General features: G+C 42.9%; 3 protein-coding genes across 20 annotated transcripts in view; 1 reads left to right on the forward strand and 2 right to left on the reverse strand.

The window, feature by feature from the left end:
* The first annotated feature begins 10,525 nt into the window (after nt 1-10,525).
* LOC110532463 (uncharacterized) lies at nt 10,526-46,408 on the forward strand. 5 transcript variants are annotated; one of them, XM_036988473.2, is made up of 13 exons: nt 10,526-10,948; nt 11,934-12,044; nt 25,493-25,555; nt 25,661-25,796; nt 26,085-26,175; nt 37,002-37,080; nt 38,292-39,728; nt 41,587-41,705; nt 41,971-42,054; nt 43,145-43,279; nt 43,419-43,510; nt 44,410-44,510; nt 44,602-46,408. In XM_036988473.2, the coding sequence occupies exons 2-13, from the start codon at nt 11,996-11,998 to the stop codon at nt 44,751-44,753; spliced, it is 2,538 nt and encodes an 845-aa protein (XP_036844368.2). In that variant the 5' UTR covers nt 10,526-10,948; nt 11,934-11,995; the 3' UTR covers nt 44,754-46,408. The 5 variants fall into 5 exon arrangements, with proteins under 5 accessions (XP_036844368.2, XP_021472071.3, XP_036844369.2 ...); XM_036988474.2 differs by lacking the exon at nt 10,526-10,948 and adding an exon at nt 11,056-11,380; XM_021616396.3 differs by lacking the exon at nt 38,292-39,728.
* Nucleotides 46,409-48,042: 1,634 nt separating this feature from the next.
* On the reverse strand, nt 48,043-52,636 carry LOC110532464 (tumor necrosis factor receptor superfamily member 9). The gene is made up of 7 exons (XM_021616397.3): nt 52,169-52,636; nt 51,406-51,525; nt 51,129-51,272; nt 50,933-51,005; nt 50,600-50,721; nt 50,364-50,516; nt 48,043-50,155 (listed from the first exon to the last, which is right to left on the reverse strand). The coding sequence occupies exons 1-7, from the start codon at nt 52,308-52,310 to the stop codon at nt 50,043-50,045; spliced, it is 867 nt and encodes a 288-aa protein (XP_021472072.2). The 5' UTR covers nt 52,311-52,636; the 3' UTR covers nt 48,043-50,042.
* Nucleotides 52,637-64,608: 11,972 nt separating this feature from the next.
* The window catches only part of LOC110532465 (segment polarity protein dishevelled homolog DVL-1), a 47,311-nt gene continuing 39,830 nt past the window's right edge, over nt 64,609-72,089 (reverse strand). For 8 of the 14 annotated variants that reach the window (XM_090184919.1, XM_090184926.1, XM_090184918.1 and 5 more), the window contains one exon: nt 64,609-66,350. In XM_090184919.1, the coding sequence (XP_090041045.1) occupies nt 65,791-66,350 (560 nt within the window). In that variant the 3' untranslated portion in view covers nt 64,609-65,790. Of the gene's footprint in view, nt 66,351-69,652; nt 69,691-72,089 lie in introns of all 14 variants that reach the window. The other 6 variants (XR_016483364.1, XR_016483363.1, XM_090184927.1 and 3 more) reach the window with 1 other exon arrangement.

Raw genomic sequence — 72,089 nt, forward strand, 5'->3', positions numbered from 1 at the left:
GACAGACGGGGTGTGTTCATAGAAGGTAACATTTTGCAACAAAAGTACGTCACCATTTGCAATTGTTTATTTAATTAACAGAGGTCTCTGACATCAGTCCCATGGTCTCTCGTATGATAATGTTTATTTAATTCACAGAGGTCTCTGACATCAGTCCCATGGTCTCTCGTATGATAATGTTTATTTAATTCACAGAGGTCTCTGACATCAGTCCCATGGTCTCTCGTATGATAATGTTTATTTAATTCACAGAGGTCTCTGACGTCAGTCCCATGGTCTCTAGTATGATAATGTTTATTTAATTAACAGAGGTCTCTGACGTCAGTCCCATGGTCTCTAGTATGATAATGTTTATTTAATTCACAGAGGTCTCTGACGTCAGTCCCATGGTCTCTCGTATGATAATGAAGGTGGCGCAAGCGGCCGGTGACATTGACTTACGATTCATAGACTGTTTTAGGGTTATCTGATTCATTTCATTTTGATGGCGGTTTAAAGAGCATGTTTTAATAAAGTATTTAGTTGAAACTGAAATGATTTGTGCTCAGGACTCCAACCGAGCTGATTTAAAAGAGATTTAGTAGAGAAATATCAGAATGTTGTATAGGGTATAGCATTTATAAAAGAGCACAAGTCAATAATCAGAGGTGGCTGGTGGTGGTGTGGGAGACAGACAAAAAACAGCGGGAGGGAAGGATGAGAAGAAGTATCACACCTCCAAAATCATTTTTTACAATTATTTTCTATCAGGATATGGTACATTATCTGGCAGGATTAAAATGGAGCTAAGTACTATGTTTGTTTTTATATCTATAAAGAATGCACATTCATGTATATTTGATGCATATAACTATCTGCTCGTTCCTAAACAGTTCACCCTAAATGTATGGGTGTAGCTGACTTTTGACCTTGTGTGTGCCACACACAACTCTTGCCAGAGACAGAAGAGGAAGTGAGACATCCCACTCGCTGTTTTTTTTTCTTCAATGAAAGTTAATGAACTAAGTAGACCAGACCCAGCTGCTATTGCATTGGTGTCTACACACCCAGTGGTAAACAGCCTTGGTGAACTATCTACCATCTTCGCTCATGCCACTGGCTTGTTGTCACCCATGTCATCCCATGGCCACAGCTTGTTGTTTTTAAATGGCACCAGCAGATGGCAGAAAATGCCTAGTAATTCAAATAACCATTTAACTTAATTGCATTAAAATATAAATGTTAGTTTACATTTGAACTTGTGGAAAAGTTTTTAAAATATACAAATGTAAAGTTGTTTTGTCAAGTTTCAAGTATCGGATGTACTGTAGGCTACAGGATACACACACAAACACATTTATGTAGGATACATATTGTAATGAAACAGCAGGGAGCAGGTCTCGAACCCTCAACCTTATAGCCCGAGGTCCGGCGCACTATCGACTGTGCTGAAAAAGCATGCTGGTGTGGCAGAGTCGATTTCCACGCTTAAAAACCCAGGGTCATTACATTATGTAGCACTACTGCCTATGGGGGGTGATTCATGCCAGAATTAAGCCTTGTGAAGCTACTGATACCTCACCTAACGTCTTCCTAGCGTCATAAAATAACGCCATGAATTAACATGGACTGTCAATGGAGACAAGTTTGTTTCTAAGGCGTCAAACTGCCAACTCGTTCACGTCACGTACACGTCATGTAGACGTATTGTTCAGGTTGCGTAATGTGTCACTGACACGTCACGTCAGTTTGCGTGTAAGAGTATTATGAATGATCTTACCATGAACGCCTTAAAAACGTCTACATGTGTTACGTGCTAGTTTAAGTGTCTGTTTAGTTCATCAATTTCATTTGTTGATTTAGCTAAAATAGGACTGTCACCTCAATGCAAAAATGATTAGGCTACTTGATATCGCAGCCACCATTACTGTGTAGATATGCCTATTTCTCACATCATATAAACACAAGGGCTTATTGGTAGCCTAGTGGTTAGAGCGTTGGGCCAGTAACTAAAAGAATCCCAAAGCTACAAGATAAACTTTTTTTTGTCATTTTGCCCGAGCAAGGCAGTTAACCCACTGTTCCCCGGGCGACAAAAACGTGGATTTTGATTAAGGCAGCCCCTTACACCTCTCTGATTCAGAGGGGTTGGGTTAAATACGGAAGATACATTTCAGTTGAATGCATTCAGTTGTACAACTGACTAGGTAGACCCCTTTCCTTTTCTTTGTTGGAGGTAGCCTAGGGTTGCGGTCCAAACACTTAAAAGACACACCCAAATTAAGTGGACAGTGGACGTATCATGACGTCTAACGAGTATATACTAACAGGGAAAGGGGCGAGAGGAAGGAATGATTTTTAAATGGACCACCCTTGGCCAGAAATTCATCACTGGTTCATCCCGTGATGATTGTGTTTTCAGCCACCAGTAGCTTGTGGGTGCTTTATATGCGCTACAGTCAATTATGAATGCATGTCTACTTGTATTAAATATATAATTATTAATATACTCCTACTGTATGATAGCTAGCAAATTAATTAGCTAACCAACGTTAGCCTGCCTAGCTGGAACTTCTGAAGAAGGAAGATGTTTTATTTAATTTGAATTATGGGGAGTTTTAGGCCCTGGAGTGAACATAATTGTACAGCAATCTCTGACTTCCGACTTCAGTGCGATCAAGACAACTGGGAACTCTGAAAAAAACGAGGTCAGACTGGGATTTTTGTTTTGAACAGTCATCCAACTCGGAATCTCTGGCATCTTTCTCTGAAAATCACTGAGGTCATGATTTGACCTCGTTTCCCTCCCCCACTTCCCAGTTTCCTGGATTAAGACACAATCAGTCACCATGCAATCCTTCGTCTATACATTTCTGTAGAGATGTCTTATGGTTAAAAGCAGGGTTTGAGTTGAGGGGCTATGTGAGGATATAGGCCTTGTTATAGACTTGCAAAAATCATATGCTTCCACTTGTTTGCTTAGCCATAGGAAAAACAACAGTCCAGATTTTATAAAGCGATCTAGGCTATAACAATGATAAACTCCACGATTATTTCCGCAGTCTACTAGTTTATCAAAGGTCTTGCACAGCCTAAACATCACAGGAAAATGTGGATGGTTTATTAAATGCTCTGCAATGTAGAGCTATGCCTAATGCAAAATACCCAAAAGTTAGAATCGGTTTGGGTCTATGAATCAATCAAACAACTTAACAGATAAAAACATGTATTATTCAGGAGAATCCCATTGAATCAGGCTATTAATTTCAGTGCAGTTGCGTTCTTATGCATATCCTTAGACTCAACGGAACCTGATGAAGCCTGAACATTTAAGCTGTTTGTCATTGATTTAGTCCACAATTGCCGACAGATGAAGACCTATATTTAATCTGGAATTGACAAACAAAAGCCTGACTAGGATCACGACTTTCCCCCACGTCATATTTATTACCAATTAGGCTAAATGTACTCCTACTAATTTGCATGGGCTAACCATTGTGATTAATTTTATTTACCATCTTCTGCTTTTTATGAATAAACAGGCATCAGGGTAAACATGACATCATTTCAGTGCCACCCCCACACACACACACATTAATGTTACTTACCTTACAGATCACAAAGTGAGCTATTTTCCACTCCATTCATATGCAAATACATTTGATTCATACACTGGCTTGTCTGGCTGGCATGTTTTCATTTTAAACAGGCATTCCCTTACCTACACTGAAAACATGTTTGTCCTCAATTATGATTAAACAAATAATCTCATTAGTACCCCCTTGTGGTTGAATATATATCTATTGTATGTCTTTAGATGCAATTAATAATGTATAACTAACAAATACCATCAAGGGATACGTTACAATTTACAACAACAAACACCTTGTGAAACAGCTGTGACAACCAATTTAGCAATATTTTAGATTTAAATACATAACCATTGATATTCTTTTGGTACATGTGTATCAATTTACTTTCAGATTTTTTTGTACCCTCACATGGCAATCGTAGACTGAAATACAGAATTATAGTGTGTGGAATAGGGAGAAGGTGGGTCTTGTGTGGATGGGAAGTTCTGCCTGTCACTTGTTTTTCAACAGGTAGTGGACTCGAAGAGGGAAACTGCAAAGTCCAGGCGCTACTGCCCTCTTTGTTCTGAGTGTTTGGAGTGCTAGTGTTTTTAGCTAATCTGTGTATCGCGCATTATGTGCCCAGTATGATAGTTGTCTTGCTCTTTCTTAGCAGATAATGACAACTTGACATAACAGTAGCTGTAGATGATGTAATGAAAAGTTGGAGGGTGGTTGGTAATGCAGGACATCAGGTGGATCCATGTCTGGGTGTTAGGCAGAACCCCTAGGTCCTGGAGAACAGGAGCAGAGTAAAGGGAACAGGGTAGGAGACAGACATAAACAAGCAAACACACAGGTTGAATGATTCAGGTATGTAAAAATAGTTATTTAATTATTTACTTTAAATGTTTGATTAGACATGGATTAATGTTAACGGCAGACAGAAAATAAAGGATGCCTTTCTAATTGTTGATGTCAGTGGGGTTGGGAAGGGATGGTCCTTGGGAAAGGTAGAGAGATGAGTTGTGAGAGAAACTCCAGGGTGGTGTCATGACCACTGGAGTCATACACCTTAACACCTTAACAGTACCTATCTGGAAGTGGCGGTTACTTAACATGACCCAGTGGTTAGCCTTGAGATTGATTATTTGGAGAAACCCCTGGGCCACTGTTGGTACTGCTGACAGCACGGTGATGTCGCCCACCATGAGGCTGAAAATGCAAATAGTTATCTGAGATTTTTTATATTCCCCTTAACGGATGTTGACCCCAGCTAGGAGCGAAAGAGCACCAAGCTTTCCCGGGTCTCGCCTTCTTCCAAGCCAAGTAATTTGCCCAGATGTCAAAGCACTTGGTTCCCTTGATTCTTCTCAGGTGGTTAACCTTTTTCTCATGCGCTCTGTCCATGTTCAGTCTCACCTTTATTGATAATAGAAACAAATGCAATTATATTTAATATTATTACAAATACATCTCTTATATATCTGTTGGAAGGCCAGAAAATAAATGAACAGTGGACAATTTTTACCTGGTCAAAAACCTCCACATCTTTCTCAGTCCGTGCCTGAAGGTGGTCTTTGAAGGAGTTTGAATTTGGTTCGACAACTTCCACCACATCAGGTGGAGTATCACTGACCTCAAAGTGCATTATACAAAAACAGCAAAAGTGAAGTGAATCCAAAAAAAGTATACAACAGTATGTGCAATAATGTTATATACAATTGCATTGTTTACATCAGTTAACTGCTGCGGCTTCCCTCCATATAGCAGGTGATAGAGTGAATACTGTGGAGGCCTGGACACTGCTGTGTTGTGTGCAAAGATAATTACCTTCAGATTGTCTTTCCACCATTCCTGGTACCCATCAAAGTACTTGCCCATGGCAGTCCCGTTGGTCCGTTCATCCAAACGTGGAGTCACCATACAGTACATCTACACATTATACTGTATATAACTCACTGTCCATTTCGAAAAAACTCTAAATTACTGGATGTCTATGCGAAACAATTATACAACCATTACATTAAGCTGACATTAACTAAAACCAACTAGGCTAGAGTTAACTACTATAGCGGTTAACCAAGCAAACTTTGGTTAGCATCAAGCTAGCGAACTGTTAAACGCTATTTTCGTACAAATATTAACACTAACACATTTTATTGTGACATCACATATTTACATATACAGTGGGGCAAAAAAGTTTTTAGTCAGTCACCAATTGTGCAAGTTCTCCCACTTAAAAAGATGAGAGAGGCCTGTAATTTTCATGACAGACAAAATGAGAAAAAAAATCCATAAAATCACATTGTAGGATTTTTTATGAATTTATTTGCAAATTATGGTGGAAAATAAGTATTTGGTCACCTACAAACAAGCAAGATTTCTGGCTCTCACAGTCCTGTAACTTCTTTTTTTAGAGGCTCCTCTGTCCTCCACTCATTACCTGTATTTATGGCACCTGTTTGAACTTGTTATCAGTATAAAAGACACCTGTCCACAACCTCAAACAGTCACACTCCAAACTCCACTATGGCCAAGACCAAAGAGCTGTCAAAGGACACCAGAAACAAAATTGTAGACCTGCACCAGGCTGGGGAGACTGAATCTGCAATAGGTACGCAGCTTGGTCCTACAATGTGATTTTCTGGATTTGTTTTCTCATTTTGTCTGTCATAGTTAAAGTGTACCTATGATACATTACAGGCCTCTCTCATCTTTTTAAGTGGGAGAACTTGCACAATTGGTGGCTGACTAAATACTTTTTTGCCCCACTATATTACCTAAAGTAAAATGAGCCTTTGTTCATAGAAAAGAAAATCACTCTAAAACGTTGAAAATAAAGTACAGTCCCTTCTCGTTTATGTAAACCATTAGCAACCTAGCCTAACTCCATTAACTTACTTACAATGGGAAAAATACCAACCCGTTTTTCACCATGTTACCTCAATATTTTGAGTCTTATTGCATTTTTGCACATTACATACCTGAATTAATAGGGTAAAACGATGAGACAGAGATACGTTTGTTTTCAGAACTAGTCATTCTCCATAATGAAGAAGAAATGTTAGTTAAATATCTCACTAACTCACTTCATTGACGTCACAGCTCCCCTAGCAGCAGTAATTATATACTTACATTAAATGCAAATACCTGGGAGGCAAAATAAACCAAATAAAACATACAAAATATGACCATACACATGTGTGTCACATTCACATGGCAAATGCTTGAGTACCACCTTGACATCTTTGATCTGCTTGCCTCAATAAATGAATACTAGAACATTGGTAGCCAGGATTAGCTAAGGTACCGAGTCGGTGTACAGGTTAGTTGAGGTCATTTGTACATGTAGGTGGGGGTGAAATGACTATACATAGATAATAAACAGCGAGTAGCAGCAGTATACAAAACAAATGGAGGGGGTCAGTGTATATAGTCTCCTAATAATTGTATAATGGTGCAAGTTAGACACATCAACTTTTGTATGCATGTTTTTTAAATTGTATTATTTATCTACGCAAGTCAGTTAAGAACAAATTCTTATTTACAATGATGACCTAACCCGGATGAGCCAATTGTGCGCTGCCCTATGGGAGTCCCAATCACGGCCGGTTGTGACACAGCCTGGAAACGAACCAGGGTCTGTAGTGATGCTTCTAGCACTGAGATGCTGTGCCTTAGACCCCTGCGCCCCACGGGAGTCCCAAGCATGTATTTTTTGTTGGTCCTGTCGATGTTGAGTGATCACACATACCTCAGCACACACAGGCTACTTTGCCTGCTTGCAAATGTGTGTTAAAATTAGGGATGTTTCATAGTATTTCTGATTATCTTAACTCACCACCACCAAATAATTACATTTTTCACAGATATCCACGTAACCATGACTGCTACACTCAGATAAAAAGGTGCTATTTATAAACTAACAGGATTCCTCCGCTGTTCCCATAGGATAACCCTTTTTGGTTATCATGTTGAACATGTTGAACTCTAACCATGCTGCATTTTGGTCCTCCTCTCCTTCCCAGGAAGAAAACTGTTACATACTCCTGTATCTACCTTGTACAATAACGTAATCATTGAATGAAATAGCGTACCCATCCACATTTACAATTTAATTGATCAATAATACTAGCACATACAGTTACATTGTTGTAGAATAGACTATTACTGTATCCACACCATATTAGGATGACCTTTTGTCAGGCATGATTTTACAGTTGAAGTCGGAAGTTTACATACACTTAGGTTGAAGTCATTAACTAGTTTTTCAACCACTCCACAAATTTCTTGTAAACAAACTATAGTTTTGGCAAGTCGGTTTGGACATCTACTTTGTACATGACACAAGTCATTTTTCCAACAATTTAGACAGATTATTTCACTTAATTCACTATCACAATTCCAGTTGGTCAGAAGTTTACATACTGTCACGCCCTGGTCTTAGTATTTTGTGTTTTCTTATTTTGGTCAGGCCAGGGTGTGACATGGGTTAATTATGTGGTGTGTTTTGTCTTGGTTTTGTAGGTATTGGGATTGTGGGGTTGTCTAGAAAAGTCTATGGTTGCCTGAAGTGGTTCTCAATCAGAGGCAGGTGTTTATCGTTGTCTCTGATTGGGAACCATATTTAGGCAGCCATATTCTTTGAGTGTGGGTGATTGTTCCTGTCTCAGTGTTTGCACCAGATAAGGCTGTTTAGGTTTTCATGTTTGTTTGTATTGTTCGTGTTTATCTTTTTATTAAACATTAATTGAAATAACCACGTATTTTGGTCCTCTCCCTCGGAAGAAAACCTTAACACATACACTAAGATGACTGTGCCTTTAAACAGCTTGGAAAATTCCAGAAAATTGTCTTGGCTTTAGAAGCTTCTGATAGGCTAATTGACATCTGAGTCAGTTGGAGGTGTACCTGTGGATGTATTTCAAGGCCTACCTTCAAACTCAGTGCCTCTTTCCTTGACATCATGAGGAAATCAAAAGAAATTAGCCAAGACCTCAGACCAAAAAATCTGGGAGCAATTCCCAAACGCCTACGTTCATCTGTACAAACAATATTACGCAAGTATAAACACCATGGGACTGTGAAGATGCTGGAGGAAACAGGTATAAAAGTATCTATATCCACAGTAAAAACAAGTCCTATATCGACATAACCTGAAAGGCCACTCAGCAAGGGAGAAGCCACTGCTCCAAAACCATAAAAAAGCCAGACTATGGTTTGCAACTGCACATGGAGACAAAGATCATACTTTTTAAAGAACTGTCCTCTGGTCTGATGAAACAAAAATAGAACTGTTTGGCCTTAATGACCATTGTTATGTTTGGAGGAAAAAGGGGGAGGCTTGCAAGCCAAAGAACACCATCCCAACCATGAAGCATGGGGGTGGCAGCATCATGTTGTGGGGGTACTTTGCTGCAGGAGGGACTAGTGCACTTCACAAAATAGATGGCGCCATGAGAAAGGAAAATGATGTGACATCAGTCAGGAAGTTAAAGCTTGGTCGCAAATGGGTCTTCCAAATGGACAATGACCCCAAGCGGCAATCACAAAGCCCTGACCTCAATCCTATAGAACATTTGTGGGCAGACCTGAAAAAGCGTGTGCGAGCAAGGAGGCCTACAAACCTTAGTTACTTAGAAAATACTTAGTTACACCAGCTCTGTCAGGAGGAATGGGCCAAAATTCCCCCAACTTATTTTGGGAAGCTTGTGGAAGGCTACCCGAAACCTTCGACCCAAGTTAAACAATTTAAAGCCAATGCTAGGAAATACTAATTGAGTCTATGTAAACTTCTGACCCATTGGGAATGTGATGGCTGAAATAAATCATTCTCTCTACAATTATTCTGACATTTCACATTCTTAAAATAAAATGGTGATCCTAACTAACCTAAAACAGGGACATTTTACTTGGATTAAATGTCAGGAATTGTGAAACACTTTAGCCAAATACATTTAAACTCAGTTTACGTAAACTTCCGACTTCAACTGTAGGTCTTCCATCGAAGTTGCATGTTGTACCTCGTTTCCCTTCTTCAGTGAAAAGTAGTTATTTCATTTATAATTGAATTAATCCATTAAATAAATACCAGGAACTATAAAAATATTTTCAAATAAACCAAATTTTCCTTAACACAGTAGGACTAAATATTTCCTAACGATATCACAACTTAAATATAGCCTACTGACTACTCAATTGGATCAAGTACATCTTGACAATTATTTTATTGTCTATAATGAAACTATCTGGGGTAGACACTCAAAAATCCCTTCTGCCGCTTGTTTAAAAAAATAATAAAATGAATGTCTGTGTCGCTGCCGAGCTCTCAAATACCGGTGCCAGTCTCTCACTCTACAAACGGTCACTGCAATCCGGATTCCTTGGGACTTTGAAATTTAACCAATTTACATGTATACTTGATAGAGGTATGGACATCCCAAAGATCCCAAATAGCAACTATGAACTCCCCTGAAAGCCGTGAACACAACTCTTATTGGTTGTCTGATGTGGAAGTTGTAACAACACAGTTTGTGATTGGCTGAAAACATTTATATCTGTATACAGAGAGATAAGATAACATAACAAGCCATTAGGTGTTGAGGGAAAGACAGATTATCTATAGATTAGGCATCCTCTTTTCTAGGCCATTAGCCATAACAGGAAATACACAAGCCATAGGCTATAGTACAAGGTGGCTATGTTCCAAAGTCTGCTTGCACAGAAACATTGTACGTTTCTAACATTTATGGTTGAGATTTAATTAATATAAATATAAACTATGCACATTATCACTTTCATTAAACGCGATGCAGGCATCACACAGACCTTAGTAAGGCGTTGGTGTCATGTAAATCAGAAAACGAAACGCAGACTTAGTAAGGCTTTGGTATCATGTAATGTCAGGTGGAACGGTTGCCTAGGCATATATGTCCCTTATCACCCCCCATAACTATCTCCAGCCAAACAACTTCACAGTGAGTGAGCTAAGCTTTTCCTGGGCCTTGATAATGACTCTCAGTTCCATTGCACATAAGAGTCATTGGACGAAGGCGTCTTCTCTGTATAGGGTAGTTTTGCAAATAGCCCTAGCTTGCGCTTGGTCTGAACATTAAACCGCGTCACTTGCGCTATAGTTTTGGAAGCATAATGACCTCGGCGATTTTTTATTATTTTTAGCACACCTTTATGGGGCTAGTGCTCCCACACGGCCATATAACCATGTTACAGCGCGTGTTTACGGAAAACAGACGGAAGACAGTCGACTACCTGCGCTAATTAGCTATCTGAATCTCACCTGTGTGTAAATAGAAGATGGACGCCACAAACGTGTGTCACTGAAAAATACTGTCAGCTGTAACTGTGTCTAAAAAATACGGTTAAAACAGTGTACAGTAAGTATGTATTTTGAATTCGTGAAATAGTTGTTGATGTGATATGAGAGTAGAGGGATTTGTTTCTAGAACTGTACCGCAAAAAATAATCAATCGAATTATCGTTTAGATGGCGTATTGGACTGTTTTGGCTTACAGAATGTGTAAGGTCCTTGGACTATAAAGGAGGCTCATTTAGTCCATTATTTGTCCTTGATGGCGTTCCATCAAACTATCAGCTTTGTTTCATCTAAATAGATGTCTGGAATAGGTGTATCGAATGTATCGGAGACTATGGTGAACGTAAAACGATAACTGCGGATAAGTGTCTGGAAAATAGACAACCGCAACAAAATAATCAAAAGTTTTCTCAACTACCATGTTTACTTGTTGAATGTTATTTTGTGTGCACGAAGGCTACAAACTATATTCAGGGTAGTGCTGCGGATACAGGTAGGTAACAGCTGTAGGTTTTGTTTGTTTTTGTTTGCGCATGTTTTTAGCGATTGATTGAGCTTGACAGACACGCATTAAACCGTTGTTGATCTTTATATTAATTTGACAAAGAGCACGTTGTCTGTATCGCCATTATCATACAAAACAAATACGTAATTGCAATGTTGTGCATTGCCTTTGTAATGGAATTCTGTACGTGTTGTAGCATACTGCTGTGGAAATTCGTTCCGAGTTTCTCGAACTGCATGTAACCGCCATGCAAGTGTTACATGGGTGTTACATTTGTAGCTATTGTCATAATAGTTTTAGAATGTTTAACATACATTTAGTAGAGTTCATATGAATTATGTCATTATAGTGTGTGCTTCAACGGTTTGCCTGCAGTAGACTTCTGTGCATACATAGACACATTTGGACAAAGGATTAAGAAAGTCAAATGCTGAATGTGCCCTCCTTGCAATAACAAAGAGTAACTACTGCAATTCAATGTTGAACATGACTGTTCTATGCTACTGGACTCATTTGTCTTTATGTACCCTTCATTCCCCAGGGTCTCTGTACTCTGATCCGCCCTGAGGGCAATGAGGCTGTGACTGCCATTCTCTAGCAGCCATGACAGAGCTAGAGATTGATCAGTCCCACCTGCCACGGGTCCAGGAAGGTATGTAGAGGACCAGACTCACTGGCCAGACCGTCATGTGTGTGTGTTTAGAAACATAGGTGTAACACATCATTTGATTTGAAAGGCCAGGCCACAGATACCCTGACAGTCCGCCGCCCTCACTAAGACTTAAAAGAATGTGCGACTTCAAATTGCTGTGAAAATAAAAAAGCCAGACCCTCATTACATAGACCCTTGAGGGATTTGGTTAAGGAAGGAAGGCTGGCATTAGTTAGCTACCCAGCATCCTTGTTAAGTGTTTCAGCAGAGGGTTACGTGTTGTTGCCATGTCCCTTTCCACCAGCGCGTTGTTTTGTTTTCATCTGGGATAAGAGGTACTCATGCGATGTCTTAGCATGGCAGGCAGGACTGTACACTGTCAAAGCCCAGACTGGTCTTTAGCATGTGGCAGCAGATAAGAATTGCCTGTAGTGTGATGGCCATTCCAGATACACTCCCTCTCTGATTGCAGCTGAGGGTAGAAGTTGGTCCCACTGGAAAGGTACTGTGTGTGTGTGTGTGTGTTAAAGAGGCCAAGTTTCCTTAACTTGGTACTTTTTTGTTGCCACTTGTTGCAGTACTTTGACACAAAGTTACTGATTTCTACCCATGGGTTCTAATTTTCTTACATTATGAAATTAGTAGGTTGTGGCTTGGGTGGATTAGCTTTTTTTTGGCATTTCTGCATACATGCTAACTCATGAGCAGGACAGCAATAGATTTCCAGATAATTTCCCTTTCTGCTCTTGTTTCCATAGACAATGAGCAGTGTGTTAGTGCATTTTCACGCTTCATTAGGCAGCCAGCTGTAGACTCTGTTGGACCCCTATACTATTCACTAAAACAATAGCAGCATTCAAACATGTCTGATCATGCTAAACTTTCCCTTAGAAATCTATTTTTACTGAAATGTTTTCAGTGTTCTCATTGTTTTACACTGAACAAAAATAAATGCAACATGTAAACTGTTGATCCCTTTTTTCATGAGCTGAAATAAATAATCCCACAAATTTTACATACTCACAAAAAGCTTGTTTCTCTCAGTTTGTGCACAAATTTGTTATCATCCCTGTTAGTGAGCCTTTCTCCTTTGCCAAGATAATCCATCCACTTGACTGGTGTGGAATGTCAAGAAGCTGATTAAATTGCATAATCAATACACCTTGTGCTGGGGACAATAGGCCACTCTAAAATGTGCAGTTTTGTCACACAACACAATGCCACAGATGTCTCAAGTTGAGGCAATGGGCATGCTGACTGCAGGAATGTCCACCAGAGCTGTTGCCAGATAATTTTAATGTTAATTTCTCTACCACAAGCTGCTACCAACGTCGGTTTAGAGAATTTGGCAGTACCATGTGTAACCAAGCCAGCCCAGGACCTCCACATCCGGCTTCTTCACCAACGGGATGTCGCACTTGGTGAGGCAAATGGTGATCACGCCAGATACTTACTGGTTTTCTGATCCACGCCCCTACTTTAAAAAAAGGTATCTGTGACAAACAGATGCATGTCTGTATTCCTAGTCATGTGAAATCCAAAGCCTAATGAAGGCATGCTCGTTCGTCCGTGTGCTCATGTTGATTTTGTCCATCCACACCAGACGTGATCAGGACACGCAGGTTGAAATATCAAAATGAACTCTGAACCAATTATATTAGTTTAGGAACAGGTCAAATCACATGAAACATTCATGGCCATTTAGCTAGCTAGCTTTCTGTTGCTAGCTCATTTGCCCTGGGATATAAACATTGGGTTGTTGTTTTACTTGAAATGCACAAGGTCCTTTTTTTTCTGGCTCTTTGTAGAATTTTGAGTCACACAAAATCGTGTGTTCTCTATGACAACTAATGCACAGATAAAAGGGGAAACATGGGGAGTTTACTAGAAACTAACTTTCAGTCTTCTTATTCTTATGTGGACTTTATATGGCAGGTGGCAACCAAATTTAAGGTGCATTACCACCACCTATTGGACTGGAGTGTGGACCTCCGTTCATCTTTCAATCACCCACATGGGTATATGCTCCTAAATAAAACAATGGGTTGAAGAAGGGACATGCATCGCGTCAATTGTAAAAATAATTATATATATATATACACACACACACACGGTGTATTTTAGCACCTGGCTATGCATACGCACGTGAGCAGTTTAGATGAAAGGATTGTATGTGCACATTTATTTTGCAGCGCACGTAATGCGAGCGGTGTGGTCAGCATTTTATATGAACTGTAACTCAGTAAAATCTTTGAAATTGCATGTTCTGTTTTTAAATGTTTCTTCAATGTAGTTTGGTTTACTCAAAATAGTTAAGTTAACATCCTGTGGGTTGTATTTATGCATCAGTTTCCTGAAGTGTGGTGTTCTCAGTGTCCCACTTCTCCTCACCTCATCCTAGAATCTCAGCCAAGTCAACTTGCTTTGTTTTCACTCCCCTCTTATCTGTTCCTGTTTTATTTTTTTTCCTATTCCTCTGGCTGGGTTCCTGATATATCCTGCCTCACAGGGGGAATGTAGCTCTCTAAGGAATGCCTCCCCCCAATCCCCATCCCAGTTACTCTTTCTCCCAGTGACTCTCTCCCAGTCCACACAGCCCACCCCTCTCTGTGACCGCTCTATCAGTGTCTGAGCACACAGGAGCTGATGGTCCCAACTCTTGGCGGAGTGCGATTTAAGGTTTACAGAACAGGGAATAGCAGTAAAAACAGACTAGTGGGGAGGGAAGCAGTGAGGGGGTGCGTGGGTGATGGGGATTTGGCTTAAAATAGAACCCCTCGTCACTTTCTCCCACTCTCCCTCCTCCACTTCTTTTGTCTGCCAACCACTTTACATCATCCACTGGCCAAGTGGCTGGGTAGATAGAAGCAAAATGGCTGTGTTCCTTTTGGAACACCAGTCGTTTCCTCTCACTGGAGGTTGGTTGGATAGATTTGCATTCTACTCACATTGTTTAAGTACCAGTCATTTTCCTAATGCATGATTGACATCCTCAGTGGCGGAAGATTAATGATAGGGGAAGGTGTTTTTACCCACAGGTCACAAAGTTCATTGCTGCCTGCTTCTGGCTCTGCACTTTAACTTGAACCTTTTACAGTCCCTTTCCCTGTAGAGGCGACTGTCTGGAACCCTCATTAACCTCTTTCTGTATTGCTTTCAACCTTTCGGTCTTTCAGAAACCCTGGCTGTCCTCCCCCTGACTCCCTCACCGTGACAATCTGATACCCTTCTAACCCCTACCCACCAATTCGTCCTTCCTATATTCACCACTACCAATTCCACTTGATATTTTACTCCCTATCCTCTTACGAAACAAGTCGGTGCCTTTGTAAAGAAGCTTAAAGTCCCCTCCCCTCTAAACTCACGTAAAGATCTCCTGGGTCGTTCCATGTCATTTCAGCAAGCCATGACCCCTATCATCTGAGATTGTTCTGAAATAATTTATTTAGTTAGGCCCAGATAAGATAAGCATTCCTGCAACATTTATTTGGTTGAAAGACTATTTGAACCTTGAAATTAAGCTAGTTGATTTGCACCCAAATTGACCATTTTAGTTTTATAAGATTCAATCCAAAGAAATTGTCAAACGCCACCCACGGATCCCCTACACCCCATGCCAATCCCACCCTAACAACTAGTATATAGTATCAATTCTCTGTCTGACGAGTCGTATGGTGCTGCGGCTTGGAGTATTGTTTCTTCATCTTACGCAATGTATTCACAGTAAATTTTTCACAATTCATCTGTACAGAATTTTTTTTTGTAATTGAAGTTGTTAGGTTTATGTCCCATCCTACATCCTGATATTACCCGTTTCTGTCCACTAGAACCTGGTCATAAAATAAAAAATCACATGGGGATAGTTCACCCAAATTACAAAAATGGCATATTGGTTTCCTTACCCTGTAAGCCAGGTGTTCCCAAACCTTTTTTTTTCCCTCGACCCCATGTTTATATAATAAAAATCGAGACCCTACCATGTAAAAACAGAAAAAGAGTTCACTAAGAATACGTTACATGGTAGGAAGAAACAATACTCCGAGCCGCAGATCCATACTGCTTGTCAGACATAGAGAACTGATACTATATACGCATCGTTGAGATGTGGCGGGTCCAAATCGGATGTTAGGTACTATATTTATATGAATCCTATAACTTGAAATGGCCAATTTGGGTGCAATTAATTATCATAATTATTCAGTCCAAATTATATTTCAACAAAATAATGTTGGGGGAATGCTAATATTTCTAACAAACAATTCAGAACAATCTTGAGGTGGTGGGTGTCAATCCTCTTTCTTGTGCTTTTTGAGGTGGCCACATAATTGTTCTGACTCTATCCTCCCCACCCTGAAAATGTTTTATTTTTGTTGTGGCCACTGAGTACTTCCTCCCAGCCCTGTCATGTAATACCTGTCTCTCTATTCTTCCCATCCACACCCTTGGATGTGTAACTTGAGCTTAGTTTTTAAAGGGCTGACTGAGTTCCAGAAAACGAGTTAACCCACATGGCGGACACACCTACACAGCCTGTCAGTCACTTCCACTGCTCTAGGGCCTGAGTGAGTTGAGCAGTCTTTGTTTAACATTATGATTTTTTTTTTTATTTCAAGAAGTTTATGGCTTACTTGATTTTTTTTTTCTTCCTGGAGTTTGTCCCATCCATTTAATTTCTCTTGAGTATGTTGAGGCATGGAGAAAGACTTAAACTCTTAAGCTGTTCTGGTTCAAAGCCCTATAGTCACAATCTGTGCATTCTGTGAAGACTGGACACATAAGGGCAGCTGGCTGATCCATTTTGTTGCATAATATCTTGAGCCACACGGCAGGTAACTGTGATTGAATGGTGTGTCTGGATGAGGGTTAAAGCTGGTGTTAAACCGTGAATGCTGGTTAGTCTCAGACTGACATTCATCCACAGTGATAGTGGAATTAAATGTATCTGGGTTTAGTGGTCAGGAAGTGTGGTTACCTTTTGACTTGCGGTATTGTCGAACACGTTTGCATGTTGTTGACCTCTAAATTACCAAATTGACCAAAAAGAAACACCCTTCCTTCCCTGTTTTACAACAAGACAAAGGGGAGACATCCTCAATTTCACTGGCTCTGTGAACTCCGGTTGCTTGCGTGAACCCAACATGGAACATGGCATTGTTAGAGCAGGGTGTAGTGTAGCTATGGAGGCTTAAGTCTACTGGAACAATTTAGAACAGCGAGATGGAGTGGAAAGGAAGAGGAGGATAGAGACAGACAGTGAGAGGGAGAGCGACAGAGTGGTCATTCACTGTTAACATAGGCTCTGCTCTGCCAGTCCATGCTGAGAATCTTGTTTACACAGACATGGCCCAGTCTTGTTAATAGGTTAAGCAGTGGAAATATGTGTGTTTAATTGTAATTGACATCTCCTGGCTTAGTGGCTTTCCCTGCGAGAGAAGACTGCTGCACAAACCATCCTCCTAGTGATATCGCTTCTTGTTTACATGGGAGTTTCACTAAATCTTGAGCAAATCTGCTCAGAACATACATACATACAGTTGAAGTCAGAAGTTTACATACACTTAGGTTGGAGTCATTAAAACTTGTTTTTCAAACACTCCACAAATTTCTTGTTAACGAACTATAGTTTTGGCAAGTCGGTTAGGACATCTAACATGACACAAGTAAGGACATGACACAAGTAATTTTTCCAAAAATCCTTTACAGACAGATTATTTCACTTATAATTCACTATTCAAACTTCTGACCCACTGGGAATGTGATGAAGGAAATAAAAGCTGAAATAAATCATTCTACTATTATTCTGACATTTCACATTCTTACAATAAAGTGGTGACTGACCTAACTGACCTAAAACAGGGAATTTTTACTTGGATTAAATGTCAGTAATTGTGAAACCTGAGTTTAAATGTGTTTGCCTAAGGTGTATGTTTTTATTTTTTATTCATTTTTATTTAACCAGGTAGGCTAGTTGAGAACAAGTTCCCATTTACATCTGCGACTTGGCCAAGATAAAGCAAAACAGTGCAACACAAACCACACAGTTACACATGGAATAAACAAACACAGTCATAACACAATAGAAAAAGTATATGTACAGTGTGTGCAAATGAGGTAAGATAAGGGCAATAAATAGGCCATAGTGGCAAAATAATTACAATTTAGCAATTAAACACAGGAATGATAGATGTGCAGAAGATTAATGTGCAGGTAGAGATACTGGGGTGCGAAGGAGCAAAGACAAAACACAAAGTTGGATGGGCTTTTTACAGATGGGCTATGTGCAGTGATCTGTGAGCTGCTCTGACAGCTGGTGCTTAAAGTCAGTGAGGGAGATACGAGTCTCCAGCTAATTTTTGCAATTTGTTCCAATCATTGGCAGCAGAGAACTGGAAGGAAAGGTGGACAAAGGAGGAATTGACTTTGGGGGTGACCAGTGAAATATACCTGCTGGAGCGTGTGCTACAGGTGGATGCTGCTATGCTGACCAGTGAGCTGAGGTAAGGTGGGGCTTTACCTAGCAAAGACCTATAGATGACCTGGAGCATACAGGTTGCAGTGGTGGATAGTATATGGGGCTTTGGTGCAAAATGGATGACACTGTGATAGACTGCATCCAATTTGCTGAGTAGAGTGTTGGAGGCTATTTTGTAATTGACATCGCCAAAGTCAATGATCGCCAGGATAGTCAGTTTTATAAGGGTATGTTTGGCAGCATGAGTGAAGGATGCTTTGTTGTGAAATAGGAAGCCGATTCTAGATTTAATTTTAGATTGGACATGCTTAATGTGAGTCTGGAAGGAGAGTTTACAGTCTAGCCAGACATCTAGGTATTTGTAGTTGTCCACACATTCTATATCTGAACCGTCCAGAGTAGTGATGCTGGACTGTGGGCAGCGATCGGTTGAAGAGCATGCATTTAGTTTTACTTGCATTTAATAGCAGTTGGAGGCCACAGAATGAGAGTTGTATGGCATTGAAGCTCGTCTGGAGGTTAGTTAACAGTGTCCAAAGAAGGGCCAGAAGTATACAGAATGGTGTTGTCTGCGTAGAGGTGGATCAGAGAATCACCAGCAGCAAGAGCGACATAATTGATGTATACAGAGAAAAGCGTCAGCCCGAGAATTGAACCCTGTGGCACCCCAATAGACTGACAGAGGTCCAGACAACAGGCCCTCTGATTTGACACGCTGAACTCTGTCTAAAAAGTAGTTGGTGAACCAGACGAGGCAGTCATTTGAGAAACCAAGGCTGTTGAGTCTGCCATTAAGAATACGGTGATTGACAGAGTCGAAAGCCTTGGCCAGGTCTATGACTACAGCTGCACAGTATTGTCTTATCGATGGCGGTTATGATATCGTTTAGGACCCTTGACCAGCTCGGAAACCAGATTGCATAGCGGAGAAGGCCTTAGAAAGGCAGGGTAGGTCTTCGACTGAGGAGTGGCTTCCGTCTGGCCACTCTACCGTAAAGGCCTGATTGGTGGAGTGCTGCAGAGCTGGTTGTCCTTCTGGAAGGTTCTCCCATCTCCTCAGAGGAACTCTGGAGCTCTGTCGGAATGACTATCAGGTTCTTGGTCACCTCCCTGACCAAGGCCCTTCTCCCCCGATTGCTCAGTTTGTCCGGGGCGGCCAGCTCTAGGAAGAGTCTTGGTGGTTCCAAACTTCTTCCATTTAAGAATGAGGCCACTGTGTTCTTGGGGATCTTCAATGCTGCTGACATTTTTTGGTACTCTTATCCATATCTGTGCCTTGACACAATCCTGTCTCGGAGCTCTACAGACAATTCCTTTGACCTCATTGCTTGGTTTTTGCTTCTGTGTGTGTTTGTGTGTGTATACAGTGGGGCAAAAAAGTATTTAGTCAGCCACCAATTGGGCAAGTTCTCCCACTTAAAAAGATGAGGCCTGTAATTTTCATCATAGGTACACTTCAACTATGACAGTAAATCACATTGTAGGATTTTTTATGAATTTATTTGCAAATTATGATGGAAAATAAGTATTTGGTCACCTACAAACAAGCAAGATTTCTGGCTCTCACAGACCTGTAACTTCTTCTTTAAGAGGCTCCTCTGTCCTCCACTCGTTACCTGTATTAATGGCACCTGTTTGAACTTGTTATCAGTATAAAAGACACCTGTCCACAACCTCAAACAGTCACACTCCAAACTCCACTATGGCCAAGACCAAAGAGCTGTCAAAGGACACCAGAAACAAAATTGTAGACCTGCACCAGGCTGGGAAGACTGAATCTGCAATAGGTAAGCAGCTTGGTTTGAAGAAATCAACTGTGGGAGCAATTATTAGGAAATGGAAGACATACAACACCACTGATAATCTCCCTCGATCTGGGGCTCCACGCAAGATCTCACCCCGTGGGGTCAAAATGATCACAAGAACGGTGAGCAAAAATCCCAGAACCACACGGGGGGACCTAGTGAATGACCTGCAGAGAGCTGGGACCAAAGTAACAAAGCCTACCATCAGTAACACACTACGCCGCCAGAGACTCAAATCCTGCAGTGCCAGTCGTTTCCCCCTGCTTAAGCCAGTACATGTCCAGGCCCGTCTGAAGTTTGCTAGAGAGCATTTGGATGATCCAGAAGAAGATTGGGAGAATGTAAGATGAAACCAAAATATAACTTTTTGGTAAAAACTCAACTCGTCGTGTTTGGAGGACAAAGAATGCTGAGTTGCATCCAAAGAACACCATACCTACTGTAAAGCATGGGGTGGAAACATCATGCTTTGGGGCTGTTTTTCTGCAAAGGGACGAGGACGACTGATCCGTGTAAAGGAAAGAATGAATGGGGCCATGTATCGTGAGATTTTGAGTGAAAACCTCCCATCAGCAAGGGCATTGAAGATGAAACGTGGCTGGGTCTTTCAGCATGACAATGATCCCAAACACACTGCCCGGGCAACGAAGGAGTGGCTTCGTAAGAAGCATTTCAAGGTCCTGGAGTGGCCTAGCCAGTCTCCAGATCTCAACCCCATAGAAAATCATTGGAGGGAGTTGAAAGTCTGTGTTGCCCAGCAACAGCCCCAAAACATCACTGCTCTAGAGGAGATCTGCATGGAGGAATGGGCCAAAATACCAGCAACAGTGTGTGAAAACCTTGTGAAGACTTACAGAAAATGTTTGACCTCTGTCATTGCCAACAAAGGGTATATAACAAAGTATTGAGAAACTTTTGTTATTGACCAAATACTTATTTTCCACCTTAATTTGCAAATAAATTCATTAAAAATCCTACAATGTGATTTCCTGGATATTTTTTTTTCTAATTTTGTCTGTCATAGTTGAAGTGTACCTATGATGAAAATTACAGGCCTCATCTTTTTAAGTGGGAGAACTTGCACAATTGGTGGCTGACTAAATACTTTTTTCCCCCACTGTGTGTGTGTGTGTGTATATATATCAGTGGAAACTGGATGCACTGGTCTTCAATTTCAAGTCTCATATGAAAGGGTCTGAACACTACTAAATAAGGTATTTCTGAAAAAATATACTTTTTCGCTTTTTCATTGTGTGTAGATTTGTTAAATGCTTTATTTTAATACAGTTTAGAATAAGGCTGTAACTTAACAAAATGTGGAAAAAGTGGTCTGAATACTTTCTAAATGCACTGTAAAATACGTGCATACACATGTTGGAAAAGCTCTGACTTTGTTGAATGTGAATTGAGTCGGAGTTGAACTGAGGAATAGGAGATTTTGACTGGGTGGAGCCTTTTGTCTATCAAGCATGTGGTGTATATTTAGTTTTATTCACCATGTCAGCCCCTGAGTGAGTTTTTTAAATCCACACTGCAGACAGAGAATTTTAGACCCTCTCACGCTGCTGTAAACCACTTAGATGAAACAACCCACCCACTGGTCTCTTAACTAGCTATTAAAACAAGTTCAGAGGACGGGAGCAATACAGTGGTCATTTTTCTACCTGAAGTTTCAAGTGTTTTGCTCCACTTAAACCTTTAACAACCAGCCTTCTCATTGGCCAGTTATTATCCTGTTACTAACCATGAAGTACGCCTCCACATCAGGCATCACTTTCTCTCTGTGACCTACTCTCGTAATATCTCTCTCTGTCCCTCTATTTGACTTTCTGGTGGCTTAAGAACTGGGGGGAGTGGTTAATGGTAGTGATGCACCGATATAACATTTTTGGCCGAAACCGATTACGGATATTTAACATTTTTTGCAGCCTTTTAAGCATTCTAGTACAGTTAAATAGTTAAAACACACAGTGGTCTAAGGCACTGCATTTCAGTGCAAGAGGCGTCACTACAGTCCCTGGTTCGAATCCAGGCTGTATCACATCCGACCATGATTGGGAGTCCCATAGGACGGCGCACAATTGGCCCAGCGTCGTCCGGGTTTTTGCCGGGGTAGGCAATCATTGTAAATAAGAATTTGTTCTTAACTGACTTGCCTAGTTAAATAAAGGTTACACACACCACACTGACCAAAAAGTTAATTTGTTGGTATTTACACGTCCCCATTACCAGTAAAACATAATAAAAACCTATTTCTTTCACTTACTTGCTGTGCTGTTAATTTGTTCAGTCGTTTCATTCTCAACCAGAATTTCTATGGAACGCCGTTTGGGTCTTTGTGTGTCAAATAACACTTTGACCAATCAGGACCTGAAAATGACTGCATGTCACACAATTTAACGCGTTCAGACATTTTTTTACATAGTTATTACACATTGATTACACTATCACTCGTATTTCATATGTCACAACGATTCATCAATACCTATGCTATGATGCTGGGAAAGTGGTCTCGTGCAGCTGCTGTGCTGGTCATAAAAAAAAACGCTAGCTCATGGATGCAAACAATGTTCTTTCCTAAAAACATAGAAAACGACATCTGTTTCAGTAGCTATATAGTTAGCTTGCTACCCGTGATTGGGAGTCCCACGGTTCATCTATGTGAAGCTAGCCACAATAGTGATCTTAAAAGTAATGCAAAATTCTACTATTTGTATTTGTTTGCATCACTGCCAATGACATACTCTTATGTTGAAGGCAGGCCGCAAATTCCACTTGTGCCTAATCCTTATTGTGTCTAGCGTCACAATACAACCCGGTCAGGTCGAGCCTCACTAGCCAGATGAAGCTAGATGGCTGCTTATAACGTTAGCTTTGGGCAACAGGTTTAAGTAGCTGGGTAGCTATTTATTTTCATGAACTGAAGTTCAATTTCAATAGGCGAACAACAAGTGGCAACCTAGATTATACTTACTCACAAGGATTCCTAAATCATTGCTAAGAATAATGAAAATTACTGCAGTTTCTACTGGTCATTGTTTTCAGGCTTGTTGTATTGGTGCTAGCTAGGTACCAAACTAAAGCTAGCTACCCCAGAAGTTACGGTCAAATAAATGATGCTTTATTACCAGCGCGGTATTGTAAACACATCCTTCGTGGCCGATGTTTGCGTGTTTGCAGACTTTTTTGTGCAGCTTTGACAGTGCTACTGTATCTTTTTTGACACTCAAAAGACACAAACGGCGTCCCATAATATGACAGTATGTCGTGAAGCTAATAGCAGTGATGCTGTTACTGTGTAAATCCGGTAGGGCAACGTCAGAAAAATAATGCACTTGGTTGTGTTAACCGGTGCTCAACCAGTCAGCGAAAGCCAACATCACCCACGACAGAGAACGGTTGATTGTCAAGGGCAATGAATTCCATTATCTTGGCTTTAATGGATTTCACCTTTGAGTTCTCTCTGAAACTTCCTTACTCTTTCAAATGATTGCTCGACTTAACTGCTCGATCCACACAGCAGACATTGTGGGCTAGTTTAGGAATGCTGTGTTGCATGTAAGCGTAACATTTTACATGGCTTCATTACGTCATGTACCTTCATTATATAGGTATGCACGTCAGCTTGGACATTGGTTTTGCGCATCGGGCGTTAAATTCGACATCGGCCGATACCGATGTTGGCATTTTTAGCTAATATCGGCCGATTCCGATATGTTCACCAATATATCATGCGTCCCTAGTTAATGGTGTAGTAAACTGATCTGCGGTATTGCCATGTTCGGCAGGTGGCCAGGCCTGTGATATCTCGGTCACTGATGGGGGAGCTGTGGCTGTGTAACACAGTCGGACCATGATGCAGCAGGGTGATTTGATTTTGGGGTCAGAGGTCAGGAGTCTTTAAATGCTGCTGTGGAATGTCTTGAGGCCCCTGCCGGCACCTGCAGGGCAAGGGAGTAGGTACTAAAGATATTTTCTGCACCAACTGCTCTGTCCCCTGCAGGAAAGGGTCTGACGGTCTGTTTAGAGACCCTTTTTTTTTTTTATGCTTTTCACACATAAAGACAAATATACCACAGAGTTCAAACATGACACTTTTTATTAATTAGAACATGTGACAAAAAATAAATAAATAGTCAATTAATTCAATGAATTTCATTCTACACTAAATTCTCCCCTGTGTATTGCTGTTTGTGTAAGAGTGTAAAAAGGTTGCAATGCATAGGAGGCTGGTGGGAAGAGCTATAGGAGGATGAGCTCATTGGAATGAATGGAACAGTCAAATATGTGGTTTCCATATGTTTGATGTGTTTAATACTGTCCCATCAATTCCATTCCAGTCTTTTACAATGAGCCCGTCCTATAGCTCCTCACATCAGCCTCTGTTGCAATATAGTCTGTGGCTGTAGAGAGGAGTGACAGTAGAGGCACTGAAAGACCTTGGTGGGGCCCAGGCCTGGCCCAGCACCCGGTTAATAACAACGTCTGGTTTATTACACTGCAGGTGATGACAATTCCAGGCTGGGTGTTCCTCTGAGACTCACTGGGCTGCCCTCCAGCTCCAGCCACTTTGGTCATCACACTACAATAATAGATCTACCTGTCCCAACCATGCAGAGATGGCTTGTGTTGTGTGGATAGCTGCCTGTTTAGATGTAGGCTATTTAATGACCTGTATACCTCTCCATTGGCCTCTAGTGTGATTGGGACATCATGCAATGGATAACTTTTGTTGTGGTCTGAGGGGCACCGAGTGCTGTGCCAAAAACATCAACTGCCCACTACATTGTGTCTCTCTCTATTGATTGTCATAAAAGACAAGCGGTCATTTCTTTCCCAAGATATGGCCACATTTTATGACATTGAAATACGAGTTTAAAATGTGTTACTAAGGTGCATTTATGTCTATAATAAAGCCCTTTTTGTAAAAAACAACAACTCAATAAACTAGTTCTGATTGGCTGGGCCTGGCTCCCCAGTAGGCCCACCCATGGCTGCACCCCTGCCCAGTCATGTGAAATCCATAGATTAGGGCCTAATTCGTTATTTTCAATTGATTGATTTCCTTATTAACTGTAACTAAGTAAAATCTTTGAAATTGTTGCATGTTGTGTTTTTTTATATTTTTGTTCAGTATAGATTGCTAAAATGCCTCATGTCCTCTCCTTCAGTGTGCCATGTTTTTGCTGTCCTGGAGGATGGAGCATTGGCACAAAACCTACAGGAACAGGAAAGTAAGTCCAACATCCCACACACCCCTCACAGTAGTCTGGCAGAGTTACTGTAGTAGGTGGTCCATGGCTGTGTTTGTGTAACCCTGTGTTCCCCCCCTGTCCCAGTTGAGCAGTACTACACCACCAACATCCAGAAGAACCAGCTGGTGCAGAATGACATCCGCATCGCCAAGAGGCTGCAGGATGAGGAGGAGGAACAGAGAGCTCAACACAGAGCCCTGAGCCAGGCGTCTAGACAACTGTAAGGGCACTGTGTTCATTTAAATAAACACTTTGCTCGCATGCAGGCACACACACATTTTTCACCTCACTCTCCATGTACCCTCTGTGTGTTTATTTTATTGTACACTCTGTCACTATGTAAAAAAAACTATCTAGACTGTCTCCATAAACAATTCCTCCATAATCTAAACGATGGGTGTACTTGTGGACCCCTGGCAATATTGTACTTACTGTATATGATACACAGGGTGGTTTGGTCTCTGACAGTAATCCATGCCCCTCTCCCCTGTCCCTTCTGTGTACCCAGTGAGGAACAGGATTCGAAGTATGCCCTGATGATCCAGGAGGAGATCCAGAGATGTGCTGATGAGACTCACAGGAGGGAGCAGGAGGATGAGGTGAGCTGCAGATGTCTTCTAATTTGATTTGAGGAGAAACTTGAGGTTCATAGTGGTTCTTTACAATACTGATAGTGTACTCACTACTCAAGTGGATTTCCACTAGCTTTCTGTAGATAATGGAATGTCATCATTTGAGTTTCCCCAGGGACCAAATGGCTCGAAATACAGTATAATGTGGCTCTGTATTGAATGAGGTCACAGTGGGGCTGAATGCTGCACTCTCTGGGCCAGGGTTTACCCACTCAGATTTATCTACTCAACACTGGGAGACATCAATCTGAGAAGGCTCAAAGGCCACCACAGAGACAACCTGTGATCTATTATTAATCTGAATGACAAGTTAAGCAGTTTCCCTGATAATTTACTGTAGGTTATGCTCCATCCCTCCTGCTCTGTCTCACTGAAGGTTAGTGTGAGGAGAAACATGCTAGGTAGATGCAGAGTCTTTATCTCTACCACTTTGTACAATATCATGTCTAAAATGAGTGCATGTAAGTTTCCACTTTCATGTATCATCTAGATGGTCAACTGTAGAAAAGTAGCAGGAATTTTCAATCTACTGTGTTAGAAATGAGGTATTTGACAAAGTGATCAGGGAGTTTCATGAAGAGGAGCTTCCTTTTATAGATGTAGCTTCTTTCCAGTAAGTTGTAGATAAACTGACCTCTGACCCAGACATAAGGAGAACACCCATCCATTACCTCTCTGCTTCTGCCATAGTAGTAAGGCCAGACCAGTCCCTACTATGCACACAGGAGCCAGGCCAGGCCTCACAATATACACAAGCTGGAGTAGACACAGAGAAGGAGTTGTGCATGTTTGAGCAAACATTAATTGTGCCAGTATAGGACTGTTTAAAGCTAGACTCTTTAGTTGCTACATCAATATTTGGACTTCTAAATTAATTATTTATATAAATATATATACCTGATTCTTGAAGAATAGGACTTATCCAGTGCTTTCAATAAGTAGTCATACCCCTTGACTTATTCCGCAAGTTGGTGTTACAGCCTGAATTCAAAATGGCTTAAATCGGGGTTTTCTCACCAATCTACATACAATACCCCATAATAACAAAGTGAAAACACATTTTAAGAAATGTTTGCAAATGTATTAAAAATGAAATACGCCAATACTAATTTACATATGTAAGTATTCAAGCCCCTGAGTCATTAATTTGTAGAAGCACATTTGATGTCGACTAAAGCTTTCAGTCATCTTGGGTATGTCGATCAGCTTTGCAAATCTGGTTTTGGGATTTTTCTTCCTTGTAGATTTTCTCAAGCTCTGCTGTTCACCGCCTCTCCCCATCTAATTTAACAATCTTCCAAGTCTTTCCAAAGATTTTCAATGAGATTCAAGTCTGGGCTTTGGCGGGGCCATCAAGGGCTTTCACATTCTTGTTTCGATCCATTCCAACGTTGCTTTGGCTGTATGCTTGGGGTCATTGTCCTGTTGGAATGTAAATCTTTGCCCCCAGACTAAGGTCGCTTGCCATCTGAAGCAGGTTCTCATTAAGGATTTGCCTGTATTTGGCTCAATTCATTGTTCCCTTTATCCTGACCAGTCAGTCTCCCAGTCCCTGCCGCTGAAAAGCATCCCCAGAGCATGATGCTGTCACCATCATGCTTGACGGTAGAGATGGTGTTATAACGGTGATGAACTGTGCCTGGTTTTCTCCAGAGATAGCACTTTGCATTCAGGCCAAATAGTTTAATTTGTCTCATCAGACCACAGAATCTTTTGCCCAATGATGTGAGTCTTTCACGTGCCTTTTTGCAAACCGCAGGCATGCTGTCATGTGCCTTGTTCTTAGGAGGGACTTCCGTTTGGCCGCACTCCCACAAAGCCCAGATTGGTGCAGAGTCTGGGTAGTTCCATTATTTTTTTCCTATTTCTCAGTAATGTAGACAACTGTGCTCTTGGAAACTTTCAACACTCTAGAAATGGATGTATACCCTTCCTCAGATATCCAGTGCATTTGGAAAGTATTCAGACATTATCTTTTTCCACATTTTGTTACTTTACTGTTTATTCTAAAAATGGATTCAAATGTTTTTTTCCCCTCGTCAATCTACAAACAATAACCCATAATGACAAAGCAAAAACAGGTCTTAGAAAATTTTAGCAAATGTATTTAAGAAAACAAACAAGGGAAATGTCACATTTACATAAGTATTCAGACTCTTTACTCAGTACTTTGTTGAAGCACCTTTGGTGGTGATTACAGCCTCGAGTCGTCTTCGGTATGACACGACAAGCTGGGCACACCTGTATTTGGGGAGTTTCTCCCATTGTTCTCTGCAGATCCCCTCAAGCTCTGTCAGGTTGCACAGCTATTTTCAGGTCTCCAGAGATGTTCGATCAGGTTCAAGTCTGGGCTCTGACTGGGCCATTCAAGGACGTTGATACTTGTCCCGAAGCCACTCCTGTGTTGTCTTGTTGGAAGATTAACTTTCGCCCCAGTCTGAGGTCCAGAGTGCTCTGGAGCAGGTTTTCATCAAGGATTTCTCTGTACTTTGCTCCGTTCATCTTTCCCTTGATCCTGACTAGTCTCCCAGACTGACAACAAAATGTGCTGACAACAAAATCACAAAAATTATCAATGGAAATCAAATTTATCAACCCATGGAGGTCTGGATTTGGAGTCACACTCAAAATTAAAGTGGAAAACCACACTACAGGCTGATCCAACTTTGATGTCATGTCCTTAAAACAAGTCAAAATGAGGCTCAGTAGTGTGTGTGGCCTCCACGTGCCTGTATGACCTCCCTACAACGCCTGGGAATGCTCCTGATGAGGTGGCGGATGGTCTCCTGAGGGATCTCCTCCCAGACCTGGACTAAAGCATCCGCCAACTCCTGGACAGTCTGTGGTGCAACGTGGCGTTGGTGGATGGAGCGAGACATGATGTCCCAGATGTGCTCAATTGGATTCAGGTCTGGGGAACGGGCGGTCCATAGCATCAATGCCTTCCTCTTGCAGGAACTGCTGACACACTCCAGTCACATGAGGTCTAGCATTGTCTTGCATTAGGAGGAACCCAGGGCCAACCGCACCAGCATATGGTCTCACAAGGGGTCTGAGGATCTCATCTCGGTACCTAATGGCAGTCAGGCTACCTCTGGCGAGCACATGGAGGGCTGTGCGGCCCCCCAAAGAAATGCCACCCCACACCATAACTGACCCTCCGCCAAACCGGTCATGCTGGAGGATGTTGCAGGCAGCAGAATGTTCTCCACGGCGTCTCCAGACTGTCACGTCTGTTACATGTGCTCAGTGTGAACCTGCTTTCATCTGTGAAGAGCACAGGGTGCCAGTGGCGAATTTGCCAATCTTGGTGTTCTCTGGCAAATGAAAAACGTCCTGCACAGTGTTGGGCTGTAAGCACAACCCCCACCTGTGGACGTCGGGCCCTCATACCACCCTCATGGAGTCTGTTTCTGACCGTTTGAGCAGACACATGCACATTTGTGGCCTGCTGGAGGTCATTTTGCAGTGCTCTGGCAGTGCTCCTCCTGCTCCTCCTTGCACAAAGGCGGAGGTAGCGGCCCTGCTGCTGGGTTGTTGCCCTCCTACGGCCTCCTCCACGTCTCCTGATGTACTGGCCTGTCTCCTGGTAGCGCCTCCATGCTCTGGACACTACGCTGACAGACACAGCAAACCTTCTTGCCACAGCTCGCATTGATGTTCCATCCTGGATGAGCTGCACTACCTGAGCCACTTGTGTGGGTTGTAGACTCCGTCTCATGCTACCACTAGAGTGAAAGCACCGCCAGCATTCAAAAGTGACCAAAACATCAGCCAGGAAGCATAGGAACTGAGAAGGGGTCTGTGGGCCCCACCTGCAGAACCCCTCCTTTATTGGGGGTGTCTTGCTAATTGCCTATAACTTCCACCTGTTGTCTATGCCATTTGCACAACAGCATGTGAAATGTATTGTCAATCAGTGTTGCTTCCTAAGTGGACAGTTTGATTTCACAGAAGTGTGATTGACTTGGAGTTACATTGTGTTGTTTAAGTGTTCCCTTTATTTTTTTGAGCAGTGTATTATTGCATGAAGGGTGAGTCCATGCAACTTATGTGACTTAAGAATAGTTTTAGTCCTGAACTTATGTATGGATTCAATAACAAAAGGACACTTATTTCAGCGTTTTAGTGTTTTATTCATTTGTCAATCATACGCAAACAATTGAATTGGCCACAGGTGGACTCGAATGAAGTTGTAGTCTGCCAACATTTATAAAAACATGTTTTCACTTTGTCATTATGGGGTGTTGTATGTAGATGGGTGAGATCTTTTATTTATTTGAATCCATTTAGAATTCAGGCTGGAACAAAGTGTGGAATACGTCAAGGGATCTGAATACTTTCTGAAGGCACTGTATATGCATCATGAGCTTAGTCCAACTGTCATACCCCCATCAGAACCCAACATATAAGCCTTTTTTACTCCTATGTTTGGAAACAATGTAAACACTCTATAGCCTTAAAATATGATTAAAATATCATTTTGATATCATTGATGGTCAGTCCATCCATAGCTCTGTCTTTGAATTTCAATGTTTTACATTTCATTTTTTATTTGTAAAACAAAAATGTGAAAACATAATTGCACTTTGACATTATGGGATGTGTGTAAGCCGGTGACACACAATCTCAATTGAATCCATTTTAAATTCAGGCTGTACACAACAACATGTCAATACTTTCTGAAGGTAGTGTACAATTAGAAAAGCAAGAAAGGGGTCTTATGGAGCCAGAGACCAGACCAGGTTATCCAGACTCACAAAGACCGCTTTCTCCTTCCTTTACTCTTTATGTTTCCTTATTGAAGCTAGCTGCCTCAGAATCTCTCATAAAGGATCCTTGTTCAGAGTGAGAAGTCAGAGCAGACTGTTGGTGTGTACAGCATTCTGGGGGTACGGTGGAGATCATTTAGTAGCTTGGCCCCCGAACAGTAGTGTTGCTGAAAGTGGTGGTCTCACACTGAATAAAAATCGAAACGCAACATGTAAAGTGTTGGTCCCGTATTTCATGAGCTGAAATAAAAGATCCCAGAAATATTCCATATGCACAAAAGGTGCATTTCTCTCATATTTTGTGCACACATTTGTTCACATCCCTGTTAGTGAGCATTTCTCATTTTGTCAAGATAATCCATCCACCTGACAGGTGTGGCTGGTTTAAACAGCATGATCATTACACAGTTGCACCTTGTCCTGGGGACAATAAAAGGCCAATCTAAAATGTGCAGTTTTGTCACACAACACAATGCCACCAATGTCTCAAGTTTTGAGGGAGTGTGTAATTGGTATACTGACTGGAGGAATGGCACACATACACAATCCATGTCTCAATTCTTTAAAATTCTATAACCTGTCTTCTCCCCTTCATCTACACTATTTGAAGTGGATTGTTGTGTTAAAGCCTGAATTTAAAATGGAATAAATTAAGATTTTGTGTCACTGGCCTACACACAATACCACAATGTTAAAATGAAAAGCTGAAATATAAGAAACTCTTAAATTCATAGAAAGAGCTATGGATGCAAGGACTGATCATCCATGATATCACAATTATATTTTAACTATGTTTTGAGGATATAGTGTTTTATTTCCATTGTTTTCTGCATGCTTATTTTGGGTTCTGATGGAGTACGACAGTTGGACTAAACTAATGACGCTCAGTGCCATTTAGAAAGTATTCATACATTACTTTTTTGTTTGTTACATCCTGAATTAAAAATAAAAACATTTCTACACACAATACCACATAATGACAAAATGAAAACAAGTTTTTATAAATGTTGGCAAATTTTATTGCAAATTAAAAAGCCTAATAAGTGCTCACATCCCTTTGCTATGACACTCCAAATTGAGCTCAGGTTCATCTAATTTAGTTTGATCATCCTTGAGTTATTTTGTTAAATCCACTTCAATCAGTGTAGATGAAGGGGAGAAGACAGGCTAAACGAGATTTGAGACATGGGTTGTGTATGTGTGCCATTCAGAGGGTGAATGGGCAAGACAACAGATTGAAGTGCCTTTGAGCGGGGTATGGTAGTAGGTGCCAGGTGCACCAGATTGAAGTGCCTTTGAGCGGGGTATGGTAGTAGGTGCCAGGTGCACCAGATTGAAGTGCCTTTGAGCGGGGTATGGTAGTAGGTGCCAGGTGCACCAGATTGAAGTGCCTTTGAGCGGGGTATGGTAGTAGGTGCCAGGTGCACCAGATTGAAGTGCCTTTGAGCGGGGTATGGTAGTAGGTGCCAGGTGCACCAGATTGAAGTGCCTTTGAGCGGGGTATGGTAGTAGGTGCCAGGTGCACCAGATTGAAGTGCCTTTGAGCGGGGTATGGTAGTAGGTGCCAGGTGCACCAGATTGTGTGAAGAACTGCAACGCTGATGGTTTTTCTTTTTACGCTTAACCGTTTCCCTTGTGTATCAAGAATGTTCCACCACCGAAAGGACATCCAGCCAACTTGACACAACTGTGGGAAGCATTGGATTCAACATGGGCCAGCATCCCTGTGGAACGCTTTCAACACCTTGTAAAGTCCATGCCCTGACAAATTGAGGCTGTTCTGAGGGCCAAAGTGGGGGGGTGCAACTTAATATTAGGAAGGTGTCCTTAATGTTTTGTGTATAGAATGTATAGGTAGGCGCTTCCGAATGTCTTTTTTTTTTGTTGACACAAGCGAATGTGAACAAGAGACATTGTGCAAATGAACAAAGTTTTGACGCATGCTTGGCTGAAGGAAGAACAGTACTGGCTCTGGAGCAGCTTGTGTACAAGCTGTGTCTGTGGAGTCTGGAGTCTCTAGGGCAACATCCTGCCTGCTCTGCTCTGAGAAGATTGGGGAGGAGCAGACGGGTCGAGAACAACTGAGAGTAGAAAGAAACGCAAGGAAATCAAGATGGCAGTAGCATCTGTTTAGATCTCATCCAAAGGTCTTTGACTTCTCGAACATGGCAGAACGCTAATGCAATATGATGCCCTGTCACCTTATTTAGTCAAGCACTTGTTTAGATAAACTTCTTGTTAACTGGATAGTTAATACAACATTCTATGCTTTTCACACAGGAAATAAAGATAAAACGCAAAATAAATATCTTGCTACGTTTTCTAAACACAGATCTGAAATTATTGGCCTCCCGAGTGGCACAGCGGTCTAAGGCACTGCATTGCAGTGTTGCGGTCTCACTACAGCCTGAGGTTTGATCCCAGGCTGTGTTACCAGCCGTGACCGGGAGTTCCATAGGGCTGCGCACAATTGGCCCAGCATCGTCTGGGTTAGGGAAGGGTATCTGCTCGGCATCAATCTTCACTTGGATGAGAATTCATGAAGGGCATTCTATCAGCAGACAGCGCTCTGACTGATGTGTAGCTACTTTTCTCATAGTAGCCAGCCTACTTTTCTCATAGTAGCCAGCCTACTTTTCTCATAGTAGCCAGCCTACTTTTCTCATAGTAGCCAGCCTACTTTTCTCATAGTAGCCAGCCTACTTTTCTCATAGTAGCCAGCCTACTTTTCTCATAGTAGCCAGCCTACTTTTCTCATAGTAGCCAGCCTACTTTTCTCATAGTAGCCAGCCTACTTTTCTCATAGTAGCCAGCCTACTTTTCTCATAGTAGCCAGCCTACTTTTCTCTGGTAAAATGCAAGATTAACTTTTTAAGCAAACTATTAGAATGTAGCCAGCTACATTTCCTATGATAAACATTACAAAATATGAAGACCATGCATAATTTTACTAAAACAATTACTTTGCTTTTTCATTGTAAAATAATTTACTTGTGTGGCTGCCTGCGAAATAGCATTGCACTTCTTTTGAAATCTGATAAATGAAGCTGTTTTCTGCTGAATGTGTTGCCCTAATGTATTTTCTGTGAAGGAAAACTATAGTTGAACATCCCCGATCACTATTAAAGCTAAAAAAAAACTTGACTTTCAACATAAAACACGACCCCTGTCAATACACAGCTGGACTCACCTGCTCCCTCTTTCTCCTGTTGTGCTACTTACAAACACACATGACTGGCTCAACTGTTCTGGGGAACTATGTTAAGCTTCATAATGTATAACAATGTGACAGGTGAAATGAAGAACACAATCTGCTTTATGTCCTAACTTTTTGCACAAGTTGCAGGTATTAACATAAGAAGTAGCTAAAAATGTATTGAAAAACGTAATAGTTTCAATGTTGATGATATTGAAAAACCATCCTGTGGCTATTTCCAAATACCACCCAAGCCTGATAGTCATATTCTACTTCCAAGGTCATTGTGAATCCCTAAAAGACAGTCCAAGCAAATTCACATTTATGTAACGTTGGCTGATGTAGTGTGTTGATTAAATATTAGCATCCCTGCTGACTGTGTGTTTAATTGTGCAGCAGAACAGAAGGCACCAGGCAGTGCAGTCCGTCTGAATGCCAGTTCCCCATTGCACTCCCTGAGCTAACATGCCATTTCAAGCTGCTAACTGTCTGCTGAGGCTGGCAAGGCTAAGCTGGCTAAGCACTGGGATTTAGCCAACCAAGAGGCTCTTAACACTTGTCATTGGAGGGTTTTTTTGTCCCGAAAGGGCCCACCCATCTAAACATGCACTATTTGATCTAGTTGTTGTCTTAGGTCTCTCTCTTTTAAGTAGTGTTGTGGTGTCTCTTGTCTCTCGGGATGTGTGTTGTCCTATATTTTATTTTGAACCCCCGCTGGAGGCCTTCTGGTAGGCCGTCATTGTAAATAGGAATTTGTTCTTAACTGACTTGCCAAGTTAAATAAAGGTTCAATAAATAAAACACATATACAGGTGACATCAAGGGAGTACTGATCTGGTACTGATATGGTTTGTTGTCACCTTCACAGCCCCCCCCCACACACACATGTATCAATGGACCCGCACTCCATTTCCGTTATGTGTAATTTGTCGCACTGGGCCTCAATTCTGTCTCAGAGGAGGCAGAGCACAAGTCTTTTTTGAGGTCAAAGTTACAAGGGAGGCAGCCCTTGTTCAGGGTGGCAGTGGCATGCCCAGTTGACAAGGTGTTAATTAAAGTAAAGCAGCCCACTCTCCAGCCGCTGAGCCAGGCAGAGGGAGATAAAAGGTTGGCCTTCTGTTTCTCTGGTCTGCCTGCCTGGCCTCTTATTTTCCATTGAGTCAGCCCCCAGGCCTTCCTGAAATTACCAGCCTGGCCTGGCCATCTGGAGCTAGTCTGTTCCTAGATCTGTTTGTGCTGTTTTTCCACAATGACCATAGGAGTTAGTAAGACCGCACAAACCAATCTGGGACCAGCCTAACACGGCGCAGGTTTTGTGATGCGCAGCCACTGTGGTCATGCTAGATCTCCCTCCATAATGGAGACAAGTCACCTACTGTGGCTCTGCATTCAGCAACACTTCCACTGTCTGTCTATTGCAGGCCACCCAGACTCTGTCTATACAATTAGAGACTAGTTGTCAGTCTTTATCATGTTGCAAGTGTCCAGGCATTATTAAATAGCAAAGATACATTAGTATTATGTTCTGAAGAGTCTTTGATGTATTGTTTGTCCTTACTGCTTGTTTGAGTTAACCCACTAAACTACCTGACAGTGATTGAGCAATTGGATCCTTGCAGTGGTGTAAAGTACTTAAGTAAAAATACTAACTACTACTTAAGCAATTTTCAGGTATCTGTACATTTTTTCAAAATTTGACTTAAACTACATTCCTATAGAAAATAATGTACTTTTTACTCCATACATTTTCCCTGACACCCAAAAGTAGTCGTTACATTTTGACAGGAAACTGTTCAAATTCTCAAGAAAACATAACATAACTGGTCATCTCTTCTAAACACAAATGTTTAGTTTGTAAATGATGTCTGCGTGTTGGCGTGTGCCCCTGGCTATCTGTAAATAAATCAAGACAATTGTGCCATCTTGTTTGCTATAAGGAATTTGAAATGATTTAGACTTTTACTGTTGGTACTTAAGTATATTTGAGAAATTACTTTGGATACTTATATTTGAAACCAAATACTTTGACCTTTACTGTAGTATCCTACTGGGTGACTTTCACTTTTCTATTAAGGTATCTTTACTTTTACTCAAGTATGACAATTGAGTACTTTTTCCACCACTGGATCCTTATTTGAATTGTGATTTAAGAACCATGAGCCAATCATTTCTAGGTCTAATGCCATGTCACTCATACACCTTAACATGTAGCAATACTATATCTGTGGCTTGATGTGATGCTTTGCATCACACCAGTCATTCATGACCAAGAAGTAAGAACCCTGACCCTATTTCTCTGAAGATTCTCTGTTGTTGATATGGTTGATTTGACAAATGTTATTTTAGGGTAACAGGGCTTGGGTCTTTACTGTTTTATTTTGTCATGTTGGGCCATGTTATACTGACACCTTGTGGTACTAATCTGTAATGTACAGAATGATCTCTTTCAAAGGTTCTCTGAATGTTGATGGGTGGAGGCTGAATAGAAAACCACAGTGATTGATGCCAGCGTCTGCCCACACATTGGCACAAGCCTACTTAACCTCAGCCATATGCTTGGCAAGCATTTGGAGGTTGACATATTAGGCATTTTCTGACTGACTCAGTACTGCAACTGAGCACAAACTGAGTGTGTGAAGGATACAATTAACATATTTATTCTCCTGTTCTGGGCTCTGAGTCAACCCTAAATCACTAGTACTGTTATATGATACTGAAGACAACCATTTTCTATAATGATTTTATTCCCATCTGCTGACTGAGTGTATTGTTACAGCTCTGGTTCCATGGATGAAACAATAATAGACCTAACCTTGTTTCCACAGGAAATGGCTAAACACATCCAGGAAGAGGAGGAGCTGAGGGTCAGACAGAGGAGCAGTGGGCAGGAAAGCCTCCGTGATGGTACAGTCACACTTAGTATCTGTTGCTTCATTATAGAAGAAAATAAACGGTTTGGGCCTCAAACAAGATTTCCAATTATTCCTAGGCATGACAATACTTTATAATTGAACAGTGTGCTTTATGAGTAAAAGGCCCCTCTGTTGACAGGGTCATTTGCTTTACGGTTATTTTTTATCATCTATCTGGTTTCTTCTCTTTTATTCTTGAAATAATGTTTAATGGTGACAAAGGTTGGTTGAATGATTGCTTTGGTTTAAATCCTACTTTGGGTGGTACCTGCTATTCTGACCTGTCCTCTTGATTTTATTATTTTACTTCTCAATGCTTTTTCACCATGGTTGGTGTACATACTGTTTCTTTTATGATCATAACAAGGATAAAATATGGCACAGAAGGACTTGAAATCCTAATCAACTCTGTACTCTTAAACTCTGATGAACCCTGATGATCAAGCCCTCCACACCTGGGTCATTGTAGCCGGTTTGTAGCTGTGGGCAAACGGGGATACCTAGCCAGTTGCACAACTGAATGCATTCAACCTAAATGTGTCTTCCGCATTTAACCCAACCCCTCTGGATCAGAGAGGTGCGGGGGGCTGCTTTAATCAGTGCCCGGGGAACAGGTGTTGTGAGTTAACTTGCCATTCTGCCCTTGAGCAAGACAGTTTTTCTACCTTGCCGGCTCAGGGATTCAAACTAGCAACCTTTCGGTTACTGGCCCAATGCTCTTAACCACTAGGCTACCTGCGTAGTAGGTGTAGAGCTGAAGTTACTTGGGGAGACTGTGCTCTAATCTAACCCTGCTTTGCTCTGCATGCTTGACTGCCTGTCCTCCTCCTCCTCAGCCGGACATTCCAATCTGCATCCACTTGACTCCACAGGTTTCCTGGCAGCCTTATCACTCTGGCAATCACTTGGCTCTAGCTATCTTGTTAATAACATGGACCATGGCACTGTGTGCGTTGTTTTGTCTGTCAAGCTTGTATTTAAATGTTCACTTATAGATAAATAATCTAGGATAATTTAATTACATGCCTCCTTGCTAAATATAAAAAATAATTATTACAAAATGGCATGTCTAGCATGGTCCCTTGTATATTGATATGAATGAACCCTGTGTTAGCCTGGCACCATTCACTGCGGCTGTCTAATATAAACCATTAACACCCACACTCACCTGCTTTTGTGTTTGCATGTTTGGCTTGATTATAGACGGTACCAATGTCCATGGCTCACCCTCGTCATGCCCACGCCTGCCTGCTCTCAGCACCAGCCCTAGCCAGGGAGAAGGGCTGCACCATCAGCCTGCTACCAGCAGGTGGCAATGTTCCATGTCTAACACACAGCCACAGTCACACTCTACTGCTGAGCCTCTGTATGAGACCCACAGGTCAGCAGGACAGAATAACAGAACACAATCATCACATAATGGACACTCTAATCCACCTAGACTCATCAGAAACTACCTCCAATGCCCTCCACCAGACTATTTGAGTGATGAAGGCTCAGAGGATGCAGACACTGTGTTCCCTGAACACCTCCCTCCATCCCGGCCCTGTAGACTGGAGAAATGGCTCAATACTGCCCCTAGTTGTTGCCAGGCTCCTGTGTACCAACTACCGGAGAGGAGTTACAGGAGTCTCGGCAGTCCCATCAGCTCCAGAGAAGAGCGCAGCAGGATGTGGGAGAGGGGAAGTGGAACAAGGGAGGAAAGGCATAGGGGGAGTTGTCAGGACAGGGATAGGGGGGTTAAGGAAAAGAGGGCTAGGATTTGGGATAAGAATCCCAGGGCAAAGCATGACCGGGGTTATGACAGGGACCCCAGGTCAGAGGAGGGGAGAGGGTGGCGCTACATCAGTAGTACTAATGACTCTGCCAGAGGGCTGCAGGATAGAGACCGAGACGGGGTTAGGAGGAGGTGGACCTACAGAGAAACCAGCGACAACAAACAAGTCCGCTTCCAGGACAATGCCAGCAGGCATTGTTATAGTTACCATGACGACAGCAGGCGCGCAGTAAATGTATGGGACCTGATTGCCCATGACTTAAGAGAGAGGGGTGTGGCCGTGAGGCAGAGCTTCCATGGGGGGTCAAGGTCATGGGGGGTCAGAGGTGAGGTCAGAGACTGCCAAGTGCATGATGGGGAAAATGCCATTGCCCACAGTGACTCTCATCATCAACAGAGAGCTTTTCTAAGAGCTGTCCCCACCAGGCGTAGTTACCATGGAGATGTCGGGGAAAGAAAGAGAGCCTCACAAAGCGAAGGCTACAGTAACCAAGGCCATGGAGGAGAGGGAGAAAGAATCCTTGAAAACCTGACCATAGTGGAGGGTAGTGGGACTGAGGTCAATGTTGAACACAGCAGAGGGAGAGGGGGGAGGAGGAGTAGTGGAGACTCTAGGAACAGGGTCAGCTCAGGTGGGGACCAGGAGAGGGATGGCAGGGATGATAGGCACCACCATAGTCAACGCAGGGTGAGGAGTGCAAGTGATTGCCAGCATGGCTATAAGCAGGAGGAGCAGAACAGCTCAGAGGAGGAGGAAGAGAGGAGGGAGGAGAGACCCCTGCGGAGAGCCCACCATTTCAGCCAAAGCTTCTGCAGTGGAGGGGCCTCCATCAGGGCCAGATCTAGGCACACCTCCAAAGCAGGTAACACCCTGAGCTGCAGGTACCTCAGCACTCTGAACACAGACCTGCAGGGGAGGTGACTACTGTACTCTCTACCCAAAGCTTCCCAACAACCTCTCTGTGTACATCTACTCCTCTTCACTTCCTCCCTCCTTCAACAATCAAATCTGGAAAAATCTACTCATCTTGGTTTCCTTGTGTTTAAAGGAGGGGCCTCCAAATCTTTTTATTTTTCTCAGAAATTAGATTTTTCTTTTGTAGTGTTCATTCTGATGGTCTGGGAAATACCTTCATCTGGATTTCCCTGATTTATAGACTAGCTGTTCTTCAAACCCCTCTCCATCCTTCATCTTTGTCCTCTCTTGAAATGATCTAAGAGATGATTGTTGTTCTTCTTGATGAACCTATTTTATTCTTAAATAAAGATTTTGTCAGGTGAAGTGAGATGTTGTTCTGTAGGGTCAGCCATAGTAGTGTGATGCCCCTGGAGCAAAATAGGGTTAAGGCCTTGCTCACTTTTCATCTTGACAGCACGGGTATTTGAACCAGCAACCTTTCAGTTCCTGGGCCAATGCTATCTGCTAGGCTACCTGCTAAAATTGTACATACGCACAATAAGCATATTTATCTAAAACATCTGTTAGTAAGCATTTATCCTTTGCCAAGATAATCCATCCACCTGACAGGTGTGGCATGAAACAGCACGATCATTGCACAGGTGCACCTTGTCTTGGGAACAATAAAAGGCCAGTCTAAAATGTGCAGTTTTGTCACACAACAAAATGCCACATATATCTAAAGTTTTAAGGGAGAGTGCAATTGGCAGGCTGACTGCAGGAATGTCCACCAGAGCTGTTGCCAGAGAATTTAATGTTAATTTCTCTACCATAAGCCGCCTCCAACGTCGCATTACAGAATTTGGGAGTATGTCCAACCGGCCTCAAAACCACAGACCACATGTAACCACGCCAGCCCAGGACCTCCACATCCGGCTTCTTCACCTGTGGACAGTCTGAGACCAGACACCCGGACAGCTGATGAAACTGTAGGTTTGCACAACCAAATAGTTTCTGACAGTTTGTGCAGAAATTCTCAGGGAAGCTCATCCGCGTACTCGTTGTCCACACCAGGTTTTTGACCTGACTGCAGTTTGGCGTCAGAACCGACTTCTGTGGGCAAATGGTATAGGCAGGCATAAGCTAGGGACAACGAACACAATTGTATTTAATCAATTTGAATGCGCAGAGATACCGTGATGAGATCCTGAGGCCCATTGTCCTGCCATTCATCCACTGCCATCACCTCATCTTTCAGCATGATAATGCACGGCCCCATGTCGCAAGGATCTGTACACCATTCCTGGAAGCTGAAAATGTCCCAGTTCTTTCACCTGCATACTCACCATTTGACAATGTTTGGGATGCTCTGGATTAACGTTTACGACTGCATGTTCCAGTTCCGCCAATATCCTGCGACTTCGCACAGCCATGGAAGAGGAGTAGGACAGCATTCCACAGGCCACAATCAACAGCCTGATCACCTCTGTGAAGGAGATGTCGCAATGAGTCACACCAGATACTGACTGGTTTTCTGATCTACTTTATTTTTAATTTTTTAAATTAAGGCATCTGTGACCAACCACTGCATATCTGTATTCCCAGTCATGTGAAATCCATAGATTAGGGCCTAATTAATTGATTTCAATTGACTGAGTTCCTTATATGAACCGTAACTCAGTCAAATCTTTGAAATTGTTGCATGTTGCGTTTCAATTTTTGCTCAGTGTACTTCACTAGATGTCATGTCATAGACCTTTTAATCATACCTCATCACAGCCTTTATCTCTAAACCTTCCTGACCCAGGTCTTTCCTTCTACAGGAGCCGCGCTGCAGCCGGAGGAGGGGGTGTGTCTGGACCTGGGGGAACTGCACCAGGTGTTGCTGGATGAGGAGCTGGCCAGGAGGCTGCAAAAGGAGGAGGAGAAGCTGTTGACTAGGGTAAGGGAGGATCATCCTACTGGCTGTACTGTGTTGGCTCACATCCAACTATGTTACTAAATGCCGCTGTCTGATAGTCTGTCTTGAAAATTTGAGGTTTTCAGGAAATTTATTTTATTTTTTTAGACATTAACGAACATACAATTATGAAACTTCAGAAGCTATTTTGAATATGTTCTTGGTCCTAGAGTCATGACATGTTCAGAGTAGATTCAGAGGAGTTACTGCAGCAACGCCATGCTGAGTTATCCTCTTGTCATTGCAGAGCTCTCCAGCCCGTTCTTCCCTCTCTCAACATGACTCCTACCCAGAGGGAGACTTCAGAGTTGCGCAAGTGGCTCAGGATGAGGTAAGATAAAGGTGTAAAAGGAAATATCATGATTTTGGTATTATCTCCCAACAGAACTGACTGCAAGTGAGGCTATGATTTAGGTGAGAGGTCTTCAACCTTTCCTTGCCCAGGCACCGCTCCCAGGAAAACCGAAGACCCAGGGACCCCATCATATGTTAACAAAACTAATAATGGCGAGGAGAAGTAATCAACATTTTAAAATTAATAGATCTGCTAGACATTTTTTTCATTATTTTGACTTCCCACATTATAATTGGAGGAAGTGTAAACACTAACATACTATTTGCTAGAAAGGTAACTCCAAACACATTTTTGCTTAGAGCAGCTATTTATCTGGTTAAACAAAGGTTAGCAAAAGTTTATGTCCAAGTCAATAAAACTTGCCAGTAGCACTGGCCTGTTCGCGGTTGCTTTTTCAAAGCCCATGTTAGATACTCCAGCGAGTGTAATTGACTCTTATTTCACTCAATACTAGGAGTTAAAAAATAAAGTTGACATCATTAGAAATAAAATATTCTACTATTTTCTACTGTAGGCATGTAATTCAAAAGTCATTTATTTTTTGCTTCTATATTTTTCGCAGAAAAGGGCTCCCGAGTGGTGCGGTGGTCTAAGGCACTGCATCTCAGTGCTAGAGGCATCACTACAGACACTGGTTAGATCCCCAGGCTGTATCACAACCGGCCGTGATTGGGAGTCCCATAGGACGGCGCACAATTGGCCCAGCGTTGTCCGGGTTAGGGTTTGGCCAGGGTAGGCTGTCATTGTAAATAAAAATGTGTTCTTATCTGACTTGCCTAGTTAAATCAAATAAAACGTTTTTCTAAAAAAGTACCTTTGAGGGCTGTGGACCCCCAGTTGAATACCCCTGATTTAAGGAGAGGTATATTACCTTCTTTAACTAGGGGATGTGCTTCCAAAGTTAATTTGACCTTTTTATCAACCGATCTCAAAATTCATCAGATAAATCATAGGCTCAGGTCATAGGTCCTTCAAAGCCTTGGGTTCAGCTAGAGTCCACCTGTCCAATGTGTAACAACATGCCTATTGTGTATTGACCCTTCGTGGTCACTGTGTCCTCTGTCAGGAAATCGCCCGCTTCATGCAGAAACAGGAAATACAGTCGAATCGCCAGTCACGTGACCTTAATGGCCCGGGATCACGACGTGAACAGCATGACCTGGCTGACCCCCACAACAGGAGAACTGTCAAAGAGAGACCGGTAGCTGCTGCTGGTTTTATGAGCCATTGTCTACATATAATGTTAACTATTGACACTATACATTGACTTAACAGTCTTATTTCAAAACAATATTATAATAATAATAATAATAATAATAATAATGTGTTCTGTGTGTCAGATTCAGCGGGAGAGACTGGACTCCGAGGGCCTTCTATCTCCTACTGAGGAGTGTTCTCCAGACTATCAGGCCCCTAGCCCCACCTCAACACTGTGAGTCAGGCTTGGGCGGTATCCACATTTCCATAACTTCAAACCAACCATCCTGTAGTATGCGGTATTACCAAGTACATGTAAAATCCCATTGCGGATGCTAGCTAAATGTAAATGAGCGTATGCAAACATTTTATATGGTCTCTCAAACTATTTGCAGGACAGACATCCCAGCTCAGTTATACAAGAAACTCAAACATGCTACTCACATTTTTCCTCACACACAAAACAACCGCAAGGTTCTTGATCCAGGAGGGGATTCTCTGCAGTTACCAAGATGAGCTTGATTTTTGTAGGAAGCTAGCCACTTGGATAACTCGTTAGCAAATAAAATACACAGTATTTAGCACATTTTAGACAGTTATAACACATCTAACTGGAAAATATTTAGCAAAGTGTTACTAGATCACCTGCGTTTCTAAACAAACATGTGACCGGCTGAGCTATTTTAAGGGAACTAGGCATACCTACTGTTAAGTACTTACTGGTAAGCTTCATAATGAAAAATAATGGAACAGATCAAATGATGAACACAATCTGCTTTATCTCCTAAACTAGTGCACAAGTTGACTGCAGGTATTTCAAGTCAAAATAAATACTTAAATGTAATAAAACTTTATTGAAAATCATACCATACCATGAGTATTTCAAAATACCCCAGTATACCACCCAACCGTACTGTGCCACTCTAATGTAATATATAATGCTGGGAAACCCCTGTCTGGAAATGCCCTCCTTAGCACCTGACTGATCTTATCATTTGCTGCTAAAATATGGGTCTTTTGAAAAAGTTTTTGCTATAGATTTGCTACCTGTGGAATGGACTGCAAACATATGTTTTGTAATAGATTAGGCTATGAAAAGTTCTATATTTCAACCTGCTACTTATATCCTTACAGATCACAACAGCCAATCAGAAACATTGCAGAGGAACTGGACCCAACTTTCAAGACTAAGAGACCAGGCAAGGAGAGCATCAGAGCGGGACAGACCATTTCTGGTAGGAATAACAATGTAACATCTGACCATAACATGTAGCTTCATATAGAGATGATGTACAGTTATATGACCTTCTCTTGTCTTCTTAATAGGCCCATCCTCCTGTCAGTCTCATCCAATCCCCCACTCTGGCTTACATGACTTCATGGAGGAGCCTACGTTCATCCCGCCCACGAAGAGGCAAAGCGCCAAATCAGGACGCGCCAAATCCAAAGAGAAGAAGGAGAACTGTAAGCAGCAGTGATGTCACAGTTAGAGATACTGGGCCTGGGTGTACAGGGAACAACCCCTCACCCCGCCCCATATCAATTTACACCCCCCCCCCCACCCCCCCCCCACACTACTTAACCTGGTCCGAGAGGACTATCTCCAGATACTTGTATTATTATTTAGTTGTCCCAACTAGCACTTTAACCAGTTAAATACAATTGGAGATTTTGTTTTTGTATAAATTACTGGTGTAGATAAGACAACAATTTGGGTTCATATAACCTAATATAATTAACAAAGTGAAGAATTATAGTTGACCTGCCAATTATTCTCTTGTCTTCTGTGTTGATGAGAGAAGGTTAATATCAATCACTATGTTTTATTGTTTGTTACTTTTATTTGTTTCATTATTTAGTATTATTAAAGGGATACTTCAAGATTTTGGCAGTGAGGCCCTTTATCTACTTCCCCAGAGTCAGATGAACTCAGATACCATGTTTGTGTTTGTCCCGTATGAAAGAAGTTAGAGGTAAATATGTGAGCCAATGCTAACTAGCGGTAGCGCAATTACTAGGCGTCTATGGGTATCTACTAGCAGATACCCATAGACTTCCAGTCATTGTGCTAACGCTAGTTAGCATTGGCTCACAAATTTACCTCTAACATTCATACTGGACACTGAGACAAACATGGTATCTGAGTTCATCTGACTCTGGGGAAGTAAAAAAATCCTGAAGTATCCCTTTAATGGGAGATCTAAGTAACACTCCAATTCAAACGGCTTTAACCATACCCGACAGGGATTGCATCCAATCCCTCTTGTCAATATCTGTTTGAAAAATACCTGAGGAGCTCTCTATCAATACTATATCATTACTATCATGTCATTCACACCCTGCTAAAGTGACAAGTTTCCCAATTACTGGGAAATAGACTTGTCACTTTATGCTAATACTGTATTTCCCCAGTAAGCCAAGTCTATGGTAGGATATTGAGTCATATGTTTAATCCCTGGGATCCCCATGCTGTACATACTGTACTGTAGCCATCCTACAGCTAACACTACATCTTTAGTGTATGACAGGAGGACACTGCAAACCCAGTCAACAGAGCATACTGCTAAACCTTCTACCAGCAACCTTAACTGGACATTGATTGGTTATGTAAGTTCAACTACTAAAATACATCCTCAATGTAGTTTTTCCACCAACTCTCTGCTTCCCATCCCTTTGCAGCACTCATTCGAGTGCATTCAACAGACAATCATTGCTCTGTACTGTACATTTCCCTTCCTTTTATTTAAACAGCATTTTTTTGCACACATCATACAGTAACTGCACATTAGACAGGCACTGCTGGGCTTGTAGTTTGCTACAACTTATCTTTATTGCATGATTTTTGTTTACGCACACACAATTGTTGTTTACTTATATTTTGTGACCTATTGCCAGTTATTTTTTATGGAAGAGTTGCTTAAATGTAATCTTGTACAATACTTTTATTTTAACATTATGGTCCAAATATTTTTTGCCTGTTTGAGCATGAACATTATTCATTCTGTTCTTCTATTTAAGTAGAAATGTTCATATTACTATTGAGACACATATATTAGATACACACACTGGCATTAGTGCTCTCGTAGGTTTCTGAGAAGTTTTTCTGAATAAAATTAACAGCCCTGAAACCTCAGCAGTAATTTTGTCTTTTTCCTCTCTCTTAGGGAAACTTGCAGTGCCTTCGAAAAGTATTCAGACCCCTTGACTTTTCCCTCATCTTGTTACATTACAGCCTTATTCTAAAATGTATTCAATTATTTTTTCCCCCTTAGCAATCTACACACAATACCCCATAATGACAAATACATTTAGCAAATGTATGAAAACATTTAAAAAACATACCTTATTTATATAAATATTCAGCCCCTTTAATATTAAGCTCAGGTGCATCCTGTTTCTATTGATTATCTTTGATGTTTCTACAAGTTGATTGGAGTCCACCTGAGTCCACCTAAATTCAATTGATTGGACATGATTTGGAAAGGAACACACCTGTCTATATAAGGTTGACAGTGCATGTCAGAGCAAAAACCAAGCCATGAGGTCAAAGGAATTGTCCGTAGAGCTCCGAGACAGGATTATGTTGAGGTGCAGAATCTGGGGAAGGGTACCAAAACATTTCTGCAGCATTGAAGGTCCCCAAAAACACAGTGGTCTCCATCTTGCTTAAATGGAAGATGTTTGGAACCACCAAGACTTCCTAGAGCTGGCCGCCCAGCCAAACTGAGCAATCAGGGGAGAAGGGCTTTGGTCAGGGAGGTGACCAAGAACCTGATGGTCATTCTTATAGAGTTCATCTGTGGAGGTGGTTGTCCCTCTGGAAGGTTCTCCCATCACTGCAACACTCTACCAATCATCCCTTTATGGTAGAGTGGCTAGACGGAAGCCTCTCCTCAGTAAAAGGCACATGACAGCCCGCTTGGAGTTTGCCAAAATGCACCTAAAGGACTCCGACCATGAGAAACTAAATTCTCTGGTCCGATGAAACCAACTCTTTTGCCTGAATGCCAAGCATCACGTCTGGAGGAAACCTGGCACCATACCTATGGTGAAGCATGGTGGTGGCAGCATCATACTGGGGGGATGTTTTTCAGAGGCAGGGACTGGGGGACTGGTCAGGATTGAGGGAAAGATGAACAGAGCAAAGAACAGAGATCCTTGATGAAAACCTGCTACAGAGCGCTCAGGACCTCAAACTGTGAAAAGATTCACCTTCCATCAAGACAACAACCCTAAGCACACAGCCAAGACAACACAGGAGTGGCTTTGAGACAAGTCTCAATGTCCTTGAGTTGTCCAGCCAGAGTCCGGACTTGAACCCGATCGAACATCTCTAGAGAGACCTGACAATAGCTGTACAGCAATGCTCCCCATCCAACCTGACAGAGCTTGAGAGGATCTGCAGAGAAGAAGGGGAGAAACTTCCCAAATACAGGTGTGCCAAGCTTGTAGTGTCATACCCAAGACTCGACGCTGTAATCAATACTCAGTACTTTGTTGAAGCACCTTTTGGCAAAGGGTCTGCATACTTTCGTGACATTTCAGTTTATTTTTTAATAAATTAGCAACAATTTGCTTTGTCTTTATTGGGAATTGAGAGGGAAAAAAACAATTTAATTCGGTTTTAGAAAAGGCTGTAACATAACAAATGTGGAAAAAATCAAGGGGTCTGAATACTTTCCGAAGGCACTGTATGCCGACCAGAAATGTGCTGTCGGAAATGTAGCTGATTATGACAGTTGGTTGGAATACAATAAGACAACCCAGTGGTATTTACTAGTTCTTTAATATCAAAACAAGAATATTACAGTACTTATTCAATCAGTACCATTTTATCATGGCCTATAACATATTGTATACATGGCATAGAAAGTCCTAGGAGCCTGCCAGTCCAAGTACATATTCACATGAATGCCACTCAATAATCCATCAGTAACTGGCTCTTTAAAAACCCCGTCCTCAGATGACTGACAAGTCTGTGGTGGTGATGACTCATTAATACCTCTACTGTTATAAGCCCACTCCATGGGTGTGGGTTAACATTTTACACCATGTAGGCAATTATGGCCCCTATTGTGAATGTGAGATGTTCCATCTCAGTGGCCTATGCCTGTCACACTAGCTAAATACAGATACAGTTCAGACACCCTTGCGTAGTTACTGTAACTCCACTATGATACGCTACTCCTCTGTATACTCATGACAAGTCGAGGTTACATGAGTACAGATCTGACCAATGTTTCTACACGATCCTCTGGCTGAGGTGCTCTTTTTAACAGTCACGGGTCTTCCCTGCACTGTGTATTTCAGCATTCCAACGAGATCCCGTGAGCTTTAGTCAGACCAGTTTCATTGTGTTCATTGTGTACATTCCCAGCAGTGATGGTACATGATTAATATGACACATCAGAATCCCTCGGCTTTCCCAGCTCTGCTTAGTGGAGAGCCCACAGGGAGGTATCGCGTGTCAGACACTTTATCACAGATCTGTTATCCCATTGTACAGCACGTAGGAGACCTTGTGAAAGCTATTATTTACAACCAGGGCTAAATGGCTTGAGTTAACATGCATGTATAAGCAAGCTAAAGGAACAGCCACAAACAATGATTGTGATTGCAAAACTACAGTGGTGAAAGGGTTTAATCAAACTAGGTTAAAGGTAGCCCTTTGGAATCACTTGCAATGCCTATTGCCTACATTATAAATTGCGTGTCAAGTACAATTTACATTTGTATTAGTTAATTTATTGTTCCAATGACATTAGATAAGCTTCTGTGTAAAGGGCTGGGGAAAGCCCCACATGAGAGGATTCCCTGACCTTTAGCATCCCCTACTACATTTGAGGAAAGTCCAGACCCCTCGCTTTCTGGCAGTGTATCATAGAGAAGAATATGACATATTGTTTCCCACACATGTCCTTCACTCTTATCCCAGTCAATACAAGCAGTACTTTCACACAAAACGCTGCTCCAAGTCCCGTACTGTATCACATTGGCACATTCCTAACAAAGTGCTGAGAAAAATACCTTTTGTCCTTGCTGTAATGAATCTGTGTCACAGTAATGTTTAAATAGGGGTATTTACTTCTGCTCAGTAACTGTGGGCAGCGGAGTTTAGCCTTACAGGAAATACGTGAATATGATATAAGGCAGTGGGAGGCATGTGGGCAGTCACATCTAGCTGCCTGTGGTTTACACTGTTGCTTCAACCCCACATTGCGCTGTATTATACAAAAACGGCATGACTCTGCTCACACCCTCGCACTTACAAATGTCAAGTGTAGCATTTCATCACGTTTAGGTCATCTAAACTATTAACAGGAAACTATGCTAATAAAACCAGGAAATGTACAAGTATGTACATAGTTGAACTAATCCAGCAGCAGATACTTGATACAGTAACTGCTGGGGAATCTAACTAATGAATAGGTCAAATAATGACAATGTTTTTTCCCCCTGAACTTCCCCACCACTACTGACATTTGAATATCAGTTTACTGGCTGACATAACTGGTATACTTTCACAGAAAGTCATTGTTACATAGAGATCTCAATATTCACATCTTTGAATGTGCATGTAAGATACAAACAAATACTGGGGTATTAAAGATCACAAATGAACCTCTCAATTCCTTAGTGACAGCGTGTGGCATGAACAATCAGTCTAACAGTACTGGAACGATGTGTTGGCCAATCACTGGAAAGGCATCAGAGAGCCAGTGTGTGAGGTCTGTAGATCAGACCTAGTATAACCTCGCCACTCCCAATCACACAGGCAGGAGCTTGGTCTCAGAGTCCTGGGAGTGCAGTGTTTCAGAACTGCTGCCCTGTTCCTGCTGAGGGTGGTGGAAACTGACCTCTATCAGGCTCCTCGGCTCATCTGAGATGGAGAGGGGGGGATATAGGGGAGCGAGGGAGGATCAGGGAGAGAAGATTGAGTTTATATTTGAATCTGAGGTTAAGATAAAGCTGTTTGAAAGCTTACAGAATATTGATCCAGTATGGATGAGTTGTCCCCTGATAATGAGGAGGAATATGATTACCTGTAGGAGGAATTGTCCCCTGATAATGAGGAGAAATAGGATTACCTGTAGGAGGAGTTGGCACAATAAGGTTTGGCTCATTGTGGGTTGTCTTCTCTGGTTTCTTTTTGTTGTTGATGATGATGACCAGAAACAAGATAATAAGGATGATAAAGACTCCACACGAGGCCGTTATAGCCCAAACCAGCCCTGTGCCATCTGGGAGTAAGAGGTTGGCATCTTTCAAACAAGGTGATATTACAACATCAATTTTGCCATAGTGTTAGATTCACAGGTCTTACCTTCAGAGCCCCGTTTCGTAGGTAAGGTAATCACTTGGGGGATTGAATTGTTGGTAATGCCGCACTTGCTGTCACTAACTGCATCTCCCAAGGCCACAATGTGTTCATGGGGATGGGGACAGCTGGGACAGAGATGGAGAAATAAAGATTCAAGATTGTCTTTCTCCAACACCAGATTACATTGAGTAGCCATGGTGCAGGATTTTTCTTCTGGGTTGCCATGATTTGCTGCATACAGTAATAATTTGTTGGCAGATTAATGCCATGGCATTAGTACTACCAGTACACCAATATTGAATCAAACTCAGAGTTTAGGGGGAAATTCAATCTAACCTTGTTCTCCAAAGCTTACACTTCTCATGGATTTGGTCACTGAAGGTCCCAACTGGACAATTCCGGCAGGAGCCTATGAAGACAAACAGGCAGAGGTTTGAGACTTGGTGAATAAGTGTCCTGAGATTGTGAGTCTTATTAGGCATGCCAGATAACTTGTATGACTTTAGTGTTTGCAGGTACAGATGTGTCTTACGTGCAGCGGGAAGAGGTTCCTGGCCCTTTCCACACTCCTGGACACAAAAGGAGCAGTGGCCATCACCACATCTGAGTCCTGCCTTACAGCCACACTCTGTGTCCCTGCTTCTTGTACAGGCCTTCTTAAGGGTCAGGGCCCCACCTACACACACACAAAAGCATGCGAAAGTGGAGTAAAATGAATAATTGTTAAAAGTCTAATTTATCAAACAATAGACATTTCAGTTCAGGGGTAAATAAATCATGTTAAAAGCTCAAATATCCTGGTGACATACCTACGCACTGAGTACACCTGCGACAGGAGAATGATGTTGTGTCAGTTGTGTAGGTCTCATTCCTACAGGGAACACACAGCTTTTTCGGGTCTGGACCACAGGGAGTCACCAGACGGTTCCCTACACAAATACACACACAGACAACATTGAACGTACTATATTGAAATCAAATCTGTATCCATAATAACTCAAGAGTCAGGTGATTAACATCAAATTTGCTTCATCAGTAACAATTGCAGTGGACATGAATATATAAGGTAAATGCTTTTGATAGGAATCTATTTCCCTTCCCACATAGAGCTAAGTTTATCATTGATCTGATCCCGGGTGATCATTATCCATCCCCTTTAATGTGGTCCTATTAGAAACCACTGAAAATCAACTGGGTCACTGTGGTATAACCACTAAAGAGGAAATAATATTTAATTCACAACCTGGGATACACTAGATTATTCATCCCCATGAAAGACATGGGCTCTATTCAATCTGCCTCCCAGAAGTTAATTCGTACAGTTTTGTTGACATTTAAAGGCAATGTTCCAGCTTTAGCAGAGACATCATTCACGGTTAACGCTGCATATCAATCAGAAATAAACTTTACATTTCTATCGCGGAATCTGTAACGCTTCAGATTGAATAGACCCCATAATTTAACCAGATAAACCCTCTAGAATTGAATTCTCAAAATCCAAGCCATATTACATTAATTTACCGAGTACTGTTAAAGTTAAACCATATACAGTTGCCTAGTTTAGAAACTTACCTGGATGGCAGCTTTCACAGCAGATATCCGGAGAACCAGCAGAGGTTCTCCATTGCGCACAGCCTATCGTTATCTCACCAGTGCTACTCAGACAGCCCGGTATGAGCAGAGAGAAACACAGTACCCTGAGTACCAAATGCATCGTCTTTCACAGCCCTCCAGACCAAATATATAGCTACGGGACACAGCCGGGCTATGGATTCCAGATGACAGCAGTGCAGGTGAAAACAATAACAATCCAAATAGAATTGACATTAACAATGGTAATTAATCTGCTTGAAAGCACCTTCTTGTACCAGTAAACCCAGATATTACTAACTGTCCTTGCCTTAATGTACCCTACCATTGTCTTGAGGGCGTGGCTAAATATGTATTGACGGTATGAAAACCAATGATTTTTATGTTTTGAACCCAGCGTGCCAAAAAAAAAAAAGCTTGCCTTCATCGTGGCACTCCCCCCACGATTGTAAAAAAAAAAGCCTGCCTTCATCGTGGCACTCCCCCCACGATTGTAAAAAAAAGCTGTAGAATGCATTTTGATTTATTAAATTCGTTATTGACACATTTACTGTATTACAGACACCTTAATGCATACTTTTATATTATATTATGTGAGCTAAACATACAAATATTTATTTTTAAATATATATAAAAATGTTTGATAAAGTATACTTTTTTGAGATTACTAATGTTACTGTCCCATCTACAACAACAAAATACTTAATTAAGCAATAAGGCCTGAGGGGGTGTGATATATAGCCAATTTACCACGGCTAAGGGCTGTTCTTATGCACAACGCAGAGTGCCTGGCTACAGCCCTTAGCCGTGGTATATTGACCATATATCACAAACCCCCGAGCTGCCTTATTGCTATTATAAACTGGTTACCAACATAATTAGAGAAATACAAATAAATGTTTTATCATACCTGTAGTATACGGTCTGATATGCCACGACTGTCAGCCAATTTCTTCTGCCAAATGAACACACTTCTAGTGGCAAATGTGTGAAATTATAGCCATGGTATAAAAGGGATAATCAACTCGGGGCTCTATACGTTCTCTGGAAAATAATGCAACTCCGTGGAAGGTCACTTTACTGGATTATCCCTTACTTAAATTAATTTTAATCATGATGGTGCAATCATACTTATCAAATTGTTTTTCCAAGTTGTGTTTCCAACATTAAAGAGGCAGTGCAGTCAAAAACGTGATATTCTTGTGTTTAATATACACTGCTCAAAAAAATAAAGGGAACACTTAAACAACAAAATGTAACTCCAAGTCAATCACACTTCTGTGAAATCAAACTGTCCACTTAGGAAGCAACACTGATTGACAATACATTTCACATGCTGTTGTGCAAATGGAATAGACAACAGGTGGAAATTATGGGCAATTAGCAAGTCACCCCCAATAAAGGAGTGGTTCTGCAGGTGCTGACTACAGACCACTTCTCAGTTCCTATGCTTCCTGGCTGATGTTTTGGTCACTTTTGAATGCTGGCGGTGCTTTCACTCTAGTGGTAGCATGAGACGGAGTCTACAACCCACACAAGTGGCTCAGGTAGTGCAGCTCATCCAGGATGGGACATCAATGCGAGCTGTGGCAAGAAGGTTTGCTGTGTGTGTCAGCGTAGTGTCCAGAGCATGGAGGCGCTACCAGGAGACAGGCCAGTACATCAGGAGACGTGGAGGAGGCCGTAGGAGGGCAACAACTCAGCTGCAGGACCGCTACCTCCACCTTTGTGCAAGGAGGAGCAGGAGGAGCACTGCCAGAGCCCTGCAAAATGACCTCCAGCAGGCCACAAATGTGCATGTGTCTGCTCAAACGGTCAGAAACAGACTCCATGAGGGTGGTATGAGGGCCCGACGTCCACAGGTGGGGGTTGTGCTTACAGCCCAACACCGTGCAGGACATTTGGCATTTGCAAGAAAACACCAAGATTGGCAAATTCGCCACTGGCGCCCTGTGCTCTTCACAGATGAAAGCAGGTTCACACTGAGCACATGTGACAGACGTGACAGAGTCTGGAGATGCCGTGGAGAACGTTCTGCTGCCTGCAACATCCTCCAGCATGGCGGAGGGTCAGTTATGGTGTGGGGTGGCATTTCTTTGGGGGGCCGCACAGCCCTCCATGTGCTCGCCAGAGGTAGCCTGACTGCCATTAGGTACCGAGATGAGATCCTCAGACCCCTTGTGAGACCATATGCTGGTGCGGTTGGCCCTGGGTTCCTCCTAATGCAAGACAATGCTAGACCTCATGTGGCTGGAGTGTGTCAGAAGTTCCTGCAAGAGGAAGGCATTGATGCTATGGACCGCCCGTTCCCCAGACCTGAATCCAATTGAGCACATCTGGGACATCATGTCTCGCTCCATCCACCGTTGCACCACAGACTGTCCAGGAGTTGGCGGATGCTTTAGTCCAGGTCTGGGAGGAGATCCCTCAGGAGACCATCCGCCACCTCATCAGGAGCATTCCCAGGCATTGTAGGGAGGTCATACAGGCACGTGGATGCCACACACACTACTGAGCCTCATTTTGACTGGTTTTAAGGACATGACATCAAAGTTGGATCAGCCTGTAGTGTGGTTTTCCACTTTAATTTTGAGTGTGACTCCAAATCCAGACCTCCATGGGTTGATAAATTTGATTTCCATTGATAATTTTTGTGTGATTTTGTTGTCAGCACATTCAACTATGTAAAGAAAAAAGTATTTAATAAGAATATTTCATTCATTCAGATCTAGGATGTGTTATTTTAGTGTTCCCTTTATTTTTTGGAGCAGTGTATATTTCGACTCTGAGGTTGGAATAATAATGTGAAATTGTGAAAATGATAATGCCCCTTTAGTGTAAGAGCTGTTTGAAAAGACATTCAATTTCAGCTTGTTTTGCATGGGTGGGGTTTGGATTGCCTGGCAATATCACCAGGCGGTAAAAGTTAATTGACCAATAACAGAGTTTGCCCTCCTCTCTGCCAATAACAGCTAGTTTTCAGGTTACATATCCCTCCCATTAGGCTCCTCCAATTAGGCCCTTCACTCCCAGACATTCCTAGCTAAATTCTTGCTTGAGAAATTGGTTTTTGCTAAGAAGACATTTTTGACCATTTAATTGAAAACAATCACAGTAAGGTACTAAATTGTTACCCAGAAAGGATTTGATATTGAGTTAAAAACGTCTGCAGGAGAATTTACCCGCCCAAGTCCAATTCTCCATGGAGACACAGCACTTTGAATTTACATCATGATATATTGGACTTGGTTCAATCAATCAATCACGTTTATTTTATAAAGCCCTTTTTATCAGCAGATGTCACCAAGTACTATACAGAAACCCAGCCTAAAACCCCAAAGAGCAAGCAATGCAGAGGCAGAAGCACAGTGGCTAAGAAAAGCTCCCTAGAAAGGCAGGAACCAAGCAAGAATACAAGAGAGAAACCAGATTCCGAGGGGTGGCCTATCATCTTCTGGCTATGCCAGGTGAAGATTACAAAGCTGTGTTCACATTGGCAGTTTCAAATTACTCAAATCCAATTTAGTTGCATATCTGATTCGAATCTGTTCTTTTTCCTGCAGTCTGAACAGCCAGCCATAAAGCACATGGAATTGGATATTTCAAGCCATATTTAAAATCTGATTCCTGGCCATGTGACTTGTGTCTGACTGGTCAACTCTGATTTATTTACCCTCAAGTGGTTTTTAGACTGTTATTTTGCATATCTTGTTGCTTGCTAGCTACTCTGTTGACAGTTTGACAATAACATGTGGTAGATAACTAGCTTGGTAATTGTTTACAAACAAATAAGTGAATGTTCTAGAAAGCTAAACAGCTACCTAGCTAGCTAGTTGACTGCTGTGGCTAGTCAAAAAGGACTTGACTTGAGACTTTAAAAGTGTTCTTACCCTATGATTTTGAACATTCAAAGCAACTGGGAAACGTCCATGACAGGCACTGTTGTCACCTTAGCTTGCTACATAACTTCTGAGTGATGGGAAGCACAAGCACCACCACCAATCAGCCTACACTAATGCACACACACACGCACACACACACACACACATACACACACACACGTCATTACTATGACAACTAGCATAGCCTTGTCAGCTGATTACTGCTGTCTGAACACACACAAATCCGATTTGGTCACTTTTAACTTGCTGTTTGGACAGTCCATAGTGCAAAACGGATTTGAAAACTAAACTGATTTGAGCATTAAGGCCTGACATATCCTCATGGGGTTCTCTGTGTTACAATAGTAGTATTGTACTGAAAGAAGAACAAAAGAAGAGACTAAATATGTTATGATCTCACACAATGGAAGAATGTGAATGTCCTCTTAGGACAGGGAGGAAGACATTTCTCGGCTGAGAACAAGGCCATACTGAGGGAGAGAAAGTAGCATCAAGGGAGGAAAGATAATATTGTGCAGAGCAACACATGGTTTGGGAGAAGTCATTACAAAACCTTTCAACTTTCTTTGTCATTCCCTTGTGCTCATCCGCTGTTGTTTTGACTGAGTCAACCTGACTGGAGAGACTGCTACTATTCATATTTCACAACAGAGGAAATAGGAGCCTCACCACAAAAGGAGAAGCAACATTGCTGAACTGATGAAGCTTGGAAATGGAAAGTGAAACAAAAAGCAAGTTTTGTCATGAAAGTACCAATGACTCCTTCCAAAACTTTGCCATGCATGGGAAACACAATAGATCACCACATTGGATAACATTTGGCTGCAAACAATTCCAAGCAAACAGATCAAGCCCTCTTTAAACAGTTTAATTGAAATAGGGAGAGCTGTGACACACTTGTCTGGAAAGGAGGTTGTTTGTTACTGCAACATTTGCTCAGAAATTGTGCAACTGGTTTGATTAGTTCTCGCAAATTTGAAATTTTTTTTTTTTTTGAGACCTCTCGTTGTCTGGATATGATAATCCAACCGTTGTAATGGAGAGGGCCTGTGCTCGTGGGGCTGTGTGTGTCTGAGTGTGTGGGTGTTTGAGTGAGAATGTCACAGAGGAGAACCAACCAGAAAAAGCACAGCCCCTTCATTATCGACGCATCTCGCCGACAACATCAAAGAGCCATTCCAATCTCTGAAGCCAGGAGGACTTTGAGAGTTAGGTGTTAGCCAGATGGGAAATCCATCCAGGGGAACATACACTACATGGCCAAAAGCATGTGGACACGTTCTCGTCAAACATCTCATTCCAAAATAATTGCCATTAATATGGAGTTGGTCCCCCGCTTTGCTGCAATAACAGCCTCCTCTCTTCTGGGAAGGCTTTCCACTAGATGTTAGAACATTGTTGGGTTCAGCCACAAGAGCATTGATGAGGTCAGGCACTGATGTTTGCAATTAGGCCTGGCTCGCAGTCAGCGTTCCAATTCATCCCAAAGGCGTCCGCCAAGCCCAGATTCGTCCGTCGGACTGCCAGATCGTGAAGTGTGATTCATCACTCCAGAGAATGCGTTTCCACTGCTCCTGAGTCGAGCTTTACACCACTGTAGCTCAGCTTCCAGGAGTTGCTAAGGATGGAGGTTTAGAGTTTAGTTGCTGTTCCCAATAAGTTATTCCTTAAGAGACGTCCAGGGGAAAAAAGGTGATGCATTGTCCATCCTGTGGTTAGAGACTCCAGCATCGCTTGGGTTAGCTATGGGAGGGGGGAGTTAAGACGTGGGACTCAGCCCTACCTCAATGTTTGGGGTAGTGCTAAGATTAGGAGCAGGTTAGGATGTACCTAAGTACTTTTCGTTGAGTCCATTGGGGTGTTTTGTATTCGTATCTTAATCCAAGCATTTTCACTGCTCTTGCTTTGTTGATCCGACCAATAACGATGTTCCAGGCCCATGATTTCCAACACTATTCATCCGTGGTATTTAACCTGGGGTTAAGGTTGTGGTTGAGGCTAGGGTTTTTTAGTTAAGTCAATTTATTTTTTGTATGATTTAAACAAAATGGGAGTAGGTACCGTTGAAGAATGGGATCTAAAATTAATTAGGCCTATGTTGTTAGACCCATCCCTTGTGTAAGGTCTGCTTCCAACTCACACTCTCAAACACATAGATCCCCTGAACACAGCTCACTCTTCAGCTCACTTTCCAGCTCACACTCTCAAAGACATAGATCCCCTGAACGCAGCTCACTCTCCAGATCCTAATCACCTGAAAACTGATCACCTGTTCACACACCTGTATATCATTATCACACACTATTCAGTTCAGTTCTCCACACCCCATCATTGTGAGGTGTTGTTTGTTTTGTGACACACTTCTATTTGAAGTGTTGGGTTTCCTGTAATTAATCCTCCTGTGTATGATCGTTTTGGCCTGCCTCACTAATGATGCCTATTACCTGCCTGTAATTATTAGTTGTTGTTAATTGTTTTTAATAACCTGCCCCGGGACTGCGGTTGAAAATTAGCCGCCTGGCTAAAACCGGCACTTTTACTGAAACGTTGATTAATGTGCACTGTCCCTGTAAAAATAAAATAAACTCAAACTCAATTTAGCCTATCGGATTTCCTGTTATCAACCTATTGCCTGATCTCCCAGACGACGTTACTAGCCTTTTCCCTGCCTGTACTGTTGCCTTGTTTGGACCCCCTGTGAATGACCTTCTGCCTGCCCCTGGACCCAGCTAACTGCTTCCTCCTGTGTATGACCTTCTGCCTGCCCCTGGACCCAGCTACCTGCCTCCTCCTGTGTATGACCTTATGCCTGCCCCTGGACCCAGCTACCTGCTTCCTCCTGTGTATGACCTTCTGCCTGCCCCTGGACCCAGCTACCTGCTTCCTCCTGTGTATGACCTTATGCCTGCCCCTGGACCCAGCTACCTGCTTCCTCCTGTGTATGACCTTCTGCCTGCCCCTGGACCCAGCTACCTGCTTCCTCCTGTGTATGACCTTCTGCCTGCCCCTGGACCCAGCTACCTGCTTCCTCCTGTGTATGACCTTCTGCCTGCCCCTGGACCCAGCTACCTGCCTCCTCCTGTGTATGACCTTCTGCCTGCCCCTGGACCCAGATACCTGCCTCCTAATGTGGTCCTTTGCAAATAAACACCTGCTGAGCCCTGCGCTTGAAACCAGCTCTCTGTCTCCCATCGTGTTCATTACACCTTGGGAGTATGTATTCTTGAAGTTGGGTAATCTCCACTAAATAATATTTAGAATTGGGTAACCTGGTTAAACTGTTGGGGTAAATGTTTTGCACCTTTGTGTTGCTGTCTCTGATCTTCTTTCAACCTTTCACACACCCAACTTTGTCCAACACACACAGGTGTAGGATTTAAGGTCATCAGGACATGAAACGTCAAAAACTTAATCTGCCTACACATGTTACATCAATAGCACACCCCCACTTCTCCCACTCTGAACAATACTTGCGTACACACACACAGCATGTTGAAGAGTAGGCCCCTACGACTACAGCCTGTCATAGTAACACTGTCTAGTAAAAGAGCTGCTCACAGCCAGTTTGTCAAAGTGAGGGCTGAGGTGGTTTTGAGTAAAGTTATTGACACATAACAGAACCTTTTTATATAGTGGGCTTAGATATTTGCATCGAACAGGGCCATACTGAAACTACGTCACTCCACATTTCACGCAAACCTTTCCACCAGCTGTGCAACACAGCCATAGTAGTCACCACATGTTCTGGGCTGTAGCTCTGAAGAGGCTTGCTCTAGTGTCTACAGTAAAAGTGCCACCTCTGCAGCGGGGTCACCTCCTCTGCCTCTCCTGGGCCACAACAGAAGCGTCACTTCCTGTTAGAAGCACCACATCCTCCCACTCGTGTGACTGACGGGTAGCATGTCAGTAGGGTCTCATGACGTCCCAGCGGGGTCTGCTCTGGCCCGGTGTGATCCTCACTCAGGCTCAGACTGTCAGCCCACAGGGAAAGTACAGCAGTGTTTGTACCAGTAAGTTCCACTCGGAGGCGGGTAGATTTACCAGCAAAGCATATACCTTTGTCAAGAAAAAAGACAAGACACTACAGAATGTATTGCCTTGCCAGAAATAATACCACATTTGCAAACCATGGTGTATAGTGTACACTTATTCATTGTGCACTGGCACACATCAATTCAAACATTATCCACCAGTTATATACTCCTGAGACCTAGCAATTCATTTTTGTCCTCTAATAAACATAAGTATTTGGTCTGTATCTCTAAGGCCATACATGCCACTGTGCTAGGTCTGTTGTACATTCTGAGAGAACATTCTGGCTTTTCAGTGATACCACGTATGGGGGTGTCACCTTGATAATATTTTTTTTATAGCAGTTTGTTATATCTGGAGTACTTTTCCTGTCTTATCCGGTGTCCTGTGTGAATCTAAGTATGCTCTCTCTAATTCTCTCTTTCTCTCTCTCTCTCGGAGGACCTGAGCCCTAGGACCATGCCTCAGGACTACCTGGCATGATGACTCCTTGCTGTCCCCAGTCCAGCTGGCCATGCTGCTGCTCCAGTTTCAACTGTTCTGCCTGCGGCTATGGAATCCTGACCTGTTCACCGGACGTGCTACCTGTCCCAGACCTGTTATTTGACCATGCTGGTCATTTATGAACATTTGAACATCTTGGCCATGTTCTGTTATAATCTCCACCCGGCACAGCCAGAAGAGGACTGGCCACCCCACATAGCCTGGTTCCTCTCTAGGTTTCTTCCTAGGTTTTGGCCTTTTTAGGGAGTTTTTCCTAGCCAACGTGCTTCAACACCTGCATTGCTTGCTGTTTGGGGTTTTAGGCTGGGTTTCTGTACAGCACTTTGAGATATCAGCTGATGTACGAAGGGCTATATAAATACATTTGATTTGATTTGATTTCTTTCTGGTTCTGGCTACAATCACAATTACCATCACAATTAGCACATTTTATGGTAGGTGTGTGTAATTGTCTAATTGATTTTGAACTTTGACCTGTGTACAAATGGTCTTCTGTGCAGTAAAGACCCATGATGATCACAAGGATCTACACTGAACAAAAATATAAACGCAACATGTAAAGTGTTGGTTCCATGAGCTGAAATAAAAGATCCCAGAAATGTTTCATTTGCACAAGAAGCTTATTTCCTAAAATGTTAGTGAGCATTTCTCCTTTGCCAAGACAATCCATCCACCTGACAGGTGTGGCATATCAAGAATCTGATTAAACAGCATGGTCATAACACAGGTGTATCTTGTGCTGGGGACAATAAAAGGCCACTCTAAAATGTGCAGTTTTGTCACACAACGCCACAGATGTCTCAAGTTTTGAGGGAGCGTGCAAATGGCATGCTGACTGCAGGAATGTCACCAACGCTGTTTTAGAGAATTTGTCAGTACATCCAACCGGCTTCACAACCGCAGATCACGTGTATGGCGTTGTGTGTGCGAGCAGTTTGCCGATGTCAATGTTGTGGCGGTGGGGTTATGGTATGGGCAGGCATAAGCTACTGACAACAAACACAATTGTATTTTATCGATGACAATTTGAATGCGCAAAAATACCGTAACGAGATCCCGAGGCCCATTTTTTTAAAGGTATCTGTGACCAACAGATGCATATCTGTATTCCCAGTCATGTGAAATCCAGATTAGGGTCTAAACAATTTATTTCAATTGTCACGTTCTGACCTTTATTTCCTTTGTTGTGTATTTATTTAGTATGGTCAGGGCGTGAGTTGGGTGGGCAGTCTATGTTTGATTTTCTATGATTTGGGTATTTCTATGTTTCGGCCTAGTATGGTTCTCAATCAGAGGCAGGTGTCATTAGTTGTCTCTGATTGAGAATCATACTTAGGTAGCCTGGGTTGCACTGTTTGTTTGTGGGTGATTGTCTATGTTGATGGCTTGTTTCAGCGCAGCTCGCATTAGCTTCACGGTTGTTATTTTGTTTACTGGTTTTGTATAGTTTTCAGTGTTCAGTACTTTCTTGATTAAAGATTTACCATGGACACTTACCACGCCGCATTTTGGTCCGACTCTCTTTCACACCTAGAACACCGTGACATCAATTGACTGATTTCCTCATATGAACTTTAACTCTAACTTTAACTTATATTTTTTGTTCATTATAAGTATGTTTTCCATGTGATTTTCAGAGGGACAGTGATCTGACGTTTGGTCAAAGAAATTGATGAAAATGTCTTAAACGTCATAATTGTATGATTTACAACTGGTTTAGTAATCAAACATTTGGCTCTAAATTTGGACCACTTGGATCTATCAACTCAGAGGGATGAGCATATGAACGAGGTCATGTTCAACTACTGGAAAATGCGTTTTGGGAGGATGAAATCATATATTTATTATCTTGATGTACTATCTGTACTTACTGTATGGGTTAAATTTACCCGGGACACAAACGGTGAAGGCCGAATCGAACATAAAGGGTTAAATAAGAGCTAGCTAATAAACGTACTCAGCTAACTAGGTTTTTACCTACTGTCCCCATTTACTGTAATGTCAAATGTTTCATATTTACTATTAACCCTAATGGCCACTACAGTTTACATACAATAAAAATGTACAAATATTGTATACAAATATTTTTGTTGCATTATTTTCTTTGTAACGTGTTTTTTTCCACCCAAAATATAAACTCAGCAAAAAGAAAACGTCCTCTCACTGTCAATTGCGTTTATTTTCAGAAACTTAACATGTGTAAATATTTGTATGAACATAAGATTCAAACACTGAGACATAAACTGAACAAGTTCCACAGACATGAGACTAACAGAAAGTGAATAATGTGTCCCTGAACAAAGGAGGTGTCAAAATCAAAAGTAACAGTATCTGGTGTGGCCACCAGCTGCATTAAGTATTGCAGTGCATCTCCTCCTCATGGACTGCACCAGGTTTGCCAGTTCTTGCTGTGAGATTTTACCCCACTCTTCCCACAAGGCACCTGCAAGTTTCCAGACATTTCTGGGGAGAATGGCCCTAGCCCTCACCCTCTCATTCCACAGGTCACAGACGTGCTCAATGGGATTGAGATCCGGGCTCTTCGCTGGGCATGGCAGAACACTGACATTCCTGTCTTGCAGGAAATCACGCACAGAATGAGCAGTATGGTTGGTGGCATTGTCATGCTGGAGGGTCATGTCAGGATGAGCCTGCAGGAAGTGTGCCACATGAGGGAGGAGGATGTCTTCCCTGTAACGCACAGCGTTGAGATTGCCTGCAATGACAACAAGCTCAGTCCAATGATGCTGTGACACACCGCCCCAGACCATGATGGACCCTCCACTTCCAAATCGATCCCACTCCAGAGTACAGGCCTTGGTGTAACGCTCATTCCTTCGACGATAAACGTGAATCGACCATCACCCCCCGAATCCAACTGCTCCTCGTCAGTGAAGAGCACTTTTTGCCAGTCCTGTCTGGTCCAGCGACGGTGGGTTTGTGCCTATAGGCGACGATGTTTCCGGTGATGTCTGGTGAGGGCCTGCCTTACAACAGGCTTACAAGCCCTCAGTCCAGCCTCTCTCAACCTATTGGGGACAGTCTGAGCACTCATGGAGGGATTGTGCATTCCTGGTGTAACTCGGGCAGTTATTGTTGCCATACCGTACCTGTCCAACAGGTGTGTTGTTTGGATGTACCAATCCTGTGCAGGTGTTGTTACATGTGGTCTGCCACTTCGAGGACGATCAGCTGTCCGTCCTGTTTCCCTGTAGCGCTGTCTTAGGCGTCTCACAGTACGGACATTGCAATTTATTGCCCTGGCCACATCTGCAGTCATCATGCCTCCTTGCAGCATGCCTAAGGCACGTTCACGCAGATGAGCAGGGGCACTGGGCATCTTTCTTTTGGTATTTTTCAGAGTCAGTAGAAAGGCCTCTTTAGTGTCCTAAGTTTTCATAACTGTGACCTTAATTGCCTACTGTCTGTAAGCTGTTAGTGTTTTAACAACTGTTACATAGGTGCATGTTCATTAATTGTTTATGGTTCATTGAACAAGCATGGGAAACAGTGTTTAAACCCTTTACAATGTGAAGTTATTTGGATTTTAATGAATTATCTTTGAAAGACAGGGTCCTGAAAAAGGGAAGTTTCTTTTTTTGCTGTGTCTCAGAAGGATACTCTATACATCTGGCCTAGTCTTTTTGAACACATTTCATGTTGATCTGAAAACACTCATATCACTTCTGCTATTTCTAAATGTATTCTACAAATTCAACATTTCACTAATTGTTCACTTGAATGGGTGAATACGGAATAGGAAAAATATAACAATAAATACCTCAGATGGCTGGATGTCTCCTACTGCTGGTTAAATAATGTAAATGCAATTATGACTATTGGCTACCATTGAGCATATAACACTTAGCATCATGTAATACAGTTAAAAGCTGTCTAACCAACCTTTTTTTCTGGTTTCTGTACGTACAACTAAAAAGCACGGTTCACAATGTTGTTTTTTAGAAGAGAAAAACAGACAAAATCTTTGTACATATATATTTTTTTATTCTTATATATAATACATTTCTATGTACAATTTATTCCTCTTTTTGTAAAGAAACAAAACGACGGACGAAGCTTTGATTGCAAACAGTGTTTCATACTAAAGGGCCAGAGAGAGAGCGAGACAATTAAAAAGTGCTCAAATAATTAGGACAGTGCCGTGATAGAAAGGTCTTATGCACCACACCGTTTGTGTGTTGTCGGTAGACTCAAACACAGCTGTATTCATTTGTTTCAAAAGAATAATTTTTCATCAGAAATCATCTGGTGATATCACAGAACAATACCTACACTGTACAGAACTACACACCTCACTGTGTGAAGCTTTGGTTATCTCTGATTCTGTCAACACTGATGACTGGAGGGGGACATCCATCCACTTTCAGCGACCCTGTTGTCTTTAACTGGTGATGATCAGCTTAGTTCTGTTTCAGGTAGTAGACCTCAAACACATGTCTGTTGTGGAGGTCACGGGCCAATTGACTGCATTATTAATGAGACATTGGACAAAGCACAGCTAGGACAGTCCTGGCCACTGAGTCACAGAGAGGGAAACCATGTGTGATTGTAAATGTGTCATAGAGAGAGGTATGACACTGACCGTCAATGCAACATCATGATCACATAAATATCACTAAACTTCTCCAGTGTATGGATTCTCCCTTTAGACCATTGGCAAGGGCTCTGGGTGGGTCTGGGGGATTGAGATCCAGACCCAGTCAGTTGGCCTGGATGTCAGGTTCTACAAACAGCAGGTAGTCATACTCCACATAGAGTAAGTACATGCTCTCAGAACTGGACTGTCTGTGTGGCAGCTCACAAGGATCACCATATTGAACAACACTCACATCGATTTCACAAACTCTACATGTCACGTCAATACAAAGGAGCTGGCAGGGGTCCAGTTCAGACACTGAGGCTCTGTGTGTTTGTGTGATAGCAGGACTCTCATCTGTTCTGTGGTGCTCTAGTCTGCTGTCTTCCCCTGCTCCGACATCAGATGGAGGGAGGGGACCAGCGTCTACATTCTTAACTCAGGGATAGTCAGTAGCAGAGAGGTAAAGAAGAAAAGGAGAGGCGGGACGGACAGGCGTCAGGCGTCAGGCAGTTGGACGGGGGAGTTGTTTGTGCTCAGCAAGTTTTTAAAAGGCACTGTCCTGTCTGTCACATGATGTCAACAAAGAACTCACAGGGATTTCCCATAGCGTGCTGAAAGGACTGGCGGCTGGCCGTGAGCTCAGGGGGGACGGCTCCTAGCTCCCGTACTGGGGGGGCCCCGGGAGGGGTGCTGCTGCTGACGGAGGTCTTAGGGGCCAACCGGGCCAGGCAGTATGGGGGGGGCAGGCCAGGGGGGCCGTAGGAGGAGGCGTGGCTTCGCTCACTGTGGCCACATGAGCCAAGCCCAGGCTGGGTGAAAGGGGCGTGTTTGTAGGTGAAGGAGGCGTGGCTGTGGGCGTGGCTGTTCAGTGACTGACAGTGGCTCCTGTGAGACTGGGCATGGCTGAAACCCGAGCGGGCGTGGCTGTTGCTGGAGTGGGCATGGCTGCTGTGATGACTCAACTGGCTGGCGGACCTATCACCAGGGCGCCTCGCCCCTAGGATGCCCGGTGGCTCGGATTCACTGCATGTGGATCTGTGACCCTTCTCTTGTGGGGAGGAGCGTCGGCTAGGGCCCTTCCCTGTCCCAATACCCACACTGGGGTTGGATCCACTGCTTCTGCTTCCTAGGAGAGGACAGAAACACACACACATCAGCTGGGCAGTCTCTCACCTGGTTTAACAACACCAGACACACATCAGCAGCTCCACCTCAGCAGCTACTTATTGCTGATTTTGAACAGATGGCTGAATTGGCTGCCATTGCTGTGATAATCATGGTGGTTGAACATTCATTATAATTCCCATCCACTATACAGACCTAGTTGTTAACAGTCAAAGACAAACACATGATAATTCCCTGGCTTTTTCTCCCGCAAATCTCAGACCGACTTCCCACTGGGCACAGACGTCAGTCCAACATCTAGTTTTGATTTACATTTGGTTAGTTGTCAACTAACCTGAATTCAAAGTCAAATCAACAAAACAATTCATATAATTGGATTTAGGTTAAAAGTTGGGTGAAAGAATGACATTCCCAAATCCAATCAGTTTTCCATGTTGATTCGACGTCATCACATTGAACTTTTTGTTGTTGAAATTATGTGAAAACAACGTCGATTCAATCAGTTTTTGCCCAGTAGGTTGAGATGCCACTCTATCACCTATCAATGCTGACTATGGACTCCTCTCTGGATTTTATTGATACAAATGTAACGCTACACCTGCATCATCACATTTTAACATTGGAGCACTGCATTGGCAATAGCCCCACAAATGGTGCTTTTATCATCTGTTCTCGGAGAAAGACATCCATTCAGTATTCCAGTGTTTAATTGTACAGAGAAAGATGAAAACGATCGTACTGATACAGGTGTACAACATTATCATCATGATCAAACATTTCCCCCACCTTTCGATAAGCAATGAGCCCAACAGTACTGGGTAAAGTGGTGAATGATTGCCCCCTAGCAGTGAGAATGATAGTGCAAGGCTTGGCCTGAACTGATCCTCCTGAATCATGCACATCTCTGACAGAGACTACAGCAGCACAGTACCAACCAACACATGCCCACAGGTGCAGAGAGGGAGAACAGACAGTCAGGAGAGGAGAGTCAAACAGACACAGGTGCAGGAGCAGAAACAGTACGGACACACACCTTCACACACGCATACACTCAAACACTCAGAGGGAGAGGCATGGGAGAAGCACGGGAAACAATAACCTTAAACGCTATGGTATGAGGAGAACAAGGTGTATATATATACAGTGGGGCAAAAAAGGATTTAGTCAGCCACCAATTGTGCAAGTTCTCCCACTTAAAATGATGAGAGAGGCCTGTAATTTTCATCATAGGTACACTTCAACTATGACAGACAAAATGAGAAAAAAAATCCAGAAAATCACATTGTAGGATTTTTAATGAATTTATTTGCAAATTATGGTGGAAAGTAAGTATTTGATCAATAACAAAAGTTTATCTCAATACTTTTGGCCCTTTGTTGGTAATGACAGAGGTCAAACATTTTCTGTAAGTCTTCACAAGGTTTTCACACACTGTTGCTGGTATTTTGGCCCATTCCTCCATGCAGATCTCCTCTAGAGCAGTGATTTTTTGGGGCTGTTGCTGGGCAACACGGACTTTCAACTCCCTCCAAAGATTTTCTATGGGGTTGAGATCTGGAGACTGGCTAGGCCACTCCAGGACCTTGAAATGCTTATTTTTACCCCTTTTTCTCCCCTACTATCTTGTCTCATCGCTACAACTCCCGTACGGGCTCGGGAGAGACGAAGGTTGAAAGTCATGCGTCCTCCGATACACAACCCAACCAAGCCGCACTGCTTCTTAACACAGCGCGCATCCAACCCGGAAGCCAGCCGCACCAATGTGTCGGAGGAAACACCGTGCACCTGGCAACCTTGGTTAGCGCGCACTGCGCCCGGGCCGCCGCAGGAGACGCTGGTGCGCGATGAGACAAGGACATCCCTACCGACGAAGCCCTCCCTAACCCGGACGACGCTAGGCTAATTGTGCGTCGCCCCATTGACCTCCCGGTCGCGGCCGGTTACGACAGAGCCTGGGCGCAAACCCAGAGTCTCTGATGGCACAGCTGGCGCTGCAGTACAGCGCCCTTAACCACTGCGCCACCATGGAGGCCCCACGTTTCATCTTCAATGCCCTTGCTGATGGAAGGAGGTTTTCATTCAAAATCTCAGGATACATGGCCCCATTCATTCTTTCCTTTACACGGATCAGTCGTCCTGGTCCCTTTGCAGAAAAACAGCCCCAAAGCATGATGTTTCCACCCCCATGCTTCACAGTAGGTATGGTGTTCTTTGGATGCAACTCAGCATTCTTTGTCCTCCAAACATGACGAGTTGAGTTTTTACCAAAAAGTTATATTTTGGTTTCATCTGACCATATGACATTCTCCCAATCTTCTTCTGGATCATCCAAATGCTCTCTAGCAAACTTCAGACGGGCCTGGACATGTACTGGCTTAAGCAGGAGGACATCTGGCACTGCAGGATTTGAGTCCCAGCTCTCTGCAGGTCATTCACTAGGTCCCCCCGTGTGGTTATGGGATTTTTGCTCACCGTTCTTGTGATCATTTTGACCCCACGGGATGAGATCTTGAGTGGAGCCCCAGATCGAGGGAGATTATCAGTGGTCTTGTATGTCTTCCATTTCCTAATAATTGCTCCCACAGTTGATTTCTTCAAACCAAGCTGCTTACCTATTGCAGATTCAGTCTTCCCAGCCTGGTGCAGGTCTACAAGTTTGTTTCTGGTGTCCTTTGACAGCTCTTTGGTCTTGGCCATAGTGGAGTTTGGAGTGTGACAGTTTGAGGTTGTGGACAGGTGTCTTTTATACTGATAACAAGTTGAGTGGAGGACAGAGGAGCCTCTTAAAGAAGAAGTTAGAGGTCTGTGAGAGCCAGAAATCTTGCTTGTTTGTAGGTGACCAAATACTTATTTTCCACCATAATTTGCAAATAAATTCCTTAAAAATCCTACAATATGATTTTCTGGATTTTTTTTCTTCTCATTTTGTCTGTCATAGTTGAAGTGTACCTATGATGAAAATTACAGGCCTCTCTCATCTTTTTAAGTGGGAGAACTTGCACAATTGGTGGCTGACTAAATACATTTTTGCCCCACTGTATATATATCTAAAGAGAGACAGAAATAAAAAGAGATGTAGAGAGAGGAGAGGGCAAAGAGCAAGAGAGGAGGCAAGATAAAGAGTTGCAATGGATTGAGAGAGAGAGAGAGAGAGAGAGAGAGAGAGGTAGAGAGAGAGAGGTAGAGAGAGAAAGATAGAGCGGTAGAGAGAGAGAGAGAGAGAGAGAGAGAGAGAGAGAGAGGTAGAGAGGTACAGGTAGCAGAGAAGTAGAGGGGTAGCGAGTGGGCTAGCTGTTAGCTTACCGGATCCCCAGAGTCCAGGGACTACCTGGTCCATCAGTCTACCGTTGCCCAGCAGAAACAGAGGGAACAACAGCGTTACACACACCTCCCAACCCAGCCTAACCTCTCTAACCTGTCTACTGCTGTCACCTCCCAACCCAGCCTAACCTCTCTAACCTGTCTACTGCTGTCACCTCCCAACCTAGCCTAACCTCTCTAACCTGTCTACTGCTGTCACCTCCCAACCCAGCATACCTGTCTACTGCTGTCACCTCCCAACCCAGCATACCTGTCTACTGCTGTCACCTCCCAGCCCAGCCTAACCTGTCTAACCTGTCTACTGCTGTCACCTCCCAGCCTAGCCTAACCTGTCTAAAATGTCTACTGCTGTCACCTCCCAACCCTGTCTAACCCAGTCTACTGTTGTCACCTCCCAGCCCAGCCGAACCTGTCTACTGCTGTCACCTCCCAGCCCAGCCTAACCTGTCTACTGCTGTCACCTCCCAGCCTAGCCTAACCTGTCTACTGCTGTCACCTCCCAGCCCAGGCTAACCTGTCTACTGCTGTCACCTCCTAACCCAGCATAACCTGTCAACTGCTGTCACCTCCCAGCCCAGCCTAACCTGTCTAACCTGTCTACAGCTGTCACCTCCTAGCCCAGCCTAACCTGTCTAACCTGTCTACTGCTGTCACCTCCCAGCCCAGCCTAACCTGTCTACTGCTGTCACCTCCTAACCCAGCATAACCTGTCTACTGTTGTCAACTCCTAACCCAGCCTAACGGGTCTACTGCTGTCACCTCTCAGCCTAGCCTAACCTGTCTACTGCTGTCACCTCCCAGCCCAGCCTAACCTGTCTACTGCTGTCACCTCCCACCCCAGCATAACCTGTCTACTACTGTCACCTCCTAACCCAGCATAACCTGTCTACTGCTGTCACCTCCCAACCCAGCATAACCTGTCTACTGCTGTCACCTTCTAACCCAGCCTAACGTGTCTACTGCTGTCACCTCCCAGCCTAGCCTAACCTGTCTACTGCTGTCACCTCCCAGCCCAGCCTAACCTGTCTACTGCTGTCACCTCCCACCCCCGCATAACCTGTCTACTGTTATAACCTCCCAACCCAGCATAACCTGTCTACTGCTGTCACCTCCTAACCCAGCATAACCTGTCTACTGCTGTCACCTCCTAACCCAGCATAACCTGTCTACTGCTGTCACCTCCTAACCCAGCATAACCTGTCAACTGCTGTCACCTCCCAGCCCAGCCTAACCTGTCTAACCTGTCTACAGCTGTCACCTCCTAGCCCAGCCTAACCTGTCTAACCTGTCTACTGCTGTCACCTCCCAGCACAGCCTAACCTGTCTAACCTGTCTACTGCTGTCACCTCCTAACCCAGCATAACCTGTCTACTGTTGTCACCTCCTAACCCAGCATAACCTGTCTACTGCTATCACCTTCCAACCCCGCATAACCTGTCTACTGCTGTCACCTCCTAACCCAGCATAACCTGTCTACTGCTGTCACCTCCTAACCCAGCCTAACGTGTCTACTGCTGTCAACTCCCAGCCTAGCCTAACCTGTCTACTGCTGTCACCTCCCAGCCCAGCCTAACCTGTCTACTGCTGTCACCTCCTAACCCAGCATAACCTGTCTACTGTTATCACCTCCCAACCCAGCATAACCTGTCTACTATTGTCACCTCCTAACCCAGCCTAACGTGTCTACTGCTGTCACCTCCCAGCCTAGCCTAACCTGTCTACTGCTGTCACCTCCCAGCCCAGCCTAACCTGTCTACTGCTGTCACCTCCCACCCCCGCATAACGTGTCTACTGTTATAACCTCCCAACCCAGCATAACCTGTCTACTGCTGTCACCTCCTAACCCAGCATAACATGTCTACTGCTGTCACCTCCTAACCCAGCATAACCTGTCTACTGCTGTCACCTCCTAACCCAGCATAACCTGTCTACTGCTGTCACCTCCCAACCCAGCATAACCTGTCTACTGCTGTCACCTCCTAACCCAGCCTAACCTGTCTACTGCTGTCACCTCCCAACCCAGCATAACCTGTCTACTGCTGTCACCTCCTAACCCAGCATAACCTGTCTACTGCTGTCACCTCCTAACCCAGCATAACCTGTCTACTGTTGTCACCTCCTAACCCAACCTGTCTACTGCTGTCACCTCCTAACCCAACATAACCCGTCTACTGCTGTCACCTCCTAACCCAGCATAACCTGTCTACTGCTATCACCTCCCAACCCAGCCTGTCTACTGCTGTCACTTCCTAACCCAGCATAACCTGTCTACTGCTATCACCTCCCAACCCAGCCTGTCTACTGCTGTCACCTCCTAACCCAGCATAACTGGTCTACTGTTATCACCTCCCAACCCAACCTGTCTACTGCTGTCACCTCCCAACCCAACCTGTCTACTGCTGTCACCTCCTAACCCAGC

The sequence above is a fragment of the Oncorhynchus mykiss genome, chromosome 9 (assembly GCF_057628025.1).
Source record: "Oncorhynchus mykiss isolate SJ-2025 chromosome 9, ASM5762802v1, whole genome shotgun sequence".
Classification (NCBI taxonomy): domain Eukaryota; kingdom Metazoa; phylum Chordata; class Actinopteri; order Salmoniformes; family Salmonidae; genus Oncorhynchus; species Oncorhynchus mykiss.

What these genes read in the sequence shown, in the direction of transcription:
- LOC110532464 (XM_021616397.3), bottom strand. Translation starts at nt 52,310, where the DNA reads ATGCATTTGGTACTCAGGGTACTGTGTTTCTCTCTGCTCATACCGGGC. An exon ending in CAGGTGTACTCAGTGCGTAG is followed by an intron (nt 51,273 to 51,405) that starts GTATGTCACCAG and finishes GTGTGTGTGTAG; the next exon opens with GTGGGGCCCTGACCCTTAAG. An exon ending in GGAACCTCTTCCCGCTGCAC is followed by an intron (nt 51,006 to 51,128) that starts GTAAGACACATC and finishes TTGTCTTCATAG; the next exon opens with GCTCCTGCCGGAATTGTCCA.
- LOC110532463 (XM_036988473.2), top strand. Translation starts at nt 11,996, where the DNA reads ATGACAGAGCTAGAGATTGATCAGTCCCACCTGCCACGGGTCCAGGAA. An exon ending in CCTGCCACGGGTCCAGGAAG is followed by an intron (nt 12,045 to 25,492) that starts GTATGTAGAGGA and finishes CCTCTCCTTCAG; the next exon opens with TGTGCCATGTTTTTGCTGTC. An exon ending in AGCGGGACAGACCATTTCTG is followed by an intron (nt 44,511 to 44,601) that starts GTAGGAATAACA and finishes TCTTCTTAATAG; the next exon opens with GCCCATCCTCCTGTCAGTCT.